Below are 72,089 nucleotides of genomic sequence, written 5' to 3'. Positions count from 1 at the left end.
GAGAGATTTGCTGCTCCCAAGGGCAGCTCCCAGCAGCTGTATCAGGTCCTGGAGCTGAATTGCCCCCTGAATGACAGCTGTCAAGAGATTTGTCACCAACACCTGCATGGCCAAAGAGTTTCCAAACACCTTCCATGGAGCAGAAAGTCTTGTGGTAGGATACCTTTAATGATGGGAAAAAAGATTTGATTTTGGCTTCTACATTAAGTCCATGATAGTGTTAATCCCATAAAAATATAAAACCTCCAGAATTTCTCTCTAATAATTGTAAACACTGCTTCCTTTGTCAACTTTTTGATTTATTGGGACTTATTATAGAGCTAGACTTTATTGTATTTGCTTATGATACCACAGTAATCTTTTCCCAGGCTTTCACTTTATTTTGTTACATTTATCTAGCAAGCCAGATTCACACTCCCACAGTAACCATATGGAGAAAAGCCACAAAAGCTGTTAAGTACATTTAATTACTGTTTTGATGAGCTCATATTTTAATTATGTTTATTGATTCTGTGTGTGTTGAAATAGTTTTAGCATTTCAAGAAAAAAAAATTGAATCAATATACTGTAATTACTGGGCATTTTATAATTTTTCTGTGTAATTAAAACTTTCATATAATATTTTTAACACTTTTTACTAATCCCTCAGCTGTGATTGGCTGCATTTCCTCTATGTTTAGGTGAGCTTTAATTTTTTGATCTTCCACAATGTGAAGCTAAGTTCAGGACTAAACATAATTTCTGTCATTTCCTCTTGGACCTTCTTTGGTAATTAAATAGAACATGAATTTACTGACACATCACCAGTTGTGACACATGGATACATCTTCCACTTGGAGCTGTCATTATTCCTATCATTGTGTAAGAGCTTGATGGGCAAGACAGCTAAAAAAAAACTATCTTCACTGTCCTGTTTCATTACAACAGCTGGAATTTTGTCTGAAATAGTAAAATATATTTTTGGACTTTAAAAAAATCCGTGCACTTCTAGTCAGGTAAAAAAAACCAAAAAACCCCAAAGCATTTAAAGCTGTTGTCAGACTTAAATAAAGTTTTCCTTTAGATAGATCTAGACTTCTGTATTATTAAAAATGGTAAAACAGATGTAAATATATGGGGACTTGATCCTCTAGTAGTACAGTGCAAAAATTTTTGTTTCCTGGTAAAAGAAAATTACTTTGGACACAAAGTTTGGCCAAAAGCAGGTATGACCACACACCTGGGTGGAAGTTAGCAGTGACAGGACTGGTATTTCTTTGATGTGTTTGAGTTTTGACATTCCAGGACTTCTCACATGGTGAAAATTCCATCCTGAGGGGAGCTTTGATGTTTGTAGCCACGAGATGGTGACTCTCAGACCTTTCTCTTTTAACGTGTTTCTGAGGTTTAATTTTAATTGTATTAAAAGCAAGAAGCAGGGTCATACCACTCAGTCATTGAATCAGTTTTTATTCATTTGCACCTTTGAATAGCACATGGACAAAGTAAAGAAAAAAAAATTTAAAAGTCATTGTTTGTATTTTAAGATTATAGAAGCAGAATTTCTACCCTTTCAGGATACTTTTGAGTGACAAAATGCTCTGTGCTCCTCACAGCCAAACTGGATTTGTTACATGAGGAGTTACTCTTGAAGTATTGCACCCTTGGCTCTGAGTCTCCATCTTAAATTACCAAAGAGAAAGGAACATCTTTTCTCTGGAACTCATCTTAACTTGGCCCTGGGCACTCAGCATTAGCAGGGCTGGAAACTGGCTGCTGGCTGGGCAAAGAGAAAGGACTTCACCTATTTTAGTACTGTATATTACCTGAAGGTCATGAGATTACTGTGAGAAGGGGCAGAATGTATGACTCTGGTAACAAAAAGAGGTATCAAGAGCTGAAAGGGAATATTTATGGGAAAAAACCCCACGTGATAGCAACAAATAGAGCAACCTGAAAAGAAAGGAGAATGGATAGATAGGAAGAACACAAAAACAACACACAACTGAGTATTTGGAACGAGATGGGCCACGATTAGAGAAGGTTCATGTGTCATCTTGACCTTTTCAGAGAAAAGTCAGTGGAGGAGGAGGGGACAGGGAGACAGGATGGAAGCACAGAAAGGTGGAAGCCTCATTTTCCCCCCTTGGGAGCATTTAGCAGGAGGGTGAACTCTGGTTTTGGCCAAATGCCCCTGGTACAATCCAGGGGAGACATTTCCAGCAGCCAGAGCATTTGACTCTGCAGAAGGTGCTCCTGAGCCTGCTCTGTCTGCCAGAAAAGGGATTTCAGTGGGTTTCCAAAGCAGGCTGGAGAGCCCAGCTGCAGCAGAGGGATGGGATGGAAATGAGCAGCTGGAGCTGGTGCTGGTGGTACCTGCATTTCAGTGCTCACCCACAGCCAGAGGAACCATTCCCTTTGGTGTCAGAGATGTTCTCATCAACCCTCAATGCACTTTTTAGACAGACTCATTTCTGTGTGCATTTATAGACATTTTCTTTCATGCTGGCTGCAGCATAATTCAAGTGTATTTGTTTCCTTTGTTTCTGACTCCAGTTTTCTCCTGCCATCATTTTATAACACAGTTTTCTCTCAACATAAAACACATGCTGCATATTTAAGTATGGAACACTGATCAAATAAATACACCTGGGAAAATGAAATGGAAGAAGAGTTGTGCAGGCCTAGTTTCTTTCTACCACCATGCAGAGCTCTCCAGGATAAAGGTTCAAAATCTCTGCAAATACACTACTATTAAACCCACCTCATTCTCCTGAATTTGGAGGAAATATTTATGTTTTCTGCCATAGAAAAGACAAACTTTCATCAGGAAGGACTGTTTGCTGTCTGTTTACCTCTCCAGGAGGGGAGAGGGCATGGAGGAGGAGATGTGAGGGTAGAATGCCTGATAAATGAATAACACATTATTCACTGAAATAAAATATTTTGGATGATTGAGGTGGAAGTGGTGAAGTGACTGACTAGAGTAAGAGCTGTCAGCTCCATCAATTAGCATCAGTGTCAGCCATAACCATGGATTTTTTTTGCTTTACTAGGTGCAACAACATTGCTGCTTCAAGTTAATTTCTTGGGGTTTTTTAACATGAAGCATAATAAAAATACTCTCCTTCAGAGAGACTGCTTTGCAGTCCTGGGCAAATTCATGCAAACAGTTTTCAAAGGACTTGTTATTCCCCCACTAGGCTTTCAGGGCTCCTCCAAAAACATTTCTCTCTAAGGGATAAATACTCATTTATAAACTTCATTGCAACTCTGTATAATTTGACAGAGAAGCCAAAATAGGTCCTGCAGCTCTGGTGCAACTCCAGACAACCACAAACACAATTTTCTAGAGAGAAGCTACATATCAGAAAATCTTTTGAATGTTGGTAAATGTGTAAATGTACCACATATGTTTCTCTGTGTAGTAACTCAGCTGTTTCATTTCTCTCTTTTGCTCAATATTCAGTCCCTTGGGAGTTCCGACCCTGGCTCCAGTTTGGCAGTTTCACACACATAAAAGTCTTGTTCATGCAAGTTTTGTGAGCCTTTGTGAGCCACCAGACAAAAATACAATTTGTTTTTTTTGGCTGACTTTTTTTTTTTTTTTTTTTTTTTTTGCACTGCAAGTCTAAATCAGAAAACCACAATTGTGTATGAAAAACATAATCAGGCCCAGCAGCACCCAGGAGGTAAATTTAGGACCTCTCTTTCCCTAACATTTCTTCCCCTCTAATTTCTAAGATCAATTAGAACAAATCAGTTTAATAATTTCATCACATCTAACAGGATTTTTTATGGAAACACTGAAGCCAAAGACTTCAGGATTATTTACAATAGCACTACCTTTTTAGACCTGTTAAATATTTCTACACTGTTCCATCTTAAAAATTAAACATTTCAGTTTAAACACATTTTACAAGTGCTACTCAGACTAACCCTAATTTCTTGCTCACCATATTTTATTTCTTGGTTATTGGCAGAATAATCCAAATTTACTAACTGATACATTTAAAATAAGTACTGCTGCAGATCATTTTTTTTTGAGCCTGTGAACAGATTCCCAAAATTTTGCTTTATAAAACCATTAAGATTCACAGGCAGTTGCCTCTCCTTGATTCTTTTAATAAGTTGAAAGCCCAAACTGAATGACAATCTGATTCTTTTTGTATTTCTTGCTGAAGGATCCTTGTCTGAGGATTGTAACTGGGCAGAATTTTTTTCTTCTCTTGGCTGATCCATAGAAAGTAATTTTGGCGGGTTACAAAACAAAAGGAAAAACAAAGGAAAGGGAAAACCAACACATTAATAATAATAATCATAATCATAATCATAACTAAAATAATACTAAACCAAAACATTCATGGGGAATTATATAAATTATAGAAAGTGTCTCTGGATGAGTCTGTAAAATTCAAAGGACAAGAAAAAATAATGCAGCAAAGTCACCAAAGTTGTCCAGACATCAGATGCTACCCAAAACTGGTTCTCCCACAGACATTGATGTCACTAAATCTCACAAGAACTTGCACAGCTGTAGTAAATGAAAAATTTCTAGACAAAAGATTGCAAATGATGTCAAATTAATGATATCAGACTGTCTCAACAGCTGTGAGAGCTCCCCATGCCCTGCTCACTGCGTGTTTCAGTGAGCAGGAAGGCTCAGCTCTGGATTTATGCCTGTCTGTGCAGAGTCCCACACATGTACATCAAGCCCTCCTCCCTTCCCAACATCAAAACCTTCTAAGGAGAGGTGGAGGATGAGGGATGCTCACTGTCCTCACTGCATCTGCCCCGGGACACCTTCTACCTACTCCTTGCTTCAGTCTGCTGAGAATTCAATTTCAGGGGGAAAAAAAGAGAAACCCATGAAGAAACCAACATGAAAAATACAGGTCCTGAGTCCTGCCACATCAAATTTCACTGCAAATTCAGGGGCACAAGAAATGTGTAAGAGCAGCAAAAGAACTGGATTTCATTCTGCTCCGTGGGAGATTTATCTGTTGGTACCTGAAACGCACTGGAAAATTAGTGTACCAAAAGCCACCTTCAAAAGGAGGGTGTAAAAGTGAAGGAAAAGTCAAACTAACAAGAGCTGCTGTGGAAGAGGTGGCTGAACACTTTTGCCATCCATCTGCTCACAGGCTGTCATCTGGCACAAGTAATTCCCCTTACCTGGGGGCATTCTCCTGCTCTCCTTCCCCTGTTCCTCCAGCCACTCTGGGCAGATCGCTGGGGAAGGGGAAATCAGAGTGTTCCTCATCATAAGAAGAAATCAGAGAGGGTACAAAGTTTCACTTAGCTTTAGATTAGTCTAAATTAAATAGAGTGGCCTGGGGAGGGGTCTTAGCCTGCAGGGCAACCTGATAGTGAAGCTAGAATCACAGTCTATCTATGTTCTAAATTGATGGCAATGAAAATAATACTCCCCAGACACAAAAGTACACTTGTTTTCAGATTAATGCATCCTGAATGTGAGCTTTTCATCTCCTTTCTGAATGACTTAACGTGTGCTCGTTCTCCTTGGCCAGAAACTGAACTGCAGGTTCATTATTTGGAAACTTATTTGCGCTGAAGTCCATAAGGCCAGTGGCTTTGGAAGATGAAAACTGCTTTCCACAGGCTCTCATTTTGGGAGAAGCTGGTTGCCCTGGGCTGCCAGATGCATTCCCAATGAGCTCCTCCATGTTCAGTTTGGGCTGAAATTGAGACAGCAAACACCAAACTGCTGCCAGGCCTGACCCAGGGATCTCCAGTGGCTCCTTGGAAGGTAAATGCTGAGTGAGAAACAATTCCTGCTGCTCCCTGAGGAGCCCCAGAGTGCTGTCAGCTCACACTGGCACTGCCTGTTCCCTCTCCTAGGGAAGAGCATTCCTATCTGCCATAACTGCCAGATCCCACGCTCAGATCAATTAATTCCTGGAGTGCACTGTCAATTAATATGTGTAATGGATGATAATTTCACAAATGCTCTAGCTTCAATTTGTGTTTTGCAAACTGCTATTAGTACAGAATTACATTGTTCTTTGATTAATAAAGCAGCACTTCTTTTTTTTTTTTTTCCTGTGCTTTCAGATTTTGCCATTTACAATAGTACAACTCTGTGTTTTCCTCACTTATCTGTGGATAGATGTAAGATAGAAGAAAGTTGTAAAATACATCTGTCAAGATGTGCTTGAAATTACTGTTCTTTCTGTAAATGGAGAATTATTACACTAATTCAGACACAGATGCTTTGCTAGATTTAGCTTCAGTTCAACTTGCAATGGAAAAGGATACTGAAAAAAAATTAAAAGTGGAATTGAAAAGACAAAACAGCATTATCAGTTCATTGCAAAAGATGTATTTTCTTACTCTCGTAGCATTTTCTGACATTCTGGGAACACCTGACTTTGCAAAGCATTTCAGTCTCATAAATGATGTGTTCTGAGAGAGCATAACTTGTACATGGTCTCTGAAAAGCTCTTCCAGTCTGATGTCATTTTACATTTCTCTTTAACAATGGACTATTCAAATTAATGGGACTTGATTGCAATGTGTTTTTCCCTGCTATTATAACCCTGCACAAGTAACTGCATTGGTTTTAGCTGATAGAAACATCCGCTATCAGCACTGTCAGACCAGACCTGCTGTCCCTGGCCTTGTGCATTCACATTCCTTGGTCAAACCACCTACTTTTCCCAATCATTAACTCATTATCTGCCTGCTGTCTGTGCCTGTGGCTGTAACTCCATCCTGGAGATCTCCAATTCCCCATACTGAGAGCCAAAGTAAAGCCCCACACGAGCTTTTTCAGAGCCCTCAACAAATGGCAGCGGATTCACTGATCCCTGCACCCCCAAAATGTTCTTTATTCTCCACATTTTCACTGCAAATTCCCATCCTGGATGTGCAAGGTTGCTGTGCTGTTTCCACAACCAGCTGGCTTTTGGAAATCCTGGCTTTTTCACAAAGTCACTTTGACACATGGAAAAAAACACTTGAGTCGTCTTTTATTTTTCCCCTACAATGCCTCCAGCGATGATATGCATGGGATAAATTGAAGATAATTTGAAGAACTGAGAAAAAAACTCCTTTTCAGTTCATGAATTCTCCCTCATAGAGTGGCATTGGTGTTCAGTCAAGGAAATGAAGTTTCTGCTCTTGCATCAGTGAAAGCCCTCACTAGCAGTAAGAAAATCATGCTGCAGGAGAGGAATACAATGGCATATTTCAAATTCCTTTGCTGGTAAATCACAGAACATCATATTTTAGGATTCCAAACTCTTCAGAAATATATGGATTTAGAATATTTTAAGAGGTTTCTGTAAGCTATTAATTTATTGTGGTCTATTTAGTGATTGCCCTGTATTACAGGGCACATTTCACAGTTGTCTTGACTACAGACAAATCAGGAAAAATAAACAGGCCTGTTTTCATGCATTCATAAATAGAACAGATCTAAATTTAGCTTAATAAGGGCTGTTTATTCAAGTACTAAAATGCTTACAATGGAACACTTATAACCTAATAATCGTGTAAAAATGTAGACTTCAAGGCTGCCTTGGCACAACTCTGGTTGACCACTCACTTTTGACTTTGCAGAGTTAAATTTGCTGTGTTTCTCATCTGTGCCACTGAAATCCCCTGACCAGAGCACATAACCACATCTAAACCAAGGCTTTTATGTTAAAGCCAAAATATGAATATTAGCAAAAACTGGTGGAAAAAAAAAAACATAAACAAACTGAAACCACATCATTTCCACTGGTATTTTACCTCTGGCTTGGGGATAATGCAGGTATGTATCTCCCTCTCTCTGTGGGAGTTTTGTCTGCATTCCAGCATGGGCACTGGTGGGCCACTGTGAACTGAACAATCTTATCCAGTTAATTCTTTTAGACTTCATTTTAGCAAAATTTAAAATGAAAATTAGTCTCACAAATAAAAATGTTGGGATATTCGAATTCACTGGAGCTTTTGAACACTGGTTAAATTTTAAAATCAATGCTGGTTAAACATGAATTATCATTTTACTTATGAATTACTTTTTTTAAAATATTACAATATAGAAGAACTGTAGAGCTACACAGTCATCCACTAAAATGAGATTTCCCAATCTAATAGTTATTTGACTGAGCTAATATTGAAACACTTAATAGCACTTAAACAAAAAAATGTTCAGATTTCTTTAAAAAGTAGTACTCTGATCATGAGATTTAAATTATCATATTCATTAGAGAAATCCTGTGCTGTGAGCAAAACTCTAACATTGCAGTGATCCAAATTGACACACAGAAATATATTTGCCTTCAAAAGAAGATAGACACTAATGTGGGATATATTGGCACATGGAAACATTCTTTGTCAGGGCTACTCTATGTTTTTTTTTCCCAGAGAAAGTTATAATTTAACTTTCCCTCCCCCCCTTTTTTTTTTTTTTAATTGAAAAGACAATATTTTGTAAGAATGAAATAACAGGACTTCCAAACCACAGTGGGAGAAGGCAGCAAAGAAACGCATCTTCGTTTCCATCCCGAAGAAAAAAACGAAAGCACGAGTGTTTATTTTTAAGCCCGCAGACCAGAGCATCCAATTGATCCTACCTGGGAGACAGGGGCAGAATAAAGGGCCATTATTCTGGGATGAGATCTGCAATTGCCTTGAACTTGCCAGGAGTTCAGGTGTGGGTGTCCCCGTGCCCCCAGGAATGCTCCTGCATCTGCCTCGTGCAGCCCTTGTAGGCAGCGGCTCCATTTCACCAGAATAACCTCGCCATTCATCAACAGTGAGGTTCAAATTGTACTTTCTCTTAACACAACATTAACTCTCAAAGAGCTGGAAATTCAGTATTCTGTTCCCTGAGCTTGGATTCCAAATCAGTCACTGAGAACATTATATGAGCAGTAATCCCATTAAATATATCATCTTGCAAATATCTAAATCCAGTTAATTAACTTGTATTGCAAAAGAACTCCAAGATATAGTTTTCAGCTAGCAAACTTCCATTTTAGGTTTCTAATTATGTCAAAAATAAGTTTCATATCTCCTTTTCGCTTAAAAACTTAAAGTCACCTAAAAACCTATAAGAATCAGCAAAACAGGTGTCATATAAAAGTTTTAAAATCTGAGTGTTTATTAAACTCTATTTTTGTGGAGAGATTATTTAAGTAGAGGCCCCATGAATGTTGAAAAAGACAAACACCGTCTATGAAAATTGAAAACATTTTGTACTTATTAACTAAACAGGAACAAATGACTGGACAGGAGATAACTGAGGTCATTTTGCAGTTCATGCTGAATGCAATATTGCAATTCCTCCACTTGGAAATCTGTTTACTAAAGTTTCCCAGATTTTTTGTTCTTTTAATGTTTCTTGAAAAGATTTCTTTTCTGTACATGCCAGGCAATGTTGCAGCATCACATAAAGCACCACTGCTTTACTCTCATAAATGAAGTCACACGTGATTTTAAACAGAACTCCCACCAGTTCTAGGCATAAAGGACCAGGTCCTTTGTTTTCAAGTTGTGGTTAATGGCAAAGATTAAAAAAATGGGGCAGAAGGCATAAACCCTGCTGTCTTTAAAAGACTGACCACAACAAACAACATATTTGCTTATTAAAATAGAAAAGAGGATATTTTAGAAACAAATCAGCCACAGTATGTGGTTTGGTGTTTTATTAATTGAATTCTGCCCATATTAACAAGTATTACTACTTTTTTCCTTCAAATTATGCCCATTATGATTTCTCTTATGAAAATAATGATTCATGTTTTAGATTGAGTTGTGTGAACATGAAACAAAAGCAGTATGGAGTAAAACTGAAAAGAATTCTGAATTATTTCCCTCCAGTATATCAGTACTTCAGGTCACAGTCCACTCACCAATTATCCAAATGGTACCCAGTCTCAAAAGAGCTAATAATTACTTATTCATCAAAGAGAAGCTTCTGGGATTCACAAAACCTCTGTAGCCACATCCTCACTTTAAACTGCCACGAGCTGTGTCATGGCACTGCAGCATCGCTGGCTGAGCATCAAAAAGAGTCAGGGATACATGAGCAGTGTTATTTTCCCCCCATTTTGTGGAAATTTATCTCCCTTCCTGGCTGCCCACTCTCCTTTTGCCTTTATGTGTTTTGCTGTTGTGGTTTCTGATCTGCTGGCCTTGCTCAATTCCTTCTACTGGGAGCTCTCATTTCTCCCAGCATTTGTCATGTCTGCCTCAGGGATAATTCAGAGCTCCAAGATTCCTTCCTCTAGGCATCTCTCCCTTCGTTTTCATGAAAGGCTTCTGATTTTGGATGTCCTGGGGCAGCCCCTGACTGGGGACATCTGATGGCAGAGCTCCAGCCTACCCAACTCTGAGTAACTCTGTACATGTGCAGCCCAAAGGGTTCAAGTCCCCTGCTCTGCTTACCTTGGAGGTGACGTGATTGTGTTCCATACTGCCAGAACTGCCTATGGTCCTGCCATCCTGAAGAACAAAACATGAGCTAAAATCCATCCAGAACAGTGAGGAATCCACTGCTTGCCCTGGACAGAGCAAGTTTTAGACAGGGATGCTGAGTCAACTTGGACCTGGGATCCAAGACTCTGGACCATCTAAGCACTAGGTGAAAACATCTATGAGAATCTAATTTTTAACACCTTGGGCTGTAGCTGCTTGTGATTTTGTATCCATTTTGGATACAGGAGTTGAACATCCAGTCCTCCAAAGTAAAGAGAAAGCCTTGAGGTTATGTTATAGCATTGTCTGCAGATTGAGAGTTTTATAAAAAGCAAGTATTTCTCACCTCATAGATTAAACAGCTGCTTCATGAGCTGAAAGTGACCTTGAACAGCTCTGCTGTCTGCAGCTCAGTGCATTATCTGCTCTTGGCTCCTGACAGTGATTTGGACAACTCAGTGCCAGAAACTTCACCTCACATTTTCCAGTCAGGCAACAATTAGATCAACCATAAAGCACAATTTTGTTCCCTTTTGGCTACCTTGAGAAACACACGTCGTCATTTCTTCATCTTTGGCCTCTGGCAAGAATTCACAGTGGCCAGGTAATTTCTTCTTCAGTATGGTTTGCTACTTGAATTTAAAACACCAAAAGAACCCAAAAAAGAACCTTGTGAATTTTCCAGAAACATCAATGATATTATGACTTGACTATGAAATAAAATATGTTCTTTTAGCTTGCCTAAATATCCAGCTGTAGATATTCCCAGTGAAAGGGTTAATACCTGTATTTTACCCTTTTTGGATCAAGCTGTTGAAAGAGGGAAAGCTTCATGCACCATAGGAACCTGCACTAGTACCCTAATGACAGTATAATTAGAAGTATCATTGTGGTAATGATTCTTTTCATCTGGCAAAAGGCCTTCAACAACAACAACAAAAAAAAGATCTCTTATTCACTTAGTTTCACCTGCCCGTTTTCTTACCTCTGCAACGCTCTTTTTCTAGGTCAGCACCAGAAGTTAATACTGGGTGTTTGACAAGACTTCAGACTTTGTGCTCATCAAATTAATTAAAGAGAAACACATCCAAAGCCTAGTGAATTATTTTACTTTCTAAAAATGCTGCCCATTCATCTTGTTTAAAGATTTACCTGGCTCAGTGGGTTTGATTAATGAAAAGGACAATGGGGCTCTTGTCGGTGTAACCTGCAGTCACTTGGTTCAGGGTCAGCAGGTTGAGGGAGAGGCCTCCATGCCTATATTTAGTCTCTCTCTACTTTAAAAATCCAAAGAATTGAAACATTACTGATTTTATCATTATGCCACAGTTTGGAGGAAAAGACCAGAACTGTCTTGATCTCAAACTTCATTCAACTCTTTTTTTGGTTTGTTTCAGTTAAATAGCACACAGCAAGTCCCCCCATGGTTGTTCTGCCTGTGGACTGGCTTTATGGACAATAAATAATAATAATAATAATAATATTTATGACAACATCAAAACCAAGTCTAAAAGTGGGTATGGGCTTCAAGTGAGCTTAAAAAATAAACTCTTTTAAACTATTACTGGGAAAAAATTACACTAATAAATATGTTTACATAAACTCTGAAGGAACAAAGAAAAAACAAACCAAAAAGGAGGAGATATGGTACATATTTAAATGCCAGTAAGATTGTAAAATAATCATAAATGCCTTGATCCTGTAAACATTGTGGCATACAATCAGCAAAAGTATCACAAATGCTCCTATCAACAGATTGGAGCTTTGATTCTGCCATAAATTGGAAACCAGATAAAAACCCACATTCTTACACTTCCAGAAACAGCAATAAAAAAGATTTCTGCTATAAGCCAGAGTGATCCCCTTTGTTTCAAGTGAAGGATGCAGCCTCCACCTGTCTGTCTGTCCTGGGGCTGTGTGTCCATGCCCCTGCTCTCTGCTGGTTGTGTTGGCAAGGGATGAGCATTTGTCCCTCGGGTTTGTCCCCACCTGCTGCTGGGAGCCTCCCTGTGCCACAGGACCCAGCAGGGATTATAACCTGCCCTCTAGTGATTCCTACAGTTAACATTTGGCAACATTTAAAGTTATTTATGCATTACATAATTGCACGTTCATTACATAATCATTTCATTACGCAACCGTGACTGTGCTCCTGCTTTACACCTTTCCAAGGGCTTCTTGAATGCAACCAATGGACTGAGCATCCAGCAGATTGCTGATAATGATGGGCTGTGATCATTAATAACTCTTTCTACTGATAGGTTTATAGGCATATAAGACACAAATCATGCCTATCGTCCTGGGACAGCTACTGTTGCACAAAGCCATCTGCAAGCACAGGCTGGGGTTGTGCAAAACAACATCCAGTTGCTTCACTTCAGTGCCTGGGGCCAGCGTTTTCAGTTGTGCTGTTGAGCAATAATGCCCAGATCCTCTCCTGAGAGCCCAGGGAAGGTTTTCTGACCAATTGAATGAAGCAGGGATGAAACACACCTTGGCATCTTTGGCCACCAAGATGTTTGTGGTTTGGAGGGAAGGGCGTGGTCCCCAAGTTTTAGTCTTGTACAGACACTCTGACAAGTAAAAGGTTTTGTTGTGCTTTACTGTACCTTGAGTTTTAGACAGTTTTTGAGGTTCTTTATCAGGAATGAATTGCTTCATGCCAGAAAAACCCAACAGTGCATCATGGCAGTGATCTACTGCCCCAGGACAAGCTTCAGCAATCATGAAGAGCTTCCACTGTGATCCTGCTGTTTCAGCTGGGCAAAAACAGGAGGTAAAGGCTCATGAGGGCCTCGGTCCTTACTTCTGTCTGTGATGTATGAGCAGAAATAGGAGAGCAAATCCTACAGTGATGGGCTGTGCCTCCAGGAACACAACTAAAAGGAACATTTTCCACTCCCACCTGAACCCAGAGGAGCTGTGTGTGCTTTGGCCCCAGGTTCCACCTCCCCCAGTCAGCTCTGACTGCAATCCCTCTCAGCACAGCTCTGTAAACCCACCCTCATTCAATAGACACTTTATTCCTGCAAATAAAACACTTCTGGGCTGGCTTGATCATTTTATCTTCCCTATCATCTGGGAAATGCATTTGGATAAAGGGACATTTATTGAACTGTCTTTCATCACACAAGTATTTCTACCAAAGAAAGATTTCTGAGATTCAACTCTGTGTATTTAAAATGCAAAATTCAAAGTTTTATTGCCAGACTTTCACTTCTCAATAATTATATCTTAATTGTTCTGCAAGTTTGCATTACAATTTATCATACATTCGGTGAATTAGCATTAAAAATACACCTTCCTTCTGCTTAATAAATTGAGAAGTTATATTTTAAATGCTGCTCTTTAAATTCTCCCTAGATTTTTGAATAGGTAAATATTCCACTGGGCTGTTTGCAAGGAAAAAAAAAAGATTAAAGAGAGATGAGATTGTTGGGGGAAAGAAAAGTGTCATCTTTTCCACATAACAAGTCAGATAGCAAATATAGTCAGCTACGTGAAAGGAGATCAGACACTGAACTCAATTTTTATTGTATTATATTTGAAATACCACTTCATTCCCATGAGAGAGTTTTATGCAATCTTTCACGCTGTACTTCTGCAAGAGCCATTTGCAACCATGCTGCCTATGGCTTTTCAAGACCAAAATTTCCAGCATAGGAGGTAAATTTTTCCAGTATGTCATTAGTCAGAGGGCACCCACCCACTGAATCCTGAACATTTCCTGCAGCAGCTTTGAGATAAAGATTTCCCAATATCTGCAAGCCCTGTAAGAATAATATTGTTTACAAATGACAAATTCTGGTGCCTGATATTCCAGGCAATGCAAAGTGTTAGTTCTTCCTTCTCAACATAGTTCCATGTTTCCAGGTGTTAGGTTTTTCATTATTTAAAAGCAGGTAGGAAAGCAAGACAATAAATATTCATAAGATGTCAGACATTCTCCAAAGGGCTGTTTGAGTTAACACAGGCCATAAAGCTCTCACTTTTATTAGGTTTGAAAATGATAGTTATTTGAAGGAAATTATGTCACCACTTAAAATATTTTACCAGAAGAAACTGCTTAGCACCGTATCTTTAAACCACCAAGAAAGAAATTCCAGAGAGTTTCCACTACGCCACAGTCTCCTGACAACTCTTGTTAGTGTTGCAAAGCAATGCAGGTAAAATAAGGAGTAATTTTCCCATCCTGGGTCCAGAATGCCAAGTCAATCAATACTATTTTTGCTCTGGACTTGCCCAGATGATGTGTTCCAAAGCTGTTTGGTGATTTCCCATGTTGCTGCTAGCCCTCTTTGTGAAGTCCTTTGAGACCCTTCACCTGCTTTTTGAATTCTTTGGAGCACACGAGGAGACCCAGGGTCAGCTGAAGGCCAGCTCACTTCCAAAACATGAGCCAAGGACAGGGGACACAGCGCACACGACAGGTGACACGAGGTTAAACAAAGAGCAGGGATCAGGAAGCAGAAATCACATTAAATGTGTTCCTGCTCATGGTAAGATGTGGGTGCAAAACCAGAATCAGCCTCCCTGGGTCTGTATGCAGAATGGGCTCCAGCTCCTGCTAGAATTTTGGGTCTGTGACAATCACTTGCAGAGTGTATTTGTTTGAAGTCTGCAGATCAAAGTCAGTGTTTAAACCACGCTGTCGCTTATACCTTCACAAAATTCCCAAGCTACTGAAGAACCCACGTGGCTGGTGCAAGAAGAAAAATAATTCTCTGAAACAGCTGAAAACTATGTCTGTACTTCAGGATTTCACACTGACAGAAATAGATGTAACTGACCTGTTAAGTTAAGAATAATTTAGGAGAATATTTAGGAGAAATATTTAGGAGAATTATTCTCCTAAACTTATGAGAATAATTTCTACTAAGCTCTACAACACCAGCAAGGACTGTTCACCTCGTGGTGGAGGATTCTTGCTGTTTGTACATGTGCATTTTTAAAACAGGATGAACAAATAAATGGCACCAAAATGCATTGCTATCCATGTTTCTGACCTCTCAGGATAGGGTCAGGAATCAGCTACGCTGCATAGGATATTAGATAATTAAGAGGTTGAAAGGGACATTCATTCTGTGTGGTGTATCTTTTCTGAGCAGGGACAATCTAACAGAACTTCTTTATCTGTTATTATAAAATACTCTGAATTACCAAATAAATTCTGCAGCAGAGAATATTTGCAGCGTGTCTGTTCAAGTTTGCCACCTAAATTGTTGGTGACACACTGGTTGTGGCAGAGCTGATGGTTTGCCTTTCTGGCTTTTGCTGGTTCCTCCAACACAGTCATTCTGAAGGCCCCAGATGTTCAGTCTAACAACTCCCAGGCCTTATTTGTGTTACAAGTCCCTCACTCTTCAGGACGGCTGTGCTTATTCCTGTAACGACAAAGTAGGTATTTCTTTCAATAACATTCACTTGCCATTAGGAAAATATCCTAATTATGAATTCAGAAGTGACAGATTGTGAGATTCGGTTTGCAAAGATGATGTCACTGGTGGGGAATTGGTGGGTAACCTCCAATTACCTCCTTGAATAAAGACATCAGTGTTGTATCTCGAGAAATAATGGCTAATGATATGTCTTCCAAAAGGAAATAGTGTTATTAATTACCTTACTGTGAACACACCACTTATTGACAGCTTTGAAGGCCATTCATCCAATTAAGTATAATGACTAAAAGCTTCATTTGGCCTTCATGGTTATACAGATGGGCTAAGAACAGAGAGCAAGATTCTGATTTCATTTATAACCTTCATAAATATTCAGAGAAAGTCACAAACACCCATGGAGCTCCCCTGGTTTCTATTGCTGTGATTAGAGGCAGACTGTGGCAGGTAATGATGGCATAGAAAGCGCTGTAAATTGATACCTCTAATACCTTGAAGACTTATTGTTGTGCAATAATACAATCTGTCATCTCTTCTGATTGTTACTAAGCACTTTGCTTCCAAGTACTTTCCTATCAACATTTAGAGGGTTTTGCTTTCCCCAGCTATCGTCCAGGCCTGCTTACATTTCAGTGACAGATGATTTAGTTGCAAACACCTCCCTATATAAGTTACTTCTTACTAACTGCAATTTCCACATTTTTTCCCCTCCCTCAGATTAATCTAACAACCATTCTAAAAATCATTCATTCACATTATACTTTCCCTCAGTTCTACAGATCTGCTTCTGATTGTATTCACACGCTGTTGTTAAGAATAACGCGACTGAAGCCAACAGAATTTCTTTGGAGAACAGAATCTGGTCTCGTGAATAAAGGATCATTTTCATGAACCCATCTAGGCATCTCTGAAGTCCTCATTAACGTGGCATTTTGCTGATTAATTATTTTAATGGCTGGCAGTAGAAATCCTCGTGCACAGCTCAGTAGTGTGTCTGCAGGACAGCAGTGTGGCTGGTCACGTCGCTCCTGCCACCACTGCCTTTCAGCACTGAGCAGCAACAGGTTGCCAACGACACGTGGTTATCATTTTCACATTTTGGAACATCAAAAATGCTGGCAGACTAAGGTGACAACAGTTTGCAAGCACTCAGGTAGAACATCAAAGACCTTACTAAAGTTTTAATACACACCAGCACCAGCTACAGTTTTAGATCTATCTGTACCACGGGTCTAATCACTCAGAAATCTGATACTGATGCTCACATGACATCCAAGAATTGCTTTTTTTGTTAAATGGAAAGCAACATTACAGCCAAATGGCAAAGTGTCTGCAAGTGCTTTGTTTCTATGCAACACTGAGGAGACAAGAGACTCACAACCTTGTAACAGCTGACATTGTAGAATAACTTAATGCTGCCAACAGGTCTTGAGAGAATGCAGAATTATATGTAAATATATCAAGTAAATGTTTTTAAGCGATAGGTCTTCACCTTGTGCAAACAAGTGGCAACAGCAGTATTTATCAAAAGGGTGCCTGATGCAAAGAAGTCAGATTAATTGTTCATGCAGAGAAGCATTCAGTCTGCATTGCAATGAGTACAAGCACAGAAATGTTTCTAGAAACCACCTCCTTCCTGGGAGCAGCTGTGAATGAAGCAAACATGGTGGCAGCAATTTTAAGCATGATTTTAATACCTTCTGCCACTTTGCATTGGCTGTGTTTATATGTATTGGGTACACATCTGACACAAAGAAGGGAGAATAATTTCTACTAAGCAGGTCAGAAATAAACCACGTTGTAGATAAGTCACACACAAGAAGGTACCAAATTGTGGAAAAACACACTCCTGACTGAGGGGCCTGGAAACCCATCAACTCAGGGACAAAATTCTTGTTTTGAGCTTGAAGCCAGTAGATATTAATCTATTTCTGCTGTGTTAACTTATTTCTACTCGTAAGGTCTCATCCTGTGTCAGACAATGCCACCTGCAAGATGGGTGAGGATCCCAAGGATTGGCCCACTTTGCTATTCCTGGATTTTCTTCACAAGCTGCATCTGGCCCCAGAATTCCCAAGGCAGGGCAATCATTTCTGCTAGTAAGCAAATGGGATGTGGGGATGGATAATCAAAATAGAGATAAACCACAAAGGAAGCAGATGGACCCCAGTGAGAGTCTGGATGCTGGAGCCTTGCAGGGTTGGTCCCACAGCAGGGCTTTGCAACCTGGCCAGCCTGGATGGAGATTCACACTCAGCTCTGGTGCCAGAATTCAGGTTTTATTTGTCTGAGGCATCTTCATTTATGAAAGCAGGAGAGAATGTCTGCCCTGAAACCTTCTCTGAGGTTTGCAAGGAATGAAGCAAGGCCTGCCAAGTGACCTCACTGCCAAGCACAACCCAGTGCAGTGACTGCACTACAGTGCAGACATCTCCCAGCCCTGTGTGCAGCTCCCTGATGGATCTTAGACACCAAAACCAGCCAGGGACAATGAGACATCGCCTTTCCCCAGCTGCTTGACACTGAATGCTGAAAAACCAGTCTAATCAGCGTGACTGGCCCCCCAGGGCAAACAGGAACGTCCTGACCTCTCCATGTGTTATCCTGCTGCCCAAACTCTTTCAGGAATATCAGGGGAAACTGAGGAAAGCACCAGTGATGTGGTTTCATCAACACTTTGCCACACTTTGCATTTACTTCTCTGATTCTGTGTTTAACCCAGAGTAAAAAAACAAAACCAATGACACCATTCCTCATCTTAAACATCACTGGATGGCAAAGCTCATGCCTGAGCTGCCCTAAACTGGGAGATGCAAGTTTTAATCATCCTGGAGAAAACCTGAAGAGGACAAGATCACTGTGCTCTGTAACTCGTGCCCTAAGCAAAACTGTCTCTTGATCCTGAAACTGGTTACATGTCAGTAGCTACACATAATGAGGAAAAAAGGGTTCAAAAGCCCCATAAAATAACTAGGGGAACTGCTTTAAATGGACCATGTAGCATAAAAAGAAAATCAAAAATTACTCACAAAATGTAAACAAAAACTATTTTCTAACAAAGCCTCTAATTATGACAGCTACCATGTTCAGGAAAATAACATTGTCAGTTAAAATCTAATTTCTCTACAGTATCTTAATATAGGGCCTCATATTTTAAACCTTTTTAATATTGAAATAGTAGTGCCAATTACATGTTTTCTTTTTTGTTATTAAGGGTAATCCGAAATACAAGGGTTTTTCAAGAGTAGAATTTAAAGTTAGCAAATACATGATAAAATTTAGGGCTGTCTCCACAGTACAAAGAGAAGAGTGTAATAACTTTTACCTTCCACAGCCTACAATATTAAGGCAAGCTTTATGTAGGCTTTCAATTTCTTAAACCAAGTCACTATCAAAGTGCCTTTGTAGCAAAAAGGGATGGATTTGAAGAAAATATCTTAAGTGCCAATGTGCATGAAGAAGAAATTGATAACAGCAATGCTGCCAACCAAAAATTACTCAACTCAGCCTCTATGCACAAAGACCTCCATCTAAAAATAAAGTTAGAAGCAAAGCATAGGAAAAAGAATCACATTTCATGTGATACCAGTGCATGGCATATTTATCATCCATGGCAGGTGTTAAAGTGTGGCTGAAACAATAGTGTTGAAAATACATTCCAATAAATTATCTCTACTGCATCACCGAGGCAGAAATTAAAATGAAAAAGAGAGGCAAAATTAAAAAATTTGTCAGAAACACATTAAAAATCAAATCAAATCAGTGTTCTGTTTAATGTTCTTGCCCTGAGAAAATCTCCCAGTGGAGTCAATCTTGGGCAGGGAGCACTGAGCTGGACTTAACACATTAAAAGATAAATCATATATAGCTGATGCAAGTTGGGGGGGAAAAAAAATGTTACGGGAAATGTTTATCTTTTCCAAATCTTCCTTGAGGGCAGTGTTAAAAAAGGGTTGATGTGATTGAAGCACAATGTCATTACTTGCCAGAGGAAATACAGGATGTTCAGAGGCTGATTCACCTGCCTTCGCAGCACAAGCATGTGGTCCTGAATTAGTATCACATTAACATTTTGTCTTCTGAAGTTCTCCAAGTGCAAACGCACAGGAAAACCCAAAAGGTGCAGCCACTGCAGGCAGAGGCTGAGATGGGACACATCAAAACCAGAGCTCACTGAACTTTTCCAAATACAAGGAGGGTCAGGCAGCTCCAGGAATTTCATTTAGAGCCATGCTTAGCTAAAGGTAACTGAGGGCAAATTCTGGCCCCTTCACTCAGAGAAACTTCAGAGCAATATTGCTTTTGTCAGCGCTGCTTGGGCTTGCACTGAACTTCTTGATGTGGAGAACAGAGGCTGATCTAAAGCACACACATTTATAATCTGCTCTCTATGAGCTTTGTGTACAACTGCTTTATGCTCCAGGATAGACCTACTGCTAAATAACTCCTTTTCTGCTTTGTAACTAACACTTTTCTTTGGTTTACAAAACAAAGTTCTCACCCTTGGTTGTCAGGGCTTTCTATTTTGGGCTGGGGCAGCACTCCTGGAATGCAGCAGAGCACGATTGGGTGCTGCACCTTTGCTCCTTGCAGGGAAGAGTTTCCCAGGAGCAGCACCCAGAGGTTTGAGGAGAGCCCGACTGCTCCTGCACAAAGCACCAGAGGCAAATACATGCTTGCCAGCTCATGCCTCTTAAAACTGTAAGAACAGGCTGTTCCAGACATATATCATGAGATTCCCAGCCTTGCTGACACCTCGATGCTTGTTGGAACACCAATGAACAGCATCATTACTCTGAAATTCATGAATAAGGTCGCTTACTCTTGGGTGACTCTGAAAAGGTGTGAGCTTAACCCCCCTGCATTGGAGAGAGTCCATAACTTCTCCCAGTGCCAGGAGGAAATAGCATTATGGCAAAATTATATCAAATTTTTGATTAATAAATGTTAAGAACATGAGTTTTTAAAGTCAAATGTGATAAAGCTGAGAAATAACAGAATAAGTGTTGCCTTATTCTTCACATCTGATTATTTCCACAGGATGTACTGTGACATTAAGAGCTGAAGTTACACTTCTTGCCACATCCCTCTCAGCTGGCAGGAGGAGATGAGCCTTAAAGACCATTTCTTGGAGACATTTACAGGCTCTCAGCTGTCTCAGCATTTCATACTTCTTAACTATGTTACAACATCCACATGAGTGGAATTGGTGCCTTTGCCTCAGCAGCAGATGTGGAAGCTCAAACCCCGCAGTCTGTTTGGATGGATGGATGAACAGATTTTGCAGGGAAAGGAAAAAGGTGTGACACATACTTGAAGACTATCACTCTGGGAGAGCATGGCTCTTGAGCCAGGTGAGTCAGACTGCAGAGCACCTTTGAATTTTATTTCACTTCTCCCAGTCCCCATGGCTATAACCTCTCCAAGGCAGCTGTCAGTGTCCCTGCAGGCTTCTCTGCCCTTTGGACTTGCAGGTTCTTACCACACCTATTTCTAAATACCTGCTTGGGCACACCAGTTGGTCCTAATAAAGCTTTTTAAAGCTCTCCATTGCAGAGTCCCTGAGATCTGTCATGGAGAGGATAACTTACAAACAAACCTGATCCTCTTCATGGGGACCATCCAGAACAGAGGATGATTTGTTAATTATGTCCCCAGCCTGAAAGATGGTGGCTTTGACACAGTTTTCTCTCTTCATTACAGTTTTCTGCATGACTTGTGGCAAATCCCCAAAGCCATCACCTGCCATAGGATGCAAGTGGAAAAAGCAAGAGAAGAATAAAATGCAGGCAGTGGGGCACAGAAGTGTGACACACATGTGACTCCTCAGGTCATGTTTTCAAACCCATGTTTTCAACAGTGAGAAATCCCCAACGCTTTTAGCCCAGCACCACCATCACCTCTGAGGGTTCAGTGCCCAGCTCTAATACTGTGCCAAAACATGAGTGGCATTGCCTTTAACACAGAACATTCAGCAGCAGCTCTTGCAGCTTGAAGCCATCAAATGTGAGCATCCCTGCACTAGAGAGCTGAGACTTCATGTTTTCTGCAGCACTGGAAAAGCTTTAGCTGCCAAATGGAGCATCCTTGTGGCCAGGACTACAACAGCCAGTGGCAAAAGCCTCTTCCTGGGAGAGCAGATGGTTTGGACCCCAATACAGTCATGCAGAACAGGACAGAGAACCTGAATTTCTTACAGCTTGGCCAAGGCTTCCAATCACTACTGTGGTTTTTATCCTCCTCACATTCCCCTTTCCCTTCATTAAAATTAAATTTTAAAAGGGCCAGTATAACTTTCATTTTTAAAAGGAACTACAGAATCATCTTAGAGAAGACAGTCTAGCTGCATTATCGTCTTGTGTGTTTGTATAATTATACATAAAATAGTAATGCACACACACATTATTTTGGCAAAATCAATCAAAATACCAGCTTCAACCACTCATACCATCCTTAGATTCATTTGCATCAATGAAAAGTCTGCAGTATATTGCAAACGCACTTTTCCACATATGCCAATGAATGTAAGAAAACTAAATAACCACAAACAAAGTGTTTGGTGCCAATTATATATTTTTAAATCGAATCTAGAGAAATAGAAGTTGTGTGATTTTCACACTACAGGGTGAATTTATGTTACTTATCAAACCCTTTATTCCATTTGCTGTAACAAAGGTTCCAAAACCAGAGTGCACCCACAGGAACAGCATTTACAAGATCCATTCGAGATGCATCAACAGTCCACGAGGTACAGGAGAACACTGTAGAACATTCACAGTCCATAAAGCCTAATATAACAACTGCCAAGCCCTATAATATCTTGCTTCCAGAAGAACAATTCACTCCTTTATACATCAAACAGCAATTTTCCTAACTGGGGTAATTTTATATGCAATGATAAATTCGTGTGGAAATTAGCCCGATAGTTTCTCAGGAAACGTAATGCAAAGAAACTCCCTAAATTTATTGCACCTTTTCCAATATGCATCTATTATTTAAATACTTAACTATAATTGCATTTCTTTGGAAAAACTGGGTACCTGTGCTCTTGACACGGGCACAGGTCTTTTTCTCCCAGGATTAGTCTCAGTGTGGTTTGCAGGATTTACCATGACTTCTTATAATAACTGGTTGAAAAATTGACAGGCAAAGTATTTTTCCAAGAAAAGTACTTTACAGGGCTTAAGAAATAGATATCTTGGTAATCAAATTCAGAAAGGGAATGGTCATACATGTAAAGAAAGGTCATTGTTGGCTGAAGTGTGGCAGACCTAGTCTGTGTTAATTTATACAGACTTGATGAAAATCCATGACTTCCCTGAATTTTGGAGTGACTCCTGACAATTGCAGATCCCAGCCAAATATAACAGGCTTTTACTACAGTGACCTGCAGGCTGATCCATTTGGGGTAATAAGCTTCACAAAAACCAAGAGTGTAAAACTTAGGAGCTCTTCCTGACTTAAACAGCTCCAAGGAACAGGACTGGTAGCAATTTGAACTCTGATAAGATTTTGTGTATATTTTTCAACATCAAAATAAATCCTCAATTTTTTAATGACTGTAACCCTAAGTGCCCTTAGTCTTCCTTAGGAAAAAAACAAATTAGTCCATCAAAACCAAGTTAGACAGAGTCCATTTCAGAAGGAGCCAATTTTTACCAGAGTCTAATGCTCAAGGAATGCCCCAAATGCTGGATTAGGTATTTTAAATGTCATTTTCTTTGTTTTGTTTTCTACTTACTTGCTATAAATTGGGATGAGTAACAGAAGTAATTTAAAAATGTTAGACTTTTTAAAATTCTTTCAAAAATAGTTACATTTACTAAATTGGCAGTATTTTTTAAAATTTAAAATTAGGAAATAGTCACACAAGTTTTCTTTTTTCTCCTTTTCTTAACTTTGAAAAAAGTTAAGCTACTAAATTATTTTAAGTCCTGGCTAAATATCTGTATCAGTTAGACAGAGTCAAATCCACATTTTGACAACACTATCTTTTCCTATTGTATAAAAATGCCTTCCTTTTACCTCAGTTTATTCCACTAGTTCTGATTAGTAATTAGCTCATCCACAGATGAGAAAAAAATCAAACAGAAATTGCAAAATGGAAGAGATATTATTTTCTTCTTTCTGTCCTTGTATAACAATACAGTGTAAGAGGGAGAGATTTATCATCTCTAAAATTATGACAGATAACGATGAATGTAAATAAATTGATTCAATTTTCTAATTAAATACAATATTCCCTTTGTTTAATAATTGAATTTAGATGAATTTATATTGTTTTCTTATATATCTAGCCTACCCAGGATAATTTATTTCAGTAGCATTAAGATTAATTCCTAGATTTTATATCCAGTGGAATTATAATTTATACATAAATGAGGATATAAACATAATCCAGCCCATAATAAATGCAAATAGAAACAAATCTATACAAGGGCCTAAATAATAAATATGAGATAAAGTGTGGCCTAGATATAAGCGAGTTGTTGCAGCCTTAAAGGTGTTCTGCTTTGTTTGTTGATATTATTTAAATTACTTTTTTATTATTTTGGTTTAAATCAACTCAGAATGGCTTGGTCTTTCCAGGCTGCATTGCAAGCCTCTAGCAGCACATCCCCATTCTTACCAGAAGATTGGGCTGGAGGAGCCTCAGTGGGCTGAAATCACCATTTTGCTGCTGTTCCTGATGCAGAATTTCCCATTTTTTCCTCCTTAGCCCCATTACTTATCTACATTCCCCACTTTAACTATGCCATTCACACTTTGTTAACAGGCATTTGTCCATCAAATTTGAGGATTGGTTCATAAGAGTTCAATAACAATATTTCCATATCAATTTTATATGTCTATGATTTTTGCCAGTCCAAGGAATGCATTGCTTATCTTACACTATATCCAGAGCTTTAGGGAATACCAGATTATGGTATTCCCTAATATATATATATATTAGAATATACATATATAGCTTGCCTCCTAAATCTGCTCATTCACTTGTGTTCAAACAGCTTTTAGTTCTTCCAGCCTCCCACTCTTGGGTAAAAACCAATTAAAAGCTAACTTCACAACATTTTAAATTATTTCCCACATTCCAGATTATATTTTCTATCTCTCTATTATCAGTAGGTCAATCAATAAATTGAATATTCCATGTTGGATTCTACAACTAAATCTATTTATAGCCCCTAGGTGACTTTAAATCTTTAATTTTTTTTCTTCCCTTATTGTTACTGAGAACTTTACTTGACAGTATACTTAGATAAAGTTTTATCCTTTTTACAAGTTTCCCATTCTAACCTGAACCTTGAAGAGCACAGAATCATACAGGATTGTATTATTTTTTATGAACTTGTTGCTGTCTTTATTGCTACAGTAATAATTTTGCTGCTAATATTTCTTGACTATTTTTCATCAAAATAAACCCATAAAGCTCAATATTACCTCATTTAAGAGTCCATATTAGCTTCCATTAAAATTTGCTCTTAGATTTCTGGAAGTAGTAGTCACTTTTAACCTCAGCATAGAGACAATACCTGCTTTTACACATATCTGGGAAGTTCTGCAAAGTTTGATTTGAGACTATTATTATTATTATTATTATTATTATTATTATACTAGAAGATTACCTAATTCCATTCCCATTCTTGATAAACATAGTCTTGTTAACATAAATAGGTCATTGTAAAAGTATAATGGATTTTTTTTGTTTTCAATTTGTTTGTTTTTATATCTTAAAAGATGTTACACAGTACAATTCTGCATTTTGAGATTAAAAAACTATGAGAGGTGGTTATGTTCCTGTGAAGAAACTATTTAATTAGCATAGATTTCCTGGAAAGGTGATGTTGCCTGAGGGTATGGGAAGCTGGACTAGGTGATCCAGTCTGAGGTCCCTTCCAGCCTAAATTATTCTATGGTAGACATCCCATCCCAGTGAGTCACCAGATATTTTTAAATGTGACTGGGAATTTCTTTCCCCTGAGTGCTTTGGTCATGAAGAAATTATCCAGCTCTCTTGGTTAGACTTGCTAAGGGTCTTATTGCACAAACTGTCTCTCCTACAGTAGACATGAAGAAGAGATCCTAAAATTCAACTTTTTCTCCTGTCTAGAGCTGTGTCCTTGTCTTCCAGTGGCAGCTTTCCCGAATTCCTCACCAGACTGAGTCCACACAGGCACAGGGAGCAGAGGGAAGGGCTTTTGATGTGGCAGATCCTGAAGGGGAAGGAAAAGCTGCTGATGTAGGAACAGCTTAAACCAGAATCCACCTGCAAGCTGTGGAAGGCAGAGAAGACAGAGGCTAAACAACATCCAAAGGTGAGAGAAGATCCCAGAGGGAGACACAAGGAGTCAGGGTTTGAATTTACTTCCTTTGTCAATGATTCAAAGGAATTTTCACAAATTCAAAGCAATATTTACAAATACATTTTCCTTGCATAAGGAAAGGTAAGGGTTTGGTGCAGCAGAACTCTTGCAGAATGAACTGGACAGCAAATTGCCAGGCACTCAGCTGATTGATTACACAGATGGACAAGACTTTCCTCCCAGGTGCCTCAGCCTTGCTTGGTAGGAAGCATCACTGTCAAAAACAATCCCTGTAGCAAATCTGCCAGTTTTGAAACCCTGTTTCTGGCTTTTTTGAAAGAGAAATGCTCTGCAAAAGCAACACATATTTTTAATCTCATCCTTAAGATATTTACAATAACTTACTATTTGTTGAAATGGCAAAAATCCCTTTTAATTACATATATTTTCTGAAAAACTTCAGAGCTACACTAGTTTTATGAGTCATTTGTTAGAAAAGACTGAGGTTTTTAAGAGGATCCAGCTGTAACTTGCCCTGAGCACTGTATAAATTCTTCAGTAAGTACTTGTGTCTGAGTGATTGAAAAAAATACCCAGTAGTTTTGTTTATCAATGCAAAAACTTGTTTAAACATATTCAGAACTCTGTTTCTGCTTTTATTTAACATAATCTCTCTGTTTCTCTTATTAAGGATGCTTTCATATAAATGATCAAAATTATGAAACCATACACCTCAGATTCACAGAGCACTGGAGAAAATGCAATGGTGGTTAAGTTTTGATGTTTTCTGAAGCAGGAAGACTACAACATCTCTCTACAGTGTTTTGCTTGGGGATAAGTTCTTTAAAAGCATAGCACACAATGTTCTTTCACCCAGAAAAAAAGACTTTTTTTGGCAAAATAATAACCATCCAAACTTCCACACAAACCATCCAAATAAACCAAGTCTGATCACTTCATTCCCAGCCTTTCTGGGAGTCACCACTTGGCACCACTGCGTGCTTGTGCTTTCCAATTATTGGAAGGAAAAGATAAATTAAAAATGAGGGAAAGTTAAGATCTTCTTTTAAGATCTTCTAAAGAAACACCTAGCTGTGATGGTGCTTGGTTTAAATATTAAGAACACAAACAGTAAAATCTGCTCTGCTTTAGTAGGTCTCTTGATGTGCCTCAACTGATTTATTTTTGGATTCAGAGGTGCTGTCTCAATGTTCTGCCTCTGTAAACCAGTAAAATGCAACAAGGTGCCAAATGTCTGCCAAGCCTCGTGCTGGGTTTGCTGCCCTCACTGAAATGCACTTACTGAACATTCCTGGGAGAACAGTTTTCCTTTGCAGTTACTAACCTCAGAAGGAAAGCTGTTATTCCAGATTGCATTGTTCTCTCTCTAGATAAAGGGAGAAACAAAGGAGAAATCCCCCTGAAATTCCTCTGATATTTTTACCCAGGCAACCTCCCAGGTCCCAGTGGAGACTCGAGGCTGTAACTCAACACATGATTTTGCATAATTGGACCCATCTTAAATTGCTGTCTCCTCGTGTTGCTAACCCTGGAGTCTGACCTTGTCTTTAATTTTTAAAAGTTTACTTTGCTGAGGCTTCTCCTTCTCAGCTTCAGTGATACTCAAAATAATGACAGAGCAGCTAATACTTACAAAGTGGTCAAACAACAGAGCAATCATCAAAATTTTTTGTACTCAGATACCATTTTAGACACCAGTGATATTAGGAAGAGAGCAGGATTTAAATGTGCTTTGACATGGGAGATGATACCAGGGAAGATAAATGTTTTAAATCAAACTCTGTTTAAGATAAGCACAGCATACAAAGTAGCTACTTGACTCTTGATTTAAAACTGCAGTTATTCTGATACATACTTAAATATATACAGAACTGTCTCTGGAAAATAAATCCAATTAGCTATTATATGAGTAATGAAAACACAACACGCTTGGGCTGAATGCCATTTTATTAATTATTATTATTCTTCAACTAATTTTTACAACTTGCCAAAGTTCATGCTCTGTACTGTTTTGAAGCCAAATACAGGTACAGGTGCACCAACATGTGAAAGTGTTATCAAATAGCTGAAGGAAAAGCTTATATTCACAACTGAAGCTGTGGCAAATCAACATCTTTGCCTCCTTAGCTGCGTGCCAGAAGAGGAAAAAGTCTCAGAAAGCAACAGACTGATGCCACTGCCAACTCACAAAAATCCTGGGCTACAAACACATTGTATTTTGTGCAACTTTAATATCAGACAAGCCAAAATATTTCATTCCCAAGGACCAGGATTTATGTTTAGTCCTAAATTTTTCTCTTTGTTAGCAAAGCTAATTGCAGCTTTGAAAACAGGTGGGATAAGGGTACACTTCCCTGGATCTAATATAGACATTAAAACAGGGGCAAAGTGGGAATAACTCTTAATATTGGGATTTTGTAGCTTTTTAAGCTCTTTTTGACCTGGTATAATGCCAAATTTGTGTACTAATGCCAAAGTTTGAAAAAAAATAATTACATTTATTAAGGATTCCACAACTTTATACTTATTAAAGGTTTGAAGACAAAATAAAAAAACAAAGAAAAAGTTTTGCACAGAACTGAGCCTCCTGAGTTTTGCTGCTCATGTCTAGTGGTCTGATAAAAAGAGATTCATGTTTTTTAGCAGATATGCTGCCAGCTTTTCTCACAGGAACCAAGAGGCATTGTAACCTCCAGGGCCACATCAAAATAAACACATTTTATACCTGTGGGAAGCAGGGAGGTTCACTGTTCCAGTAGCCTAAATAATTAATATCCAGTAGTTGAGGGAGTTGACAGATTGGGTATTAGGAAGAAATTGTTCCCTGTGAGGGTGGTGAGGCACTGGCTGCCCAGAGCTGTGGCTGCTCCATCCCTGGAGGTGTTCAGGGCCAGGTTGGTCTAGTGCAGGCCTGGAAGTAGATGATTTTTGAGGTCCCTTCCAACCCAAACCATTCTGTGTTTCTATAATACAAGCTGATAAAATGCACAGGTAACAATCCAAGTGTGGTGCTGAGATCCTCCCCTGTGCAAACTACAAGGGCTACAAATTGCTTAAAGGCTTTCAGACACTGACTGTGATGTCCAAGTACCAGTGCTAGGCTAGATATGAGAAAAAGATGAAATCCTGCATCTTTTAGAACATGATGATCTTATCCCTCAGTAATTCTCAACGTGCTCTAACGAGAAAGCATTGACTGCTAAAATACTTGAGAGAAAGCACCACTTTGTACCTGGGACTGCAGTGAGGGGTTTTTCCAGCTGGCCAGCATCATGCCAGTAACTCTTCCCAAGCTAAAATGTCAGCTGCTTTGTATGGGGATTTATTGAGGGCAGGACAGTCCCAGGACATCACAAAAAGCACTCCTGGCAGAAGACCACCACTGCACTGGAAGATTTTAATTGTAATAATAACAACTCTGCTAACCTCTCCCCTTTATAACCTGCATTACTCTTTGCTTATAAGTCAGTCTTTGAACAACTCCATTAGCCTTTAATCAGACTAAAATCCACAATTTTTCATTCCAAGTTAAAAGTAGAATCAAATAAAGAAGAAAAGATTTAATATTTTTTTGTGTCTGCTATTGTCCAAGGGCTTGTGCTGGAAACAATTTACTTGGGAAGACAATTTGTGTGATTTTTTCCCAGGCACTAGGAAAATCTGAGAAACCTGTTACTGTTTCTGGATGTTGTGTTCACAGCATCCATCGCTCTCCTGAAGAGCGATGCTTTACTGCAGCCAGCCAGTTATTGCCTCCTGGAAGGAAGCAGTTATTGCTTCTCATCCCCTGCCCCTGGAAAACTCACCAAGCTCATTCTCCACCTTTGATATTCAGAGAGAGCTGCGGTTCCCTTCTACAGCTACCTTATATATGAGCATTTGATCAATCCTCAACACAGAGACTGCCCAAACCCCTCCTCTCCCTCTAACATTAACTTTTCTCTTTCCAGCTCCCAATTGCTACAGACCACCATTGCTGAATGGTTTTCCCCAGCTATTTCTAAACATCTTGTGACTTTGAGAGATGCCATGATTGTGAGAGAGGCTTAGGTTTCTCACAGAACTCACTCTTTTTTCCAATGCCAGCTTTTTAAAACACGCACTCAACCACAAAGCACAGCCTGCTACTCAGTTACAGCAGCTGTTTTTTGCAAGTCTACATGTTTCTGTGAAGGATTCAGGGAAATCCTCCTTATTCAGGTCCCTTCTTTATTCACATGAACTGCCTAAAACTAATGAATCAGAGCTGAGTGTTCTCACAGTTCTAAGTGAGAGGAGGAAGACACTGCGTGTATTTAACAGAACATGCCCTCAGACTTGGCAGCTTTTCAAACAAGTCAGTGATGTCCCACATGACACAATCAGCAAATGTTACCTTTCATTCTGAATGCTCTCTGGCTAACACACTTCTGTGTAGTAAAGTCAGACAGGAATTGCAAAGGCTTGAAGACAAAGAACATCCTGAACTGATATTTGAAATTAATCTGTTAATTTGCTTCCTTTCCCCTAGGACTGAAGTGACTTTCTGGTCTTAGGGGGACACGTACCTTATTCAAGAAATCTGTTCTCACCTTGCCATTTATTTCACTGTGGTTTGCTCTGTTTAGAATGTGGCTTTGAGTCATCCTTCCAAAGTTCAGGATAGTTTTCCAATGAGCTCCTCAGAAACTTGCTTTGATCCCGGTTTTGGCAGTCAGCTCTCGTCACATATTTCATTTGTTACTTTAGACGTAAGTTCCCGTCCAAACCAGCCCAAGAGCAAAGCAGAGGAACAGCCTCCAAATATGGTCAGAGCTAAGCCAGTCTCTGGAGTAGTTTAACACATGGGCGTGCATAAGAATGAAGAGAACTGGAACAAGTTTTAAATAATGCTCTAAATAGACTGCGGTGAAATGTTCAGCACTTAAAACTAAACAGAAAATCCTGAAACAGATAAAAGAATAACCATGAGCCTGTCAGCAAATATAACTGTGATGATCAACTCCAGCAATAAAATTCTGCTTAAACCCTCTGAAATCATATCCAGTGAAACAAAGGTTAAGCAAAAGACCCTTATTGAGTATTAGGTTTATAAAGAGCTAATAAAATTTATACCATTAAACATAACAGATGAGGTTTTTTTCCAAAGTAATTATACTGGACAGTTACAATAAAAATACTTACCAGAATAACTACACTTTGGTATCCACCAACTGAATCTTAATTCAGATCACAAATTTCTTTTGCTTTTAATTAGGATTATTTCATTTCTCCCCACTATTGATGGATGTTCCTTTCATCAGTCTCTCAAATTCAAATTCACACTATTTCATAGTACTCTGTGTGTGGATTATGAGGCCAATTACAAGAGGGTCTCAAACAGCAGTCACATTAATCAAGTGAAATGTTGCATGCTTTGTAGCCAAATATAACCTGGCCACTAAGAAAAAAAAATCCTAAAAAGTTTCTAAATCTGAAAAATATCAGAAAATAGGAAGTTTTCTATCTGATCCTGGAAATATAAACAAGCCTGGTATTCACGCACCATCTACTTCACAAACACCAAAAAGCCAAGACCACATCTCATAAAGCATCCACATTTTGTAACTTGGTCCTTAAAGTAATACCCAGCACCTGCTGCAAACAGACTCCTACTCTCTTTCCTCAAGTTATTCAGAAAAAAAGCAAATTTGATGTTACCCTGTTGGATGAAGGAGTGCCTGAAGCTACATACTCAAATTGAGCTGCACTGCAGTTCAACACAAAGGCTTGTACAAATTTTTAGGAAAGCCTTACTTTCTCCCAGAGCTCACTTTTAACTTCTACAAAACACAAAAGAGTCTATCAGATATACTTTGGCTTCGTGTACTTCGAAAAATAATAATTTGAAGTCTCACAATATATCCTTATAATTTAAAATATGTAACTGTGGTAGTTGTTGAATCATAACTATAAAATATTGGAGCACATATCTATAAAGGAATTAAACTATAAATTGCATGAACACTTCAAATTGTTTCTTGTTATAGAAGTTTAATTATTTAGTTTAAAATAGCATGTAAAAACTCCTTAAAAATAGCATATTTAAAATGCTTATCCAAATGCAATTGCTATGCACAAGGCAAGACTTTTTTTTAAAAAGAAAACCCTGACATTTTGTATTTTGTGCTTCAGTGTTCCTTAAAAATAAGAACTAAGTAATCTACAATTAGCAAAATATAAGCATATTTAAGCTATGAATTATAAGTTAATGAAATAAGCTGCTTTAATGGGAAAACATTTTATTAGGAAATGGAAAATACTCATAGCTGGAGAGTCAGCAGTTGCTTTTAAAGGATGCAATTAAGCTGCCATTATTTTGGCAAAGCTCTGGTCTCAAAGAGGCAGATTTTCCTAATGCATTGTGGAAGTCCTTGGCAAATTACACAATATTCATTAAATTTAAATGGAGACCCTTGATGTCTTCTGTAAAGATGTCCCAGGGAGTCAATTTTCAAGGAATTCATAATGTGAGCAGCAAGTTATCGGAGAAGGAGACATTCAGCACCTCGGAAGGCCCCAGATGAATGATTTAGAGGAGGTGATATGACACATTTTGGCCACTCCACAAGATCCTGAGCCAGACACCCACTTCAAGTAACAGCAGAGGAAACCTGGCCAGCCACATGCTGCATACCCCAAATTTCCTCAGACACTTCCTTACTTTCCTAGGAATGTGGTTTGTTCAATCCCTGAATTCAATACCAAGTGTCAGCAGGGCTGAAAAAGCAGAAGTGAGAGCGTTGATTCTGCCCAACACCTGTTCCACACCTAAAACTTTGAGAGTTCATCCCTCTGTTAAACTCCCACTTTTTTGGGGTTTTCACCCTGCCAATAATCTTGTTAGTAAGGGATGCTGTGTAACTTCTTCCTGTTACCAACAGAACCTGGCACATGCTGGACAAATAGATCCCTTAAGATCAGACTCTTAGCCCTACTGATTTTATATTGTTGGGTTTTTTGAATCCAGCAATGGAATCTCCCCAGTGTTGCTTCTACTCATTCCCTGCATGTCACCCAGTTTGGGCTGAAACAAACAAAATACATCCCACCAAGTTTCTCCCCTTTTTAGTATTCAGCTTCATTTAAACGTTGCATGGCCCTAAAACCTTTTTAAGCTGCTTACTTTTAAAGTATAAACACATCAGTGTTTAGCCATGGAGGGTACTTTTCTGTCCTAAATCATCATCCACTTATCAAAGACCGATCTACATTGCTAAATGCTGTAAAAACACATTATAAATACATTGCAATAATCCCCATGTAATAGCCACTGGCTTCCAGCTCTGAATATACTGATATTTATATAAACATTACACAATGAATGCCACACAGTTTCCAGGTTGGGCTGCACTCAGTGTGGTAGCCTTCTCTTATAATTACTCAATAAGCAGTACAGAAAAGAGCAAACAGCTTCCTTTAGCAAATAGTCTTATTCCTATCTCTTATAAAATGGACTATTACAAAATAATCCAACTTTTAATTCATTAATCCAGAAAAAGAGATGGATTTTTTTTATCATTATTTATAACTTTACAAACATGCTGTTGTTACACAAAAGGGCAACATATCCCAAGTGAGCTGCAGACAGAACTTGCACAACCCTTCCATAAAAACAAATTAAAACAGGGAAATGAAATCCTGAATTTTACTCTCTATGGTTCCATAAAAAAATAAATTCAATAAGTGCAATTGCAGAGAGAATTGTCCTTAATGATACTTTTACTTTACATCTAATTTCAATAGTTCTTTAACTGCTAAACTATATTTAAAATATCCTTGAAAACCTTTATTAGGGGGTTGAGATGGTTAATAATGCAAACTCCAAAGTCAACTTTGTGCTGGGGAAACTGGAAGCTGTTTAATTGAGTTGGGCTCTCATATAATGAATAGGACTGTGGCTGGTATCAGCTAACCAAGATTATGCCTCTGAGGGGGGAAATGGTGTGGCTCCCTTTTCAAATGGGCACAGAAGCTGAGATTAGTTACCAGATGTGAATTACAGATGGAAACTGGTATTTAACAGGCAGTGTGTTGCTTTCTGAAAAATGCCTTCTCCTCTTGTCCTCATTCCTGAGCTCTCACACACCAGAAGAGCTGCAGAATCTGTGATTTTGCCATGGGGAGACACAGCTGATGGAATCTGTGTAACAACACGTGTGGAAGTCCACAGGCAGCTCACAAAGTGGCTGTGATTTCCCATAACCACCACGTTTCATGGACACCTCAAAGAGAGGAACCCTTTCTAAGATTTCTGAGTCCATAGATGTATTGACAAAGGACCTGCTCACAGAGCAAATTAACTATGAGGGAAGGAATCACATCCCTGTGGAATTCAAAGCTACAAGAAACTGGGTGGAAGATGCACAAAGCTCTTCTCCCAAAGCAGGACTCTTCTCCACACCTCACCATCCAGAAAAGCTGCTCTTGTCAGGGGACAGACTTTGCTGTTTTGCTGCTTCACAGAAGAGGAGAAAAACTTGTGGGAGCATTATAAAAATACTTCTGGGTGATGGGGGAGGATGCTCCAGTTTTCTGTCATTCTGGCTGGGTTTTTATTCAGTCAAGTATTAGGAGAAATATGCGTCATGTTTCCCATATCAGAATTTGCAGAGTGTTTGTTCTCATACTAAATGCTGTTCTGGCCTGCAGTGCCAAAGATCTCCTGGTAATATTTATACAGCCATGGCATCAGAAGAATAGTGCATTTAAAGGGCTTGCAGATACCATACTAAAAAAGACATACAAATTAGGACATTTAAGAATACTCCGTTTTTTTCACTAATTCCAAGTTTTGGACAGTACTGAGGAGATTTCCTTTAATGGCTACCCTGTAAACATCTGGGATATTCATTTAGAGCTGTCCCTAGGGAAATACCCCTCTCTGTGCTCTGAGAGCCTTAACACTGTGGAGTTTAGGAGTCACATGCTTTACATAACAAAGATTAATGGCACAATTCAATAAATACTGCAGTAGTGCATTGTGGTGCTTTATTAGTGTTAGACATGCAATACTTATTTAATGAACAGAAATTAAAATATTAAGATAACATTTTAATAAAATTAAATGATCTGAAGTTGCAATAATGGAACAAAAATAAAGTTTTTCATGCATTCTAGGTTTATAGTTCTCACAAGTGCATATAGTTATGATTCTGTACCATTATTAAATGTGGGCAAACTACCACTGATTGCACAAGACAAAATAAAACCCTTAAGTTATAAGTAATGTTCCTATCTTTTACAGACTTTGTATATAACCTGGATCTTCAGCTTTTTATAATACATTGTAATACAAGACATCTGGAAGCTTCTAAGATGAATAGGAATGGCTCAACCACTTGTAACATACAGTGGCTTCTTCAGCATAGAAATTATAAAAGACAAAGCAAATTCCCACCATGCTTTAGGAGACTGTGACCTTTTCAACAGAAACAAATCTCAAACCCCTTCATAAACAGATTAAAGTGCTACCTATTGCATATTAAATACTTCCAGTGACTGTATCGAAATTTTAAATTCTAAATCCCTGAAAATAGGGTTTCCTACCGGAAGTGCTGACAGACCCTTAAATCTAGCATCATGAACACAGCAGTGCTATAATCCTTCAGCAAGTACTTCAAAGAAGGGGAAGAGAGTCAACATGCTCTGAAGCCACCATTGTAAAAGCCCAGCTAATGCCTCTATCATATCTACAACAGCAGTGGTACATAAAGAGCAGAAAAGCATGAGCTCACTTTACATACTTGATGTAGGACAATAATCTTTCTTTAAAGCTGGAAGTGTAAATAAACCCCCAGTGCAGCAGTAAACACATTAAGACAGCAGTTCTGTTTGTTTTAAGATGCATCTAAGAAAGGGTATCCTGTACAGAAAGAAATGCAGGCTAGGATCTAATGAGCATGATTTTCATCAGGTCCCCAAATCATGAAACCTTTCTAAATACAAGGCAACATTTCCACAGCTGGAAAATTACAAATAGTTCCTGACACAAAGCCAACAGCAATAAATGCAGTTATAATCTAAGGAGAATGCTACATTCATTAGGAGGTGGAAAACCAAGCTAAACATAAAATACAGCAGCAAGAGGTAACATATATAAATATTAAACATCCTTCTTGAATGGCAGAAAGCTTACATTTCTGACTTATAACATTAAAGTATGGCCTTCATATTTGTCCTTTTAAGTAAGCAAAATACATGGCTATGAGAAGAGCTGTTTCAAGGGATAATTTCAAAGTATAGTGCATGCATAGATGAACACTTACGCTAATCTGTGAGAGAAAATATCAAAATAATATGGAGATGTTCAAAATTTTCTTCCTTGTATTTTAAAGGGCAAGAAAGAGTGACCACAAGTTTTCATGTTTCAAATGATCTGAAAGAAAGTCCACAATTTTATCCTATGGGAAAAACAAAACTTTCTTTTTTTTCAACATGAACTACTCTGTATGAAAAGTTTCCATTTGAAAGCTGTATGTTTCAACAAATACATGTGGGGTGAAGATGCTTTTTAAAAATAATCTCAGAATACAGGAAAAAGCTAAATTTTTTTTTTTCTAAGCAGAAAATGCTGTGTGTGTTATCTTTCAATAATTGCTCCAAAAGCAGCCTGTATCTTTACCTATGAACTATAAAAATATCATTATAGCTGTTAACATCCCATTCTGCCTCTCAGTAACTTTACGTTTTCCTAAATTGCATTTGTTGTTCTCCCCTCTTTCTTGACAAACTGTTAGAAACAAAAGGTGCTTTTTTTCACTTAGAGATCAGATAAAGACTAGATAGCACATTCAAAGCCTCACTAAATTTCTTCACTAATGCACAAAAATTGATCTTTTCGCTACCTTTAATCTGCTTATCGTTCTCGGTATGCAAATATGTCAAATGATCTGCTTTTAGTCAATTATGCAGTTTGATATTCTACATTTACATTCTAAAAGAAGTGATTTCAGAGGTGCTAAATATAGTAGAGTTTCATTTTAATAATTATAAGTTGGCTTGCATGTGAGAAGTCATTGGAGCACATTCTCTGGTTAGTGCAGTTGTTAATCCTCAGTGGTGTGGATGATTTAAGCACTGTGGATACTCGAGATGGTCTCATACCAGTTAGCTGAAAATGAGTGTGGAATTCAAAACAATTGCAGAACATTTCCTCATCAACGACATGAGAAAACTGCTGGCTTCAGCCAAGCATTTCAAAATGTTTAAGAACTTTTATGGAAATACTGAGTAACTGAAATACATCTTGGTGTAACTAGAAAATGAAAATCCAATTGAGTGTAAACCCCAACTTCCAACAGTAAATGTACCATAAACCTAGTACATAAACTTTGGCACTTTGAATATATTACAACAAATTTACAGTCATCAAGATCTTAAGTGGGTCAAAAGAACATTCACGTGGTTTCTGAGGTACCAAACTTGATACATCCTTAGGCTGACAAAAGAGAGACTGCCTGGTATGGGATGGATTTCTGCATTACCAAATACAGATGCAGAGCTCTACAGCTGGACAGGGCTGGGATCTCAGGATCCATCCAGGCACAGGGATCCACACTCAGAGATCCCACTAATGGGTTGGGAAGTCTGGCTGCACACATTTTAGGGACAGTGCTAAATGGGGATGGGAGGTAGTTGCTAAATAAAAGAAGAAAATAAAGGAGAAAAAGTTAAAAAGAAGTAAATGAAATCTGAGAATATTTGTTCTAAGAAGATTTTTTTGTAACTAGAATAATTCTGTGCTGTCCTACAATACTAATGATGTCAAAAGCAGTCAGAGAAAACTTTCTCAGCCCTTCCACATAGAAGTATTCAAGATATTACCAATTTCTGCAGTTTTAAAGATGAAAATATATTAAAATCTTTTACAACAAGAAAAAAATTGGAATTTAATTTGAAGCTTTTCTGGTCACCTCAGCAGCAGCCATGTCATGGTGCTGTAAAAAAACCCAACAGATCAGGTGCAGAAACAGAGAAGACAGTTATCTTAAATACAAATCTAAAATATTCTCTGTATATGTTTTAAATAGCATTTTACTGTTTCACAGCAACAGAAAATCCAATTAAGACTCTTATTAAGGAAATTAAAATTCAAATCTATTCATCTTAATATTTGGAGGGTTCTCCTACAGTATTTTCTCATTATACCTTCATTATATTTTTTCCAATTCATTGAATAAAAGATACCTTTTTCATACATCATTTTACAAACAATTATTAAATGTTCAGGGAGATATTTACTACATTCTTCTCAATGAAAACTGACTTTTAGAACTATATACATGGAATACAGACATTTAGAATGAAAAGCCTAAGTATTCTATATGTGTTAAGCAACATGGCCTATTCCTAAAGGCATATACTTTGTTGTCTTGAGATTTAAAAAGTTAAGACACATGTATCATGTACAATTCAGCCTTAAACTGATTTATCGTGTCTATTTAAGTCAGCCTCTTCACTTCTGCTACATATTCATTGCAGGAGAATTTGACTGAACAAAAATATTAATTTCTTTATTCCATACTTGAGTCCTCTGGTTGTACCTCTGACTCTGTGAACTTTTAACACATAAAGAGGCATGCAGTAACTTCATATAAAAAGATCCTTAAAACAACCTGTCATGAGCTCACTACCAAAGTTCACTCATTATACACAAAATTCAGCATTTAAGTGTAAAATAACTGGCTCCAGCATGTGCCATGACAGAAATGGCACTTTTTTTTTTAATATTATTATACAAAAAGCAAATTGTGTAGAATACAGCATTTACTCTGCAAGGATTGTGCATCACTGTTTTCCTCTAATATGTGCAGAACTACATTCCATTGCAACAAACCACACTTAGGTTTAGTAGAGTACTATGCTGGATTGAAAACAGTGGTCTGGATGGCATGCTGTAAAAAAAAGAATCAATATATTTGACTAATACCAATAATCATTCAAGAAAACATTCATAACAGCACAGGCTTCCCAGATGAAACTGCCACATGGTGAACACTAAGCTATTATATAAACTGCATGGACATATTTATTATGTATTATTGACTCCATTTTAAGTATTCTGTACCTAAATGTGTTTTCAAAAAAGAAAAAAAAAAAAAGTTACCTAGGTAATCTAACAGAAAACAACTTTTGGCAGCCCCTGCTAGTGTTTGGATTAAAAAAAAAAAAAAAAGGGAAGAAACCAGAAACCAAGCCATTGTCTCTCCTCCCCATTTTCATGGAATTTCTTAGGAGAAAAGGAATGAAGAGAAGTCAAAATATTAAAGTGTGATCTCCTTCCACTAATGTATTCAGCAGGAAGTGAAAGTACCCTCGAGTACCGCTGTCTCAGCTTTTGGAGAATTTGCCAGCTTTCCGAGAAGGTTCATATGGCACTCTGAGAATACTGGGGGTTTCCTCCATCACTCGGACCAGGAGATTGTCAATGTAATCCTCGAGCTCACGAATGTGGGTGTCCTTCTTCTTGAGCTGCTCTTTGTGTTTCACCAGCTCCTGCAGAACCTCCTCATAAGTCAGGTTTCGGTATCCTGCAGTGGCGTCAAAAGGATTTCCTTCCTGCAGGTAAGTGTAGAAAAACACCAGATTTTATTAAGCAGTTCAGTGTTCCCAGAAAATGGATTTGTTATTGCTTTTTATGTGCATCTCTTGACATGAAAAACAATTTTTTTCAGCAACATCTCTGTCTGCTGCAGTGCTTTTCCCTCCAACACCCCCACTGAAGCAGATGACTGGAGATGGGCTGCCCAGCTGGATGAACATTTCCCACTCTGTCATCTCAGAAAAAAATCTTTCCCATGAGGTGGGCACACAGTCAGTGTGTCAGAGTGACCATATGAGCAGGGACCACAACAACATCTGGCAGGTCTATTTTGGGAAACCAACCACCTTAATTATATAATAAAAAGAGAAGAGCCCTGAGAATTCAACTCCTACTTTAACTTGTCTGGGTTTTTGCCTCTGGAGAGCATCACAGCAAAGCATTTACCCAGCTCTGAATGACATCAGCCCTCATCTGTCTTTCATATTCATATTTTTAGTCACCAGTGGTTCTCCAGGCCTTGGCTTCTGAATCACATAATAAAACTTTCAATTTCAAATCGCAGGTGAAAGTAAAAGGTTGCATCTTACTCTCACCAGAGCACTTAAGGCAGAAATAAATGTGTACTTATAAAAGACCTTGCTTTCTTTAAAGCAGGAGTGGCCCAGAATTAAGGAGTAGGGAAAACAGAGTTGTTTCTGTCTTGATTTCTGATGACTCAGTAAGTGCAGGTATGAGCAGAGATGGACAAATTAGTCATCTTGAAAAGGACAGTGTGTGATCCAAAAGACTGTAAACTTGAATGTCTTCTTTCATGTTGTTTTATAACAGTATCAGCACTGCCAGACATGTTAAGCAGCACACTTCATCTCATTCAGAAATGAAAATATTTAGAAAATATGGAACCCAAAAGATCCTGCATCTCTAACAGGGCACAAGAGATAGCTTTTGTTCACAGTAGAAGTTTGTAATTAAAAATGATAAAGCTTGCACAGCTAAGAGACACACCTCATAGTAGCCAAACTCTGTCTTTTTCCATGTCCCATTCTTTTCTTTCCATCCAGCTCCATATTTGCACATTGGCACATGTCGACCCATTAAAATATGCAGCTGGCCTAAGTTTTCAGAGAGGCCTAATTAAAAGTGATGGTGCCCTGCAAATAGGCTGAAGTGTGACACATCAGCCTCTCTCCATCAATTATACTCTAACAGTAGCTCTCAAAAATATCTGCTTTTAAGGGTTTCTCTCTGCACTTGAGACATCTGATGTCACATTTATGGACGTATATTCAGTATTTTAAACGTACCAAGTAAAGGGATGGTAAGTAATCAGTAACTCCCACTTCATTAAAATGGCTAACCTGATGGAATCTTTAAATTGGTTAGTAATCGATTTGCAATCAGTATAGAAGAGAAAATAACTTCACTTGATGGTCATATTTTTAGCACATTTTATTCTATGAGAAGTAAAACTTTTCTTTATTAAAGTTTATTCTTTTTACTAAATTTTTGTACACACTGGAGAAAATATCATTAGCACTTATATGCCTGAAAGCTAGTGTTTGTCTTATTTTCTGATTTGGCAAAGGAACAGGAATTAAGGTGCAATAATGTTTTTAATTATGCAATCAAGTTTACTGGAAAATTGTGTGTAATATATATGCTTTAAAGATGCTTTATCATACACATGCTCTGTACACATCTTGGGTGGGGATAAGCTATCACATTAATTATGCAAGAAAATTCTAGCTGAAATATGTTAGTATTTAGAAATCAATATTGTTAAAATTAAGAAGATTGGGTATGTTCAGATTGAGCCAGTAGGTGATATTTAAATGTATAAGGAACACTTATCTCTTTACAAAAATAGGTACCACAGTTTTAATGCGTAAGAATACTCTCAAAATGAATTTTTAAGGGAAAAAAAATATTCTAAACAAGCCATGCAAAGAATGACTGTCTCAGCTACAAAACCCTGTTGGGGTACACACAGCCAGCCAGAGGAGACCTCAGATAAAGTGAAGGCCTGGCAATCCCTGATCATCTCTTCATTGTTCTAATGAGGAATTCTGCTCTGGGAATATCATCTAAGCTACTTTCACATCTTTTGTCCTACTTACTTCATCTTCCTTTCAGTTCTTAATTAGGCTTTAAAGAGCTCACGCTGCCCTTTCAACTGGCTACTGCTCCCATTTAAACACTGCTTTCAGAGACAGGTGTTGGCATCAGAGGAGAAGACATACAAACATAATTACTAAATAACATGCACAAGGAAGAAATATAATAACTTGGTGAGGGCTATTATTACAGAATCTAATAATAAATTACTTCAAACACCTTAGAAAGCAATCCTGAATATTTAAAAAGAAATTCAAATGGTTTCATTCAAAACTATGGTTGAGATAGAGATTCTTCCCCACCTAATTTGTATTTTGCATTAAATGAGCGCCACCTCATAATCCTACAACTGACATTTAGGATGGCTGGTATTCCAAAAGTAAAATCATCAAGGATTTCTTTTATCACCTTTAAATCCTTTATATAAAACAATTCACATCTTATTTCTTAAAAGAATTAAACCGATGCTTTTACCAGCAATAAATTACATGATTTGCAGTAGTACATTTACAAGCACATAGAAACTGTAATTATGGTTACTTTACAGACAATGGCTGCTAAGTTAAATCAATTTTTTGATGTCTCTTTTTGTCAGAGATTAAGTAACTGCCTGGTAGAATTCAGTTTACTATCTGATCAAAGGCAGCCTTCAAATACTCTGACATCTCCCACCAGCTACTTACATTATAAAAACTTGGGCATTTACAATAACATCAAATGTTATTACAAATCATTTACATAAACCAGCAGAAAACAAACAGTACAAAGTCATATTTGCTTGTGAAACTTGTTTTCTATATATTTTAGAGATTGAAAACAAACCCACTTTTAAAGATGTCATCTATTCACAGAAATAATTCTAGTAAGACCACATTTTCCTTCAAACAAAGACACTGCCCAAGCAATCTGTGGATTATTTTTTGTCTTTTCTTAGTCCACAATTTATTCTCAGTACTTTCAGAAACAAGAGCATTTTGAATAATACCTTCTAGTATTTCTACTTTTTAGTGTTTTCATCTGTTCATTTCTTATGAGTATTATTAATCCTACCACATATCAGGTCATAATTTCAATTTTGATCTGTCTTCTGAAGACTGACCTCAAGTCTCTGATTATAGTGATGGTAAACTCCTGTCTGGTCAATTAATAAATCACTGCCTAATGCAGAATTCCTCACCTGACCATTACTTCTCTAGAGACATCTAAACCACTCCCAAAAATTCAGGTTTTAGGGGTTTTTTACTTTTTGTGCAAAGAACTAAATATTTCCTTCTTCATCATATCACAGCTAACTCCATTCTGAGTGCAAAATTCTTCTTTATTTCCAAATTTACATTAAGCCTGTGCTTTTCTATTAAGATGACAAGAAAAAAAAAAAAAAAGAAAAACCCCAACATTTCCCTATAAGAGGTTAAAAATAATAAAAGCTTATAAGCTTATACAAGTACCAATTAGTTGGCATTTACTGATGACTTTGCATAAAATTTCATAACTCACCGTTTTTTTCCTGAGATCCTCAATGCCAGAAGGATTCACATTAAAACTGCAGGGAAAAAACCATACCAAACAAATATTAGCAGTGCGCACTTCTTTGACCAAAATATCTGCTAGAATTAGACACACAGCTACAAAGTATTGAATGTGGTTTATCTTCTTGATTTGTTAAACTTAGGGAAAGAAAATATTAGAAATTAAAGGAAATTTTAATATATTTCTTGTTCACAATTCTTTGTATTTTTCATATTCTTTTTGTCATAAAATTTGAATAACTAATTAAGAAATTCAAGAAAGGCTATTATGGATTTGGCTTCCTTATCTATCTCTAGACTTAGCTCGGGCTTCTAAGCACAGAGTGCTACTTTAAATGAAATATCCTAGAAACAGGTCCCTGGGATGAGATTGATAAAAACCAGCAACCAAACCCTACAGACTCACACGTGTTTCCAGCTTTCATGGCAGCTCCTAAAAGACAAAGTTCCTGAAGAAATTCCACTGAGATCACCAGCTTAGGGCTAAGAAGCCATCTTCTGTCAGCTACATTTATTTTGTACTTAAAATGGAGTAAATAATCTATTATTTTATAAACCTAGTGATTACTGTGCATACCTAGAAAACAAAGCTCTCTCATAATGTTGATACTGATAAAAACAGCCACTGTCTAAATGTCCACTCAGACTGGTGTTATTATTAGCAAGTATCTTCAAAAATCAGTGCTGCTATGTTCTTATGTACTTGCTACAGCAAGTTTGGAGAGAAAACATTCTCCAAAAATGTGTTCAGAATCTGGATATGGCTCACAAATATTATTTACTTAGTAGCAGCACAGCAGACACATTCTTTCACATCACAGAATCTGTTTTGTTAGACTGCGTGGACTGGCTTTGAGGGTGATGTGTGACTGAGAGTTACAAAAACATATATTACTATTTTTTTTAATTTTCAAGTTTTTTTTTTTATATTAGGGAACATGTACTTTGTGACTGTTCATCACTCTCTTATCTGAATTTATAAGCCATGTATTTCATGGTATAAAAGGAGAAGGGCAAAAACTTATGAACTAAAAATACGTAAAATATAAATGATAATATTTTTCTGCAAATATTTTTTTTATTATTATTTTTAAATTTATTTTTGTTTTTTTGGGGTTTTTTTTAGTCTGATTTTTAATTTCCAAAGCAGGAAAACTCTTGCTCACACAGAAGTCCCATAAACCATCTGTGGGCTGAGGGTATTTGACAGCGACCGGATTAGAGGAACAGTCACAACCAGAAACTCGGAGGTGTCTGAGGAATCAAGCCTGGCTAATTCCCATTCTACCTGTTTGTAACAGTGATCCCCTGCCCCGTTTGCTGGAGACCACTTTTGAATGAGGGGCCTTTTCCATGGGGTATTGTCCAGGCAGGGTCCCTCCCTCCCGGCCTCCTTTCAGCCTCACACTGATGTGTCAAACACATGATGAACTCGCTCCATTCATGGCTGCCTTCCGTGATCCCAGGACAAAAAAAATGAGTTAACTGAACTGGATCGAATTAGCTTGGTGAAAACCAAGAATGTCTCTATTTAACGAAGTGTGGCGTTAATTTGGGATATCTTTCTTTTGGGACTGTTTCCTCATGTTAGACAAGATATAGAATAATACAGCCTGACTGCTCAACTGGGTGACTTTCTGAAAGGTTAAAAAAGCAGGATCTTTCACTGCCTTGAATGACTTTATAGTTTCTGTGAAATAACTTCTGGGACTCTTTTTTTGTAGTAGCAGCTTAAAACGAAAGCAGCAGTTCTGACTATGAGAAGCTGCGTTTCAAAATTAGAAGTATAAATCACTGGAAGTACAGACTGGTTGTTTGGGTTTTTGGTTTGGTTTTTTTTAAGCAGTAAAAAAATCTGCAGTCATTTCTGTAAAATTGTGGACATCATAACTGCAATTACAAAAGAGACCATCTGCGTATTTTGCAAGAAGAAATTTGAATACACTTGCAAAATAAAAAAAGAAAAGCAATTAAAATATCCCTCAATAAAAATCCAAATGCCATGAAGACTCATACTTTAAGGAGATTTGTAGAAAATATACTGCTTCTCGAGGAAGAAACAGGTGCTGAGATTGCATATAATAACATTTTTCTAAAGCAAAGTGCCTGCTAAGTAAGGTGGGAGCTCGTCAGCCTTGCTGAGCCCTGCAAGGTTTCCTGCCAGTGCTCCCAGCCCGAGGTGAGTGTGAGCAGATGCAGACTCCCACCACTGCACCCCTATTTCACTGGCTGAGGAGCAGGTAACACTTTCACAAGAAAATCCTGTAAAATTATAAATGCAAGCAGTTGGTGGAGTTGTCTGTTTGGTGCATTGAAATTCATCACAGCATTTATTTTTTAATTTAGATTTCATCACAATAATAGACCCCAAAAAGTAACCACCTCACTTGATTACTGGCAATAATTAATAATTATAATAATTAATAATACAGGCCTCTAGGACTGCAGCCCACACTGTACAAGCACCACAGGCTTCCTTTGAGCAGCCATTCTCTTGACTTCCTAAAAGCATTCTGAAACTATTGATCTAAACAATTATAAAAAATACCATTGTTTTCTCCAGAGTTACAGTTCATAGTGATAGTATTAGTTATAATCCAATCTCAGTTTTTTTCCAAGGATTCGATAAACTGGCAGGGAACTCCTGCTACAGACGAAGTTCATATGTTCACAGTTTGGGAAAAAAGAATCTTTTTGGATTTTTGTACTGGTTTTTGGAGTGAGGCTTACTGTGAACAGTGACTGTGAAAAACTGGCACTGTGGGATTCTATAATTATGGTTTGTCAATTATGCCCAAACTAAACTTGCTCAGTTTACAAGTGAAAAAGATATTTCTTTTCTAATAAATGGACTTTTCATGTGCCTTATGTGCCTCCAGGTGATGTCTCATACTGATTTTTAACAGTTTGTCTCTTACAAGTAATAAACTTTCATTCTCTCAGATCACCTTCAAGAAAGGAGCTACTACAAGAGAGGTAAATGCTACCAGCAGAGATGAAAAATCAGCTGCAGTTGGATCATGGAAGTGATCTGAGCCACCCAACTCACACATCACCCCCACCCTTCTCTAGGTACAACAGACTTCTCTAATCCAGCACAACAATTAGTCCTGTCCCCCATTCCACTCATCTGGGAATTCAATTAGTGTCCTTGACAGTTACCTTATATAACAGACATTTTTAACAGATTAAATCATATCCATTATTTTATTGCTCCATATTATTTTATGAACTTTCTTTTTACGCTTTTCTTGAATGGTGAATTTCTGGGGTTTTATTAGCTTAGATTTCAATTTTAGCTCATCTGAGACAAGAACCCTTTTTTATCATCCTGCTCCCAAGGGGAGAAATAAAAATAGTATAAACTAATAACGGAGAGAGATACACTGCAGTGCTGATTCTGTAGTGGTTTGGATTACTATTTCATAATCATAGCAAGCATATTATTTTGTACTTTATAGTTATTTTCTCTATTAAAAAAAATTCGTTACAACTACATGAACCCTTTTTTTTTATATAACATTTTTTCTTAAACAGTAACTAAATACTTCAATTCCATGTTGATAATTTACAGTTTGTATAGGAAGAATACAGTGGAGTTGAGTTCAGGATGTGTCACAAGCTCAAGTTTATGATGGCATCTTACAATTTTATCTATTGAAGTTTAATGGTAGTTAAAAATTCAAGCATCAGGTCTAGTGGCTGCTTAAATATTTAGCTTCTGAATGCCTAGAGATTAAAACAAACTTTATCAAATCTTTCCTGTAACTGATTTAAACATTTTAGTGCCATTTAGTCTGACAACATAATGAATGCGAATCAGACTCCTAAATTATCTTCCATGGAAAGAATATTTTCTTAAGGAGCAAAAGCTTTTTACTTATCTTTTGCTATTCATACTAGTTACATGATAGTAGTGTATACAATTAGAAATTTAAATTAGGATATTTACATTAATCATTACTATTCAAAGTATTAAAATTTATGTTAACTTAACATTCTGTAAAATATCCATTATACCAATGAGCTAAGCGTGAGCTTTCCATTTCTTTCCTTTAATATGGAATGTCTGCATACAGGTAATTAGCAAAGCTCTGCCATACTCATTTTTCATTAGAGTTGAAATTCCTATTCCTATCCTGCTTCTTGGTCTTTGGACTGATTCTTACTACAGTAACTAGAGTACTTTTTTTGGGATTCTCACAATATATATCAAAATCTTGAAATATTAGGATACCATTTAGGTTATTACTATTGCACTAGGGAAAAGAACCCAAAATAAATGAATAAAATCAGATCCAGTTAATGAAATTCAGAAACTTAGCCTTCCATAGAATACTGTCAGCCTGCTGTGCTTGGCAATGCAGAGCTCACTTAATATTCTGAGAAGGAATGACTGTCTTGTCTGGCAGCTAAACAAGTACAGAATAAGCATATTACCATTTATTTTGCAATTAGATTCTGGGGAACATCACTTAAGACACTTTGCTGTATAAATTGCTCTGCTGTCAAGCCATGTTCTGTGGCCTTTTGGAGCTTGAGTAACCCCAGGAGGACACAAAAAGAGGATCAGGTTTTGTGGCTATCACTGTCTTTTCTTGATTAGCTAGAATTTTAAGTATATAAATATTTCTCCTTTTACTAGGAGTTGTGATATAGAAAAAAAAAGTGGGTTTTTTTTCTCCAAAGACCACTAAAGAATTGTTAGACTAAAAGTTGTGCCAGCATCTCCACTGGAAGACACTATTATTAGGCATCTCTAAGTCAACAACGAAGTATCAAACAAATCAAACAATCCTGAAACTGCATTTTACACTAAAACTTACAGATCCACTTCTGAATTATTAAAAGAGTAGAACTAATCCTCAGTTCTTATAATGAAACAGAAAAAAAGAGAAGTTCATTGCTATTACATAGTTTCTGCATTTGTTAATAAAGAAACAATAGAACAAATTATTCTTTTTTAAAATGAAATAGAACAGGCAGTGCATTTTCCCTTGGGAAAGATAATATGCCTCATGCATCCTCTCAAAAAAGATCTCACATGCCCTAATGTGCACCAAGAGACAGTGAAAGCTTGAAAAAATCTTGTCATGCAGCCAGCAGGATGAACTTTCCTAACAGTATTCCTAGAACAGTCAACTAATTAGGAGTGACTGATTGCTGGTGAGGAGTCTGCAAAAGTCAAGATTAATACCATGTATTTCTACAATATCCCTCAAAGAATTGATTGCTCCAGCCCACCTTAGTCATGTCCCAAATGCTGGGACCACTGCTTTGTAGGAGCTTTGTTAAAGATTTCATTATTCTCTTATCACATGCAGTGAGCTTTTAAATCAGATGATAACAGTCCTGGCAGGACAGACCAAGAATCTCTGCACGACTTCTGCTTGTTTTGTAATTTCTCTTTACCTCTCATGTATCATCAATGTATTTCTCTTGTTGAAATAATGTTATACTGACAGCTTTGCCGCACTGAATTAATGAATACTAACAGTCTAGAGTACAATTAAAGCACTGTCATAGTCCATCAATATTCTATCTAGACTGTAGATCACAGCTGACTAAAGTCTAGCCAAAGTTCAGTGGAGAACTGAAAAAAAAAAAATATTCATTTCAAGAAAAGCAATGCAGAAGAATACTGGTCTTAAAATAAGACATCCTAACACTAACAGAGGAAACAAAATTCTGAAAATACCATGAATTCACCTGATGTCATTTTTTACTAACTGAGAAATAAATGTGCTAAAGTGTCTTAACAGACCTTACTGCTTTAGCAAGCACAGCAATATCTAGAGACCAACATTTCTGAAAAAGGCATGTGAAAAGTAGAAAGAGTGAATTGCATTGTACACTGGATTTCCTATTTGGCAGAGAAGTACAAAACCACTACAATCCTTTGCTCTCATCAGGCAACTTTTGGGGCTCATTCCAATGGAGCTGTTGCCAGTAACACTGCAAGATTGAAACCATTTAGCAGTGACTTGGATTATGTTGAAGTTATTGCACTAATAACTCACCCTCAGTGTGGTTTGGGATAACAGGTTTTACTTTAGAACCTCAGCTGACTCAAGACACGCACCTGATCTACTGTCACAGCTCAAGTGACAAGCAGGAACCCAGAGGAACACTAGGATGTTGCAAAAGCTTCTTTAACCACCTGACCATCAAATATTCAAAAGTAAATGTTAGCTGAAATGTAGCAGACATCAGCTGTTCTTCAGCCTTAACAATTTAATATGATCCAAACACATTGCTGTTATCAAAATCCTCCTGTTTTCACAGCATCTCACTTGTTTTTGAACAAATTTAATAATGACCACATCAAAATGCAGAGACATTGCTTATTTCAAACATTGTCTCCGTTGGGAAAAACAAAGCTGCAGTCCCTGATTTGTTTGGAATGTGTGGCAATGAGGAGACAGGCAGCTCTAACAGCCACATGGGATGAAGGTGGGAGAGAGGCTGAAGAAAATCACCACATTCAGAAATTACAAGCAGAAAGATGTAAAAGAGTTGAAGGATTGGGTTGTTGTTTTGTGTTTTTTTCTTTTTCAGTTGCTAACTTGAAAAACTGTTGAAGTAGTAAGAGAATACAGGAAAAATAATTAACATTTTCATAATTTATGCTCCAATTCACCAGTGATTAATATTATAAATATGAGCATTATTTGCAATTGTTACAGTGAATCCTAGTGAGACACAAGTTCTTTTCTCCTCCACTACTCCATCTTCCAGGTTGATTAGAATGTAACTGTCATAACTTGAGATAAAGTATAATCTGTATGTAGACACAAGCTTTATCTACTTTCCTCTGAAATATAACAATAGGTATGTCAAGGAAATGCTACTTTAGAAGGGTTTTCTTAATGCCTCTCTCATATATATGTGTATATACATACACAGAATTATTTATGTGTATACATATATATAATGTTTATTAGAAAGCTTCCAAACCAATCCAGTTTCCTAGACCTGGAATTCGATCTGACTGGTAACAACCTGTCAGCTTTAAATATTGGACTATTTGTCTCCCTGTGTCCAGTGCCTAAGATCTTGTTAATTACCTAAACTCCCTTTCTGTAGGTCTTGTTAATTACCCGTCTCCTGTCTCAGAGGACCTTGTTAATAACTTGTACAGTCTCTCTAAAAAGGTCCTAATAACACATTAAAATTAAAGATGCTTTTCTTTTAGCACTTGTCAAGTGGTGTAAATTGAGAAATTTTCACATCAGTTTATTAGCCTGTAGTGTAGTGTCATGTATTTTCCTAAACAAAAACAATTTCAGAAAAACGATGCACAAGCTTTGGTTATGGCACAAAACAATCTTTGTTTTCCAGGAGCACCCTCAGTTTCTTTAACTGTGTTCAACACAAAAGCCACGTGGCTTCTGACTGCAAATTAACCTTCTGAGAGCCACAACAATAGCAGGAATTGTAAGAATGAGTCCAATTTAAGGCAGTATTAGGTGAAAGTTTCAAAACAGTGCATTAAGAAGTACAAAACCAAAATTTTTATTGGTAAATGCTGGCTAAGAGCACTAGACATTGTTTGCTTAAAAACTCTTCATTGGCTCTATGATACAAAACCTCTGGAACCTACAGATTTTGTAGTATTTGCAAAACCAGCATTTTTTGTTTCACTATGAGACTCCTGCATTTTTAAATTTTCAAGGAATCAGCTCATAAATATTTCTGCTATCCTACAACAGACAATGGAACCCCCAATCTTAACAGGTAACGCTGCAATATCATAGCTACAAAAGCATTTTAAAAATACTCATTTATCCACTCAGCATTTGCAGAAGGTACAGCATCATCCCTATTTTACAGATTTAGCCAAAGCCAGGGAACAAGGCTTTGCCAAATCAGAGATTAATAGAAATTAGGGGTCCATATTTTGTGATTTCCTGTCAATAAGTATTATATACAAACCAAATAGGTTTTGTTTTTCTTTTCCAAAACACTTCTAAAACCTTCTTGAAACAACTTCTAAAATCTTCTTGAAAAAACAATAATAAGTAATATCAATAAAAATAAATAATAATTTTCAAATAATCCTGGCATACTTGCTTTTGGAAAGAAAAAAAAAATCCTACAAGTGTTGCTGAACCACTCCTGTAATTTTTGGACCAGCAGCTGAAGAACATGTGGAAGATGTACTTATCTTCATTTGTTTAATTAGTAAGTATGAGTAATTAGTAACAGAGCATGCAGCTAAGCACTCAAGGATGGGCTGGTGAAGGGCTATTCAGCAGCACACCCAGCTGATGTTATGAGCTGTTATTCTCCACATTGTTACTGCTCAGCCAACATCACCAACCACAATTAATTAGGATGGACTCAAGCCTGACCTGAAGTTCACCAAAGTCACTGAAAAGCCTCCCACTAAGGTTAGAGATGTGGCTTCATCAGCACTGAGAACCTGACATTCACATTACAAACATGAAGGATCTGGGTTTATTTGATTTTTTGGGGGGCAGGAAAGAGGATTGCTATGGATTGGGTTTTTTTCCTTCCACTTCGCTCTATGTCCAGCCTATTCCCACAGACTGGATGTCTTATGGCTATAGAGAGCTCCTGGAATAATTGTCCAGCAGGATTTCATCAGAAAGGAATCCAGCTCAGGATGTCCCATCACCCAAACCAAGGCTTAGCTAAGTGGGGTTAACTGGAAAGATCCACCTGCAAAGCAAACACCTGATCCACAACAGAACACTAATTTTGGACACACCTTAATAAAAAATACACTGCCTGGTTTACTTGCAGAAATGGGATTCATCCAAAAGAGCTTAATAGCACGTTGAGTAAATAAGAAACAACCCAAAGACTAAATTCCCTGTCTACATTTTCTGCATACTGAATTTGTTACCCAGCCTCATTTATTTTGTGGCCACATATTCATATAAATTCTTCCTTCAGTATTACTAGTTCAAAAAATTAAAAATGGATTCTATTGAAGAAATCCTCCACAGATAAAAGGTAAACTTAAACAGTAAACTTATTAAATATGCACATTTTGTATTAGTTTCTACTTCAAAAGAAAATAATTGTATAAGATACATCTGAAAGAAAGTAAACTAAGTCTAAAAGGTTCACACAGAACATCATAATGAAACATAGAAAAATCAAGAGCTTCCAACTTAACTTATTGCATGCTAGATATTATGCCATAATAGCTGTCTCACAAAAAAGGTCAGAATGTTTACTATTTGTGGCTTTTTGAAAATAAAATAGTATCTATTTTTCTTATCAAAAGTTTATGTTTACATAAAAGTCAAGAACCAGTAAAAGGGACTCTCATACAAAGACAGAAACAAATGACTAGAGTCCTTCTGAATGGGCACTGTGATGAGCTTTTTAATTACAAAACAAAGAGAAAAAGTCTATCGTGATTACCATTAAGTTTTATATTTATCAAGATCTTCTGCATTCAAGAACTTCAAAAGATTTCACTACTTATATCTAGCATCTGCCTGAATAGAGTGTTTAACTTAAAAAAAATTAAATGCTATGCAATTTTAATTGTTATTTGAATTATTTCTCTTTAAAGGGACTTATTTAATGGAAGTTTAACTTCTGACAAACCAAGCTACAATCTAACCTTACACTAATCCAGATAAATACTTCATTAAATAAAAAATATTCTAAGATTGTCCATAAACATGTTATTTAAGACACTAGGAACTGACTGGACTCATAGAAGGCACAAAGAAGATAATTTGTTGAAGTCAGATGAGCTTCTAGCAACAAATTCTTTTCTACAGCAGCTCCATTTCAGTTCATTTCCCTAATTCACATCCATGATTAGTTTCGTTAAGAAAATGATTCTAAGTTTAAATCAGGAGTTCATGCATTCAAACCCATGAGAAAAACTGAGCTGGCACACAATAGGATCCCTCTGTTCTAAGAGAACAAGACAACAAAAAACATTTTTTTTAAAAGAAACAACTCGTGTGTCATTAATTAAGGAATTAATACACAGGAAATAGTGAATTTTTTACAATCATGTTTTCCATTTAAAACAGTGATTGATTTTACAGCCTTTAGATTCCAGTTTGAAGCATTTTAATTTCATATGCATTTTCTACCAAATTTAAGTCATAACAGAAATAAATCATTACCTTGAAAAAGCAAGAACTGCTATTTTCTGGCATTTATATACAAAAACTAACAAAAAAGAATGCAAAGTAATGAAAGTTAATTAACTTCTTATACATTTATCTATTGTAAACAGTATATGTGGGTGGCAGTATATAAATATATATATGTATATCTTTATTCATGTATAAAGAGAGACAGCCTATCTTTCTCAGTAGCAAACAAAACCCAGGAAGGAAACTAACTGTGGGTTACACTTTTTCTTAAGGAAAACAAGTAAAGCATTGATAGACAAACAAAGATTAAAATGGATTATTTCAATCAAAGTTGCTTATCAGCCCTGTAATTTAATTCATTCTGCTCAAGACATAAACTGCTGCCTTGTGCAACAATTTCAGTACACAGAACTCAGCAAAGCTGCAGTGAGCCAAATGAATTCAGGTGAGATAAGAGTTCATGTCGGTATTCCCATTTAGAAACAGAATGTTCTTTAATTCTTGTACTCTCTCATATAGAACTTAAATATTTTTTTTATTTTTTTTTTTTCCCAAATAGTGACATCCACAAGATTTCTTTTCACTACTCCCATTTGCATCACTCTTTTATTTACTCAGTTTCCTCTTCCCCTTACACTTGAAACCTTTCCCTCTCAAAACCTGATCTAGGGCAATGCTATAAATTAGCAGCAAATGTTTAGTTAAAACAGAAGACTTCAGGGAGAGCCCATTCTGAAGTACAAATAAGGTCTTCCACAAACACAAGCACCCAAAAACCTTCACAGTACATATCAGTAATAAAAGTCACTTCAAAACAAACTAAGAAACAATCAAATTACATAAAAAGTTTGTAACATACTTAGAAACAGACAAGCATTGATATAAACGTGTATAAAGCACAAAGATTGTGTTCCTTGACACTTCACATTTTCATTTATATAACATGTTCAAGATATCAGATTGAAATACAGCAAAAACCTACCTTGAAGATGGCAACATGCTTGTAGGCTTGAAGTTTGCCATAAACGGATTAGTCGAATCATAATCAAAACTCTCCTGATGAGCTTCCCCAAATGCACTCGGTGATTTCAAGTCAGTAGAACTCTCTGATCCCCCATTGCTAAGTTTATCTGACCTCTTGCTATCTTTTTTTCCAGTCACTCTTTCAAAAAGACTAACTTTCTCTTTTTTCTCTTTTTTAATTTCTTTTCTGATCTCGACAGGTTTGGAAAACAGACTTATGTTTTGATCCCACGTTGCTGGGCTTTCTTCAAATGGATTCTTCTGTCTTGGCAGTGTAGCAAATTTTTGGGGTAATGAAGCACTCACATTAAATGGGTCATTTTGTGCTTCAAGTGCAGTTTCATCAACTGTGCTGTCAAGTTGGCTCATTTTAGAAGTATCAACACTTAATGTCCTTCTGTGTGGAGATTTTAGACTCCCTGCAAACAATCTGTCATTAGTATATTATCAATGAGACACTATATCACAGTTTATGACATGCAGAAAAACCATTTTAGCTTAGATCTGGAAGCTTTGCAATTGAGCCTCAGTTCAGAACACTGGTGAGTAACTAAGCTATTAAAAAGAAATAAAAATTAACAGCTGTGGCCTCGATTTCATGTTTCAGAAATGTTAATGGATAGACACCATCAGAAATCTTTGTTTCCTGCATGAAAATGAAGTTCTACAGAGAAGACAGCTATGAGTGGTGTGCCATTCCAGAAAGAGATAATAGTATGTTGCTGCATAATGACTCTGAGCAATGCAAAATATTTCCAGCTCTTTGTATAAATCAGGTTTAAAATTTGGTGATAGTTTTTGACTTTTTAATTAGACTTATTTCTCATAAGATGCTATTTTGCCTGGAGTCCCTTCTGGAAAGCAATGTACTCTCAGATGAGGACATAATAAGATAAAATGCTACATTATCATACATCATGAGCAGTGTAAATTATCTCTTATGTTCAGAAACAGCAATTATGAGTTACCAGAAATTAAAGAAAGTGTAAAATATAGACCAGCAATCTCTCTTAACATTTTGGCATCGTAAGTGCTTCATAAACTAGAGTAACAGATTCTGAATGCTCTAATAGCAGTGAGCTGTAATTGTAATGGTCAGGAGTCTTACTTACCCCCTTCATCAACCGAACCAAAGGACTCCAGCTGACGCCTGAAGAGATGGGTGTAGCCAACAGTGCTGGATTTCATTTTCTCCGAGGAGACGTGTGGTCCTGTTAGATCTGACATGGAGTGAGCTGAGGACAGCCGCTGAGGTCCCAAGAGGAAAGGTTTTTTTGGTTTGGATTTCATTTGCACTTCACCACTACACACCTCTAGATTTGTATCAGGTATGTGAGTGCTCGGGATGATTGCAGAGGATGTATCTGAAAACGTCCCATCGTTTTTCCGACCCTTCATTTTGTCTTTTAGTTTAGCAAATGGGGATTTGGTTTTGTCCTTCATTGACAAATCAAACATACTTGCTGTCATGTTATTCCTCATAAACTGAATATTGACATTTATTTCTCCTCTGTCTTTAGTTCTCTTCCCTTGTCTTGATTCTAGGGGAAACCACCTTAAAGGAGAAAGAAAGCAAATTAGGTTGTGTTTTCTGAAGGCTATCATTACCCTCTGGTTAGCTGGGTAATGCATCTGCTTAGAACAATTTAAAGTATGAAAACCCAAATCCTATATCCAAGATTCAACCATTCCTGAAATGGTTGAAAAACTGAAAAACTTCTCTGTTTATATTTGTTTTCAAAGAGAAAACTTAATAACTAAGCAAGAGGAAGCTCTTTACAGTGTTCACCTGTTTCAAAATCAAAATCAACTCTGGAAGCTGACTAAACATCATCAAAATTAAGGGCTTCCATAAAGGAGACTTTGTACTTAATTATAAATACAGATACATTTTATTTTCATTTTTCTATAGTTTTCAAGTGTTCTTTATTTAGTAGTGATGCATATTAATGTATTATATGTGGCAACTACTTGATCTAGTAAACTTTTCTCCTTGGATTTTGCTCACGTTTATACACTAGCGAACATTTTCCTCTCTTTTCTTTCTTCTAAGAACTGGTTAAGATTTATGACAACTGCAGCAACTCTGGCTAAGAAATATCTGAGAGCCATGAACAGCCAGCTACCATTTCAATTCTGCAACTGCCTCCCCTCTGGATGCTGACAGTAACTCCACAAGTACAACTGTGAGCACGTAGGTGTATCCAACAGCATCCTCTCCTTTGCAGGTCACCAGCAGGATTAACTTCAGAAATATTTCCTTTGGAACCATGACATAAATCCCCACTCCTTGAGAAGAGATCAAAGATGTGATCATCTGTTTCAAAAAGCCAAGTGTGCTTCTTTGCCAGGTCCAGCAAAAGCTTTATGATTATCCAAGTGCCTTATTCATTCCCTATTGTGCTCCTTTGTCCCATGGAAGCATCTGCAGAATTATGGCTCAATCTTCCCTCCACAGCTTCACCTAAATGAATGACCAACACACAATCCCTTCTCCACAACCATCACCAAGAGCCTTCCCCTATTTCAAAAGGTCACAAGGGCATATTTCAGATCCACCAGCTCCAAAGAAGTGCTCTAAACCCATTGTCAGGAGAAATCCATGCAGACAGACACACAACAGTGCCTTACCACCAGTAACTTTTGAACTGGAGAGGCAAAGAAATTAAATTGTCTATTAACACAGATACAAAATGGACTATACAGTTATACATACATTATTCGATCCTGCAAAATACAGAAAAAAGGAATGTCAGGAAAGGAGAAAAATAGCCCTCCATTTATTTTCAGATTTCATAAATATATTTTAAAGGTGACAGCTATAATCAAATTTTCAGGCATTACATGTTTTGAGTTGAGAAAATATTTCCAAAAGTAACACACCAAAGACATAACAAAATAATAAAGACTATTATGCCTTTTTTGTTGTTGTTGCTTTGTGATGTTCACAAGATTTTATATTTCATACTGAAGTAAAACAATTAAGAAATATCAGACCTCCTCTGTATTTGCAATGAACAACATGGATCCAGACCAGTAGACCCAGAAGCAGAAGGATAATTAAATCTTTAGGAAAAAAGCTTTTCTTCTGTTGTGAAGTAACTTCATTTATATACTTTAAATTAAATACAAAACCTGGAATATGCGTCTGAAGAAGATGGATGGTTTTTCCTTTTAGTTAATAATGTTTCACTTCTTTGGTAACTGATTCCAGAAACACTTTAAGCCATCTATAGAGTTGTTACAGAAAACAAAAACAGAACCAAAAGTCAGTTGCCTTTGTGCTTCATAATATTGCAAAAACTGGAAGACAAGATAGCCTACTTGCATTAAAACTCTTCTTTAAAAGAATGTATGTTCACATATTCCCTTAAAAAAATACAAACAGTACCCATCCATAATGAGCAAGCCTTGCTCAGACAGCTCCAGTGCAGATACAAAACCCTGACCAAAAACCATCCTGGACCTAAGAAAGTGGCTCCTCAGGCACACACTGAACACACACCAGCACAAATAATGCTCATGAGGGTTTTAAGAAACATAAGAGGCAGAAAGGACTTCAGTTTTTGACATTCAAATTTAATGGCTCAGCCTACACTGTACCAAACCATTCCCTTTTTCCCCCTCCTCACAGGGTTCAAACATTAATACTCTATCTCCGATAAAACTGGTGCATTTTTCTATGTTTCTGCTTCTGAATGGTCAAAACCTTAAATTGATCCATGACACTTGTCTTAGACCAAGAAGAAGACATAAATTCTTAAGCTTTTGCTATGGGGAAGAACGTCTTTTATTTTAAAAATTCATTTAACTCAATTATTGTCATTCTTATCACCAATCACCAACGCTGTTTCATTACCAGCACTCACCTGCTAAGGGTAAATTCCATGTACTATTTTGACATTTACCTCTTCTTAAAGAGAAGCCCACAACTAATACCTTGCCTTCATAGCTTCTACATTTCTTTTTAAAGTATATCTTGAACAAGTTGACATTAAAAGTTCAACCGGGAAAACAAAGAAATTCTCCTTTCCCTAGGAAGACAACAGAAAGTCCTGCTGGAACGAGGTTCAGCACTGCTACTGATTCTAACAGAATTTAATCAAAAACTCTTTTACTCCAGCAAAATTCCTCTGGTCTTCAGTGGAATTTATATTTGAATAATGATTGCTGGATCAAATCTTTGTATGAAAGACAGATATTTAATTTTCATTGGCATTTCAAGGAGGTTTCTTTGTTACCTTGGAGAGTTTATCTTGTTTTACTTATAATGAAGGCTCCATATGCTTCAGCTCATAACAAGACAATATGAGAAGCAGACTCAAATCACGATTTTCTTCAAAACTCAAAGGCAACTAATTACTTTTTTAAACAGATGAGAACAAATGGAGGCAAATGCATTTATGTGGAGCTGCACGTGAATGAGCAACTAAGTCTGTAAATGTTTCTCATTAGAATCTGTTTTGACAACACATGGGCGTGAGCAGCAAATAGAAAAAAACAGCTCTATACAGGAGAGAAGAAAGAATCGGGAAATGAAGTCCGCTGATTTCAGATAACAACATTTGGGTCCTAAAACACTAAATTCCACTATACTACTGCCAATTTAAAAAATTGAAATGTATTATAAAAGCCAATAAAACTTGCTATTTTGGTTTTGTTTACAGTACTTTTAGCCACAATAAATGCTCCATTTGTCAAGCTGCCATGAGCTTATTCTATAGAAAGCCTGTACAAAGTAGGAAAATAGCCAATAACATACATGAACAAAACAGGGTGGCTTTTATGAGAGCAGATGCCCTTTTACTTAATAACCAAATATTACATCCAGTCTTGCAGACAGTCTTTATTTAAACAGACCTTGTACAAAGTCTGGCAAATTTTTCCAACTTCAAAGGAAGCCCTATTGCCTTTGGAATCACATTCATTCTTCTTGCTCTCACCTTCCAATGTTCTGTAGGGCAATGTCCTCCATACACCCCCTAATTTTGACTTTTTCCCTATGGCTTCCATCAGAACAACCCTTGCTTCTTTCTCTCATCTGTTTTGCAGTGTGCTAAGGGGCTTTGCCTGTCTTGCACAGGTTTCTGTTAATTTTTACGTTTAAGTATTTCATAAATTGCTGCTCTGCGTGCCGACAATTTTCTTGAATGTGAAAAGAGAAGCTCAGTGTGCAAGGCTAAATAGGAAAAATCCTGCTGACCAGGCAGCCCTGAAAAGCTAAACCCCTATGTGAAGCAGCATGGCTACTTTCTACCCATGAAAAAAATAGTTTATTTTGGCCACACCTACAGTTAGGGATGGGAAAAAGCAAACTCTGGTAACTTGTGCAGTCTTACTAATAATGAACCCTTCAACTTAGGGAAGACAGACAGGAAGGGTGAAGGAGAAAAATCAAACAACCTACTAGAAATGAGCAAGTTACAAAACCCTGGCCTATTTAATTTGAATAAGTAGTGACCTACAGACTTTCAGCTGGTTTTTTACTCCCCTTTTCTATTTGTCCTCCAAATCTGCCACAGAATCTGACACTTGCAATTCTTATCCCTCTCTCTCCTTTGAAGAAGCATCACTCAGCCTGTTCTGCTCACCATGTAACAGGGAGCAGGATGGGCTGACTGCATGGGTAAGAAAAAGCACCTAATTTCAATTACACTTTAATTTTATATTTTGACAGCTTCCAAAACCACTGGATAACTTATCTACCAATTTCACCAGGAATTAAGTGTTCCAGCCAGCACATTCATCTGGTGAATGACAGATGATCTCCCAACTCTGTCTTCTGGACAGTGCCAAAGATGGGAAAGTATTGAAAGAATTTTCCCATCTTTCTGCTTCTCAAATACACCACTCTTCCTTCAGTCTACCACTAATTATCTGCTGAGCTGATCTAGTTTTGCTTTGCTGAAAAACCCAAGGAATTTTGCCAAATCTTTAATTCAATTCACAAATTATTGAAGAAAATTCGCAAAAAGCCACATAATCATCACAGCATCCTCCAAGACCTCTGACCTTGATTTTACAGGCAAAAATCAGCATCATGATCTGCTACACATTAATGAGAATTTCCTCTACAGGCAGATACTTCTAAACCTACCTCTATAAAAGACCACCAGAATCAAAATGACAGAACATGCCCATCACCTGACACAAAAAAGAAGTTGATGACTATTGTCAAGGACACACTGAAGAAACTTGTATCACACAAAAGCCCACAAACATAAATGTCCAGAGCTAATTGATAAAAAACAACATCCAAAGCCCAGAACTGTCTGACATTTTCATTTAGCAGCGTATGCAATTTGAAAAATGCAGAAGTATGTTTTGTGATAAATCATTCCAGTACCATACTGAGAGGCTGCCCCAAAAGTCAGCAAGTAGGAAAATTAAGGCAAGGGGCTGAGCACAGCAGACTACATTGGGTATGAAAGGAAATTAAGAAGAAAATAAATTATTTATTAAAATAAGTGATGACACTCACAAAGATGAACACTCTTACTTTCTGGAAGCCAACTGAAATGAGATATTCAAAGCAGTTTAAAATAAATATTACAGAGTGACATTGTAATGCCACAAAACATATGGGAAATGACAGCTATCACAACACCCTCACTATGGGGTTTGCTAACATCAGCTGGAATCAAAGTCATTAAAGTGGTCTTAGTTTACTTATTATTTTGGCTAAAGACCACGTGTGAATACTTCTTTGTTAGAAAAAAACTAATGGAAGGTATAAGAATTAAGACCAGTTATTTGAGTGCGTGTGCAAGCATGTGTATGTGTGCACAGAAAATGGAGAAGCATTTCAATCCAGATGGCACTTAGACTCTGACTCAGAGTTATGACTTTTTGAGAGGATATGCATAGATTTGTTGTCAAAATTTAAATGCTGGGAATATTACTAAATAATTTCAAAATATCGCTATAAGTCCATAAAGCTACAGCTGGGCAAAACTTTGTGTTCTCCCATAACCATCTTTCTCTTCACTTTTTTCTTCTCGGTTACTACTCTTCCCACTTTTGACTTGAGCAGAACAAGGTTTTTCTCTTGCTTCAACCACAATAAAGATATTTTCTGTTACACCCTGCCATTTCCACTACTATTGAAGTTCATCCCTTAAAATGTATTTTTCTTGTTTAAAGTAAATTTAAGACTAAAACTGAATAAAAAATAGTGTTATGTTTTGTAGAAATATTATTAAAATGGTTCCCACTCATTAACAAGTACTGAGCCCATATAGTATCAATTTACTAGTTGCTTGCTTGTTCATAATTCCAGATGTATTTGAAGCCTCCCTCTTGCTTATGATGCTACAGATGAGAGAGAGGACAGAGCAGAGGCAGTTGAAGAGGGAGTTTATATCCAAGACAGAGGTTGCCAAGAAAGGATTCACATTAATTTGGAAAAAGTCACACCATTTGTATAACTTCAAGGAAGCTCAGCAGCACTAAAGTCAGTGCCTACAACACAGGGTACTGATCATGGTCAACCATGAGATGTTTTTGTTTGCTTGCTGAGAAGCTCATTTTGACTCTTTTTTATGATCAATATAAGTCAAGAAGTATCCTTAGAAAAGGCCAAGATTCCTTCACTGTACTATGCTCAAGCAAGCATGTTTTTAGCAAGTGCTGCAATTTGTGTGTGTGAAGGGGAGTGCTGGGGAGATATTATAGACTCCAGGGAGAAGAGGAACTAAATCACAAATAAAAGATGTCTTCTCCAACATTTCAATAAGAAATAATAACTCTACATCACCTGCCTCCTCAAATTTATAGCATTCCAAACAAGTGTTACATCTTAAATCAGCTGAACATACAATAAAATGAGCTGTGCAGGAAAACTCATAAAGGAATGGACAATAAACAGTGTGGAATTAGAGAGTAACAAGGATAAAGCAAAAGCTGAGGAAATAAGTAACATAGGGAAAGTTAACAGCAATTTGTCCTAGTGCTCATTTAGTCCACAGGACGAAAAAAAATCTAAGCTCAGTCATTGTAAAAAAAACTGTAAAGTGCTTCATTAAATTAAGACATGCCAGCAAATGAGTATTTATTTTTTCATTCCATGGTAACCCAAAAATTTGTTTTGATCCTATGTAATCAGATTATCAGCAGCATTAAGGCAACTGTGAGTTATGACTGAATTGAAATCATCACCAAAAAAAAATGCTTAATAACAATACATTCACTGATTATAATTTGCATTTCAAATGGAAGAGTAGAAGAGGTATCTTTATTTTACAGGAGCAGACAGAAAATAATTGTCATGTATTTCTTAGGATGAATTAAAAAACCCATGCGATGTTATTGCAAAAATAAAAGCCACGTCAGAAATGTAACGTTTGAAAACTTATGCTAAACACAATTCTATTAAAGCAGTTTTTCCAAAGTTTGTAGAATTGTTAAAAAACCTCAGAAAAATCTTTCAGCATCTGGAGTCTAGTTTTCAGCTCTGGAAAAAAGAGCAGAAGTAAAAAGTCCCTGTCCATTTCCAACTACAGCAGAGATGTCAGAGACACAAATTTACGAACTTTCACAGTACAACGGGCATTTCTGCACTGAGACAGAAAGAAAATGAACTGGGATCCTGCAGATGCTTTGGATGAAGTCTCTGGAAGAGATCTAGTGAGGGACCATCTGAGCTGCATCTGGATCTAACTGTTCCAGGAATTTTTACTTTTAAGAATTTGAAAAATCATCAGTTTCAGAAAGAAAAAGGACATTGTATGATGCTGTGTACAAAATCTTCCCTATCAAGTTATCGTAAATAGACTACATTGTTTCATTAAGCCTTGAGCCAAAGCAAGTTTCTGAGAACACAAGACAAATCCTGTCATGAGGCCTCTGCCTGAAAACTTTACTGCAGGGAGTATTTGTCTTAAGATGTGACAAGTAACAAAAAAGCTCCACAGAAAAAAAAAAAAAGATTATTTTTCCCTAACATAATGTTCCCGAGTCTGCAATGATTTTTGAAATTTATTTCTTTCAAATTATAAAATATTAAATTAAAAAAATATGTAAAAAGCCAAATGTCACACACCCCACGGTCTTCCTAGGAATTCTGAATCAGCTGGTAGCCTTCACTTCTCATACCTCCTTACTAAAAAAGCACTAGGGAATTGCTGACAGGGTTCAGCATTGTGCAGAATATTAAATATCTTTTTTGCAATACCCTGGTGACTCTTGAGTCTGTCTCTTACAGCACCATATGTAGAGCTGTGTTGGAAAGAGGAAGCTATTAAATATATTAAAAAGTAGAAATATTACCAATAGACACTTCATCAAATAACTGGATCTCATTCATCCCCAAACAAAGCAAGAAATGTTAAGGTTACATCAACATAAGAAAATAACTCTGGATTTAATAACAGCACAAGCCTGTTGAACATATTTGAAAGTAAAAACATTGCTTAATAAAACAGATTAGTGTTTCTGAAACAATGAATATAGCTTTCAACCATCAGAATGCTTTGGTAACAAAGACATTGGACGTGGTTTTGAAAGGTGCTGGGTGTCTCAGTTCCCACACCATAGTCACAGTTAGAAGGTCTTCGGGTCCAAATATATTACCCTTAGTTTACTGCCAACACAGGACTAGGAATATTTTCTATTAAAAAGGATTTAATAAAGAGGGGGGAAAAAAAGAGCATTTGTTTGAGATTGCATTCGTAAATCTGTTCTTGAAAGTTTGCCCTCGTCCCACACACACGTACAAATCTTGCATCCACATCTCCAGTGAACGCTTAAAGGAGACAGCCATGACACACCCGCGTGGCAAGGGGGCACACAACCACAAAAACTCAGAAACATCTCAACTTAGGAACTCAGCATTACTTTTTTTCATAAGTGAGTTTCAGAAAGGACATTTCTGAGCTTTCTAAGCTCAGAAGACACCAAGAGAAAACTGGACTTTCAGTGGCTCCTTCCTCATAAGGATTTAAAACACCATTAAGCGAGAACGCGCTGCCAAAAATCCCACTTGCCGCCCAGCCGCACTTTTACACTTACATAAGACTTTTACAAGTACGGCTGTTCGGCCCTAGAAGCCTAACACCCATCAACTTTTAATAAGATTTGCAATCTTAAATGCTCAAGTAACTTCTGAAGAAAGGACTTAGGCTGTTTGTAAAACTTTCCCCATAGGCCCCCATCTTGTGCAGCGCGCGGTGTTCCCAGGGAGCCGCGGTGATTTCAGCAGTGCTCTGCGAGGAACTGCTTCACGGCTACATAGCAGGAGTTCCTCTCTCACACTTCAGAGAAAGAAATGAGAAAATAAAGAACACCTATGGAGCCCTGCTAAGCATAACTTCCTATAAAAACACTGCAGATCTGAATGTTTGTTTAACTATCACAAGGACTGTGTTACTTACCCCACTTAAAAATTTCTGGAATAATTTTGCAAGACTCCAGTACTACTTTTGCTAAAACTGGTGCAGGAACCTATGTGTCTTCTTGTAGGGAAAAGAAGTTTTGTTACTCACAGTAATAATGGAAAAAATTACATATTTTACTCCAATTTCTGAACACATATTTCTATCTAGATTTACAGTCTTTACATTTAGTAGCATTCCTCTGTCATTCATTCACCTTGTTTTTCACCTTGTTGCTAGGTGGTGCAACTAAGGCAGTTGACTACTGACTTGCAAGATAATTGCTACTAATGATTCAAGAATTTTGAAGATACATGTCTAAAGAGAAGTGAAACTTTCTCAATCAAGTGTTAACAGAAATTAAGACCCTAAGGCTACAGGCATTAACCTGTCAAGATAACTGGTCTGTCCCTAAAAAGGCAAGCAAATAAAAAGCGTAATATTCCAGACAGTGAACCCACAAAAGATTCTGCACAGACTTCTTTCCTATCATATGATTTGTGACCATAATATTTTGCAAAAAATTCAGTTTACAAAAACAAACAAACACCAGGGCAAAAAGAGCTTTCACTTGTCTTTGGTTCTCTTCAACCTCAGCCATGCATTTAAGCAGGCCCAGGTTTTGAGGTGGTTTCAGCAGAAACAGTTGTCTGACCAAGAAGCCCTGCCTGGTGTTAACCAAACGATTTCCACCTCCAACTGCAACGCTGCTGGAGGTTCAACCCTGGCACAGTCAGAGACAGAGTAATGCCAGTCTTTTAGTGGCTTGGACGCAAAGTCCAGCACCTCACCACAGACCCACCATCACTATGGATACCAGACTTTAATTTTAACAGCTGAGATTTGGGCACAGGAGCCTTTGTACTCTACTGAAGTGTCACTGCCAACACAGAGCTCACTTGGAGGTCTCCACGCTGTTCTGATTCAACTTCTGTGGGACAAGCACATCTAAGCCAAACCCAAAGCATGGAGTCATAGGCATGCCTGCAGTACTTTCACACCTACAGTCTGAGTTACACATGGAGCATAAATAACACTGGTACCAAACACTTTTATGCAACCATGTCCTGTCTCGGAATTATAACAACTTTACTCATTTTGTTAAAAAACTCAGAGAATTAGGTAAGTACAGTTCAACTTAATAAACTGCTATGATGCCTTCTGTTTTTGGTTTTAATTCCTTTTTTTCATTCCAGTACCTGAACTTCCTGGCAAACACAATTTTATCTGAGAAATGCTTATGTAGGTAGCGATGGAAGCTACCACAAGAGCTGAAATTTCTCTTCAGTCTTCTCAGCTGAGGCCTGCTGTATAGTGCAGGCTGCAGGAACATGGCCCAAGATTAATCAGGATCAGCAAAGCACTGTGCTGTTGTGGTAAGCCTTCATTAAGTCACAGTTCATTGACCACTAAAACATAAATATAAAATATTTAAAGACACGTGGTTGAAGCAAGTGAAGGAAAACAATTTTAAAGAGAACCACACCAGGTTTCAGGGCATCTGAACCATGCCTGGTTCAAACTGAGGTAGGAGATAAATGGGGTATGGCCCTGTGCAGAACAAAGAAATGCTTAGAAAAACAAACTATAATGAGTTCATGTTACACACAAGAGTTTGTCAGAAAAGTTAATGCTATTGACAGTCCTTCCCTGTGCACAGTAACCACTTTGATTACAGTAAACTTCTCTGGAAGAGGTCAGGCCACAATGACATAACTGCACAGCTTAAGAGATTTGAACACAGAATCAACGACAGAAATGTACTAATTTCATTTCAAAGTATGTACGCTCATAGTAAGGCTACTATTTCCCACCCTCCCCAAGTGCAACTGTCCAAGGAATACAAATTGTAATGAAAAAAACCAACCATCACTTACTCTGTTTTCCGCCTTTGCTTGTCTTCAAATATATCGTTCAGACTTATGGCCACCTGTCCCAAAAACCTGTCCAGCCCCACCAGCGACCTGTGCATGACAATCAGGTACAGGATGTATTTTTCTGGATTCTCCTGCATGAGTAGTCCAGGGAGCTCGAATGAGGCCTCTTCTTTCCAGATGGGATCCAGCGTCTTCTCGGCCACCGAGGTGGAGTACTTCTCCTTGCCCAGCTGTATGATGGTGTAGGCATCGTTGCTGCCATTTTTACCTTTTGGCTTCAGACCTTTGGCTTGAAGGACCGTAACTTGCACGTGAGTTGGGAACCACTTCTGGGCTTGCTCTGCCAACATCATCTTTGAAGATCGCAGCAGCAGCAGCAGCAATAACAAACGCAAAGTCTGTCAGTCCTCGAGTGACTGCGTAAGGGCACTTACGGCGGAGACACCTGTCAGGGGCTCGGCCGGTCCTTCCTCTAGCGCTCCTGGCCGCGGGAGGCCCTCACCAGCCCGCGGGTCCCCCCCTTCCCCGGCTGCCCCACCTGCGGCTCCATGGCCGGGGGCCGCAGGTCCCGCCGCAGCCCCGGCCCCGCCGCCCTCCCGCGCCCGGCCTGGCCCTGCCCGCCGCTGCCGCCGGCCCGGCCCCGCGCCGCCCCCAGGGCATCCCCCGGGCAGGGCCGCTCCGCCGCGGGGCCCCGCAGGCCGCCGGCGGCCTCCCCCTGCTCGTCCCGGCTCGCTGCCGGCGGCGGTTCGGTGCCGGCGGGGGGCTCGGTGCCCTCCCTGCCGCCGTCAGTCCGCCCGTCCCTGCCGCGGCCGCCTCAGCCTCTCGCCGCGCTGCCCCCCCGCCGCCGCCCGGCCTGACGGGCCGGCTCCGCCGCTTCCGCCTTCCCCATGCTGCGGGCGGCGGCTGGCAGAGGGCAGAGGGCAGGGTTCGCCCCCTCCCTCTCTTCCCTTCCCGTTCCCCGGGCGCCCGGGCAGCGCGGCCCAGCGCACCGAGCAGCCCCGCTGGCCGCGGGCAGGGCCGGACAGGCCGCGGCTCCCCGGGCGTGACGGAGCGCTGGGCTCCCGGGGCCCCCTCCCGGCTGAGATCCCCGTCCCGTTAATTAATTCATCGCTATTTTTGTTTCTGGAGCGGGAAGAGAGATCTGCAGGAGCTGTGGAGAGGAGGGAACCTGGCTAAAGGCGTCTATTGTTGTTATTACTATTGAATATTAGACACTCGGGGGTGGCCACGGAGCCAGCTGGGACTGGTGCTGCTCTGGATCCCATCCTGCTGCCAAAAGCTTCGGGAATTTCTTTATTTTTCAGCCCCATCCATCCGCCCTGGCAAATCTGTTGGATTTGAATGAGAGAGTGAAAATTACAAAATATAATATAAAAATATTAATAAAAACAGCATTATACGAGGTGTTTTGAGGACACGTGATTTTGCTGGTGGTACACCTAGAGACTTCAGGTATTTACATGCACACCTGTAAGCTGAGTCACAGGTATTAACGTCGTTTCTACAAATAAACAAACAAACAAACAAACAAACAAACAAATAAAATTAGGGTTGTAAGGCTGTGTATCCCATCCCTGAAAACCATAAAAAGCAGGGATACCAGAAGCCAGGTCAGATAATACTTCACCCACCACCCCTCACTCCTGAGTCCCCGGTCCATGGCTCACAAGTTAGTGAGCAAAGAAACCTTGGGAGACCTTCTCATACAGCTGAGACCTACAGGAAATTAAAAAACTTAAAACTGAAGGCCATTAGGGAGAGTAAAGTATGGTGCTTCCCACAATACCTGATGTTGAGCAAGTTATCATCCAGGATCTGAAAAGGGGGGATCATCAGTCTACACAGTCATTAGCCTGAGTCCAGCTCATGTCATCTCATGACAATTTTACACAATTTTAATAGATATTTCATTGATGTTCAATTTTTGGCTGTCAGTGATAGCTGTCTGCATGCTGTGATAGTTAACACAGAGCTGGCACTTCTTTCCTCTTCCACATTGTATCTGGGCTTTTCTTGACAGGAAAATAGATGGTCCAGTTGGAAACAGTAACTTCAATACATGTCCTGGGATCACATTTAGGCAAAAATGTGTAAATGGGTTATCTAGGATAGCAGTTTCTGAAAGCGTTACAAATGCTATGGTTGTCTGCCTCGGTTTGTGGTGCTGATACTAATGGTAAATTAAGGCTGCAGGTCACCATCCCCCTCACCTGAAAACCCCTTCCCCTTCTCTGCAGCTGTCATTCTTCCTCATCCTCGGGTATCTTTCCCAGATATTTCACAAGGAAGCTCCCAGGAGAGGCTGCTGTGCTTGGGGAAAGAGTCACAGTATTTAGGGCTGGAAGAGCCAGAGGGAATTATGGTGCCAGTGTTCTGCGGGAGACTTAGGCCATGGGGGAAAGCCACGGGGTTCTTCTTGGAAACCAGAGTGACTTATGCACATCAGAATATTTCTGAAATTAATTTTACCACATACAAATTCTGTTTTAGTAGAATAATCTTCATTGCACTAAATAGAAACCAAGCATGATGAACTCATCAAATCAAAACAAGAAATGAATTTTAGGTAGGCAGAATGTATTTATTTAATAGAAATTTAAGTCAAACATCATGTTTTGCATGCTGTGTCTTAGGAAAACTTTTATGAGTTTTTACAATAGGCAGGTTTTGTGCTTTTTCCTTGCCTTTTATTGGCATTCTCTAATTTCTTATTATTGTCTCTTTCTAAACAGGAGCTGACTGGAATACATGCGCACACAGCTGAACAGGGGAAGGTGGAAGAACTTTTGTACTGCTGCAGACCATATATCAATGCAATAGCCAATCTGCCTTTCCTGCTTTCAAAAATAAACAGATTATTAGTCCTCTACTCCTTATGTGCAATCTGGCATGTGAGGAGTGTGGAACCTTTCCCCTTTCTCATGTTTCCCCTCTCTGCTCAGCTGGTGGAGCAGGCACTGGGGAGATGCCCCCTCAACTCCTCCACTCCTGTGCTTGAAGAGAATTCTGCTCAAAGGTTCACCAGATATATTTTATTCTCTCTTACACCCCTCTAGGGTCAAGCTGAAAGCTGGCCTTTTGATTTTGTCCTCTTTGGAATAGGGTAATTGTCATCTTCTGGAATGTAACGTGGGATATAAATGACAAAATATCTCAGAGAAATAATGATATCTCCAGCAACAGAGTGTCCCCTGGCACTATGTTAGAGCATTAATCCAGAAATGACTCAGATTTTCATTCACTAAGCCACCACAACTGCTCAGTGTCTGTGTGCACTGTAGGTTTTGTTCATCACTGTCCATGATTTAGTGAATATTACATTAGAAAATCCATTTTGTTTCCTGTGCACCATTTTGGTTACAGGACTGTACCATTCCTTTAGTGCACCATAGATATCCACTGTTATTCTGTAATAATAATCTTTTAAATTCACTGTTACTACTGTATCATGTCTTCTGTCCAAATCCAATCACTCTGAGGATGTCTCATCAAGAATTTTCTAGCCCTTAGTTTCTTTTAGAGGATTTTGAGCTTAAAACATTATATTTGAAGCTTGCAGTCAAATGTAGCTCCTTTGTATGCTACACTGTGGTAAAAAGGATTTCTCCCTGTAGGTAGCTCCTGCAGTGTTCTGTGCCGTGCCCCTTTCCCCTGTTCTACCACTACCTGTGTAGCATTGGAGGAAGCTGAGAAAAGCAAGCCCAGAATTTTTGCTGATGAAGAAAAAGCCATCAAAGCCACGTGGAATATGTGGCATCAGAAAATTATTTTGGCATTTCTAATTGCATATTATAAGAGCACGTTTAAAACACAATTGTTAATCACAAACAACAGTGGATATCTATGGTACATTTAATACAGAACCCTAAAGCTCATGTGTGCCATCTATCTCCATTACACGTTCTTCCAGTCGTTTCTGACCCAGGAGATCAACACTGTTTTTTTTTTAAAAGAGAATTCCATGAACTATGGTGGTTTTTTTTCAATTTCAGTAATTTGTAATTCCCTCTCATTTCTCCCTCCTTAGCCTACAGTATATCTGATTAAACATAAGCCTTGATATTCTGGCTGCCCTTTCAAAAGAAAATGCAGGAGAATCTTTTTGCCTGTGCCACTGAGACAGTTCCTCGTTCTGTTTCTCATTTCCAGTTGTGTACTTGCTAAAGAGGATCAGAGCAGCGGTGTTTACACTGGTAAACTGTAGCAGGTAATTTGGTGATTTAATTTCTCCCTGATTTCTGTTTATGAAGAAGGAAACATTTTGTTATATTTTTATGAAAATGCTATCTCCTCTTTGAAATTATTTGCTGAATAATTCTTAGTTGGCAGATTGCAGGCGATGTGTTCGCTTTGAACGTTACATTGCTGTGAGGAACAGGCTGGTTTTGTCTCGACATGTGACAAGCTTCTGCTTTCTGCCTTGCTGAATAACTTTCAGTAGCTATTGCAACTGTCCAGACTGTTTTCTGGAAAGACTGTGCAATTTTTGAGACTGAACATTGCTGCCTGTTAGCTTTATCTTAGCTGTCATTATTTTTTCAATTAATGACTTCTTCAGGAATTCACTAGAATTAATTGACTGCAGAAATCAAATAGCTGGGCTTATACTACTGTCAATTGGAAGGTTTTTCACAAGCTACTGGTTTTGTCTGCTCTCTTGGTTTGAGAAGAACTCATTATGCTGGAAGTATTTTTATGTAATTATTAAAAGCTAGAAGAATATCAATGAAATTTCTGTTCTGACCCCAAATTTTGCAACCCAAAATGTTCAAGGTTTGCTGAGGCTGGGGCAGTTGGCCACTGTCCTGCTCTGCATGCTTTCTTTTACCTTTCACTCTCACTCTTATGGAACATCTGCTCAGAAGGAGGAGACCTTTGGCCTCAACACTAGAGCTGAATTTTCTCTGGTAGGTTTTAAAAGCCCTACGGACACATTTCTTCTGTGCTGTTCTCTCTGTCCAGCTTTGGGTTTATCTGCTTGGGATGCAATTTGTGTCAGCCTTGCCTTGCTCTTCACCTGTCTTTCTTGCATTACTGGAAGGAATGGGGTCATACAAGAAACAGCAAAGGAAATGTGTCTCTGAAAAGTGGGGTGGGGGCTCAAAATCAGGCAAATGCCATAGAAGTGTCCATTGTTCTGATAGAAATCCAGTACTTTCAACTGTAAACCTCGAGTCACAGATATGGAAGTCTTGTGTGCAATATCAGACTTCAAATAAATGCCAGGTACCACTAAGAGTGTTGGAAGCATCATCTTTTTTGTTCATTTTTAGCTGAACATGTTTCACAGCCTTTCAACACTCTCATCCATTGTGAAGTTCAAAGAGGCTTAAATGCTGTAAAACAGTCATCAAATACTATAATTAAACTTGCCAGTCACCCA

At 38.1% G+C, this 72,089-nt stretch overlaps 1 protein-coding gene and 1 long non-coding RNA gene across 2 annotated transcripts; one reads left to right on the top strand and one right to left on the bottom strand.

The window, feature by feature from the left end:
• Nucleotides 1-35,118: 35,118 nt before the first annotated feature.
• On the bottom strand, nucleotides 35,119-67,256 carry RAB11FIP2 (RAB11 family interacting protein 2). Its single transcript, XM_023929939.2, has 5 exons — nucleotides 66,707-67,256; nucleotides 55,572-56,014; nucleotides 54,419-54,878; nucleotides 43,308-43,353; nucleotides 35,119-39,709 (listed from the first exon to the last, which is right to left on the bottom strand). Exons 1-5 carry the CDS (start codon nucleotides 67,057-67,059, stop codon nucleotides 39,482-39,484), a joined length of 1,530 nt encoding a protein of 509 aa, XP_023785707.2. The 5' UTR covers nucleotides 67,060-67,256; the 3' UTR covers nucleotides 35,119-39,481.
• Nucleotides 67,257-67,530: 274 nt separating this feature from the next.
• LOC147651848 (uncharacterized) lies at nucleotides 67,531-71,437 on the top strand. The gene is made up of 2 exons (XR_015289719.1): nucleotides 67,531-68,158; nucleotides 69,439-71,437. It is a non-coding gene; the product is annotated as an uncharacterized LOC147651848 (long non-coding RNA).
• The last annotated feature ends 652 nt before the right edge of the window (nucleotides 71,438-72,089 follow it).

The sequence above is a fragment of the Cyanistes caeruleus genome, chromosome 8 (assembly GCF_971803275.1).
Source record: "Cyanistes caeruleus chromosome 8, bCyaCae1.hap1.1, whole genome shotgun sequence".
Taxonomy (NCBI): domain Eukaryota; kingdom Metazoa; phylum Chordata; class Aves; order Passeriformes; family Paridae; genus Cyanistes; species Cyanistes caeruleus.
This window is presented reverse-complemented; position numbering and strand designations above follow the sequence as displayed.

Excerpts from the sequence above, each read along its gene's own strand:
- RAB11FIP2 (XM_023929939.2), bottom strand. The coding sequence starts at position 67,059 with ATGATGTTGGCAGAGCAAGCCCAGAAGTGGTTCCCAACTCACGTGCAA. Across the intron at positions 54,879-55,571 it reads TGGTTCGGTTGATGAAGGGG|GGAGTCTAAAATCTCCACAC; the intron begins GTAAGTAAGACT and ends GATTGTTTGCAG. Across the intron at positions 39,710-43,307 it reads AGGATCTCAGGAAAAAAACG|GAAGGAAATCCTTTTGACGC; the intron begins GTGAGTTATGAA and ends ACTTACCTGCAG.